This window comes from Oryx dammah, unplaced genomic scaffold, assembly GCF_014754425.2.
Source record: "Oryx dammah isolate SB20612 unplaced genomic scaffold, SCBI_Odam_1.1 HiC_scaffold_23, whole genome shotgun sequence".
Taxonomy (NCBI): domain Eukaryota; kingdom Metazoa; phylum Chordata; class Mammalia; order Artiodactyla; family Bovidae; genus Oryx; species Oryx dammah.
Genome location: NW_024070207.1, coordinates 40,620,124 through 40,691,777, shown reverse-complemented (window position 1 = coordinate 40,691,777; position 71,654 = coordinate 40,620,124). Strand labels below are relative to the sequence as shown.

The 71,654-nt window shown below is 43.3% G+C and overlaps 2 protein-coding genes across 3 annotated transcripts in view; both read right to left on the bottom strand.

Moving 5' to 3' along the window:
- Nucleotides 1-30,556: 30,556 nt before the first annotated feature.
- VGLL1 (vestigial like family member 1) lies at nucleotides 30,557-53,816 on the bottom strand. Of its 2 annotated transcripts, none has more exons than XM_040266250.1 (5): nucleotides 53,597-53,816; nucleotides 49,100-49,318; nucleotides 37,934-38,353; nucleotides 36,075-36,134; nucleotides 30,557-30,900 (listed from the first exon to the last, which is right to left on the bottom strand). In XM_040266250.1, the coding sequence occupies exons 2-5, from the start codon at nucleotides 49,299-49,301 to the stop codon at nucleotides 30,857-30,859; spliced, it is 726 nt and encodes a 241-aa protein (XP_040122184.1). In that variant the 5' UTR covers nucleotides 49,302-49,318; nucleotides 53,597-53,816; the 3' UTR covers nucleotides 30,557-30,856. The 2 variants fall into 2 exon arrangements, with proteins under 2 accessions (XP_040122184.1, XP_040122183.1); XM_040266249.1 differs by having other exon boundaries at nucleotides 53,607-53,815.
- Nucleotides 53,817-71,518: 17,702 nt separating this feature from the next.
- Nucleotides 71,519-71,654, bottom strand: part of HTATSF1 (HIV-1 Tat specific factor 1) — a 91,431-nt gene continuing 91,295 nt past the window's right edge. Inside the window, exon 10 of the mRNA XM_040265280.1 lies at nucleotides 71,519-71,654. This exon is cut by the window's right edge and continues 2,146 nt beyond it. The gene's annotated coding sequence lies outside the window, so the exon portion shown is untranslated.

The window sequence follows — 71,654 nt, the reverse complement described above, 5'->3', positions numbered from 1 at the left end:
ATTCAGAAAACGAAGATCATGGCATCTGGTCCCATCACTTCATGGGATAGATGGAGAAACAGTGGAAACAGTGGCAGACTTTATTTTGGGGGGCTCCAAAATCACTGTAGATGGTGACTGCAGCCATGAAATTAAAAGACGCTTACTCCTTGGAAGAAAAGTTATGACCAACCTAGATAGCATATTCAAAAGCAGAGACATTACTTTGCCGACTAAGGTCCGTCTAGTCAAGGCTATGGTTTTTCCTGTGGTCATGTATGGATGTGAGAGTTGGACTGTGAAGAAAGCTGAGTGCCAAAGAATTGATGCTTTTGAACTGTGGTGTTGGAGAAGACTCTTGAGAGTCCCTTGGACTGCAAGGAGATCCAACCAGTCCATTCTGAAGATCAGCCCTGGGATTTCTTTGGAGGGAATGATGCTGAAGCTGAAACTCCAGTACTTTGGCCACCTCATGCAAAGAGTTGACTCTTTGGAAAAGACTCTGATGATGGGAGGGATTGGGGGCAAGAAGAGAAGGGAATGACAGAGGATGAGATGGCTGGATGGCATCACTGACTTGATGGACGTGAGTCTGAGTGAGCTCCCAGAGTTGGTGATGGACAGGGAGGCCTGGCGTGCTGCGATTCATGGGATCGCAAGGAGTCGGACACGACTGAGAGACTGAACTGAACTGTGGTCCATGTGATTAGATTGGTTAGTTTTCTGTGATTGTGGTTTTCAGTCTGTCTACCCTCTGATGGCGAAGGATAAGAGGCTTATGGAAGCTTCCTGATGGGAGAGACTGACTAAAGGGGATACTGGGCCTTGTTCTGATGGGCAGGGCCATGCTCAGTAAATCTTTAATCCAATTTTCTGTTGTTGGGTGCAGCTGTGTTCCCTCCCTGCTATTTACCTGGGGCCAAACTATGGTGGAGGTAATGAAGATAATGGTGACCTCCCTCAAAAGATCCCATGCATGTACTGCTACAGCCCGTGCCCCAACCCTGCAGCAGCCCACCATCGACCCATGCCTCTGCCGGAGACTCCCAGACACCCACAGGCAAGTCTCCTGTGGGGCCATTGTTCCTTTCTCCTGGGTCCTGGTACACAAGGTTCTGTTTTGCCCTCCGAAGGTCTATTTCCTACACTTCATTGTTGCCTAAAATACCTGCTAAACTTCCTAAGTAACCACATTTTCTTAAACAACTGAACTGAACCATATATTTATCATTCACCATACTAGTTAACATTTATTGAGCACCTACTGTATGCCAGGTAAATATCATTTCATTATCAGAACCCTGAAAGATAGGTGTTATTGCTATAAAACAGTAATTACTTATTGTAATCAGTATTAATATCAATAACAATAGCATCAACATTAATTAATATCAACATTAATGGTAATATTTATTAGTGTTAACATTCATTACTAACAATGTTGATTAATAATATTAACATTGATTAACATTAATATTGATTATGAATTGATATGCACTGTGTGCTATGAATTAAGATAGATATTATTCATTCATAGTATTATAAATAAATATATTGTTTATTATAATAACTTTACAGATGAGGAGTGGGCTGTAAGTTCTCCAAGTCTGCACAATTGGTAGTGGGCATTCAGTTACAACACAGCCCAATTCCAAAGCCTGTGTTCTTTCCATTGTGCCACATAGCTTCCTGTCATAAGTAGAGTAACTGCCTTAAGGAAGCTGCTCCAGGTTTAAAATGGAAAATATATCTATAGTAATATATTTTAAGTGTCTCAGGGGCCTTATAATTCTTTGGTTCCCCAAACAATTAAAATAGTGCTAGATACTCACTGAGCATTCAGTGATTGACTGCTTGATTGATAACGGACTGGTTGATAAACAGCAATGATCTCTTACATCCATTTCCTTCTGAAGAAATGTTTATGGGCCTGACAGTGATGTGAATCTTATCATGCTTTCCAAGGTATGTGTTATATTTGGCTGCAGGATGACCTCACAGCAATGACAATGTCATCAGTTTGTGAAAGTCTTGAGGATACAATTGACAAAAGGAAAGCTGATCACATCATTTTTTTAAGGTTACATATAGCAGTACCTTTACACGAGGAAAAATGAAAAGCCTGGAGATTTGATTCTTCATTAGTCCTTCATGCCGAAGTCGAGAAATGGATATGAATCATAGCTTGCAGACCTAAAATCTTAAGTGTCATGGCCGTAACTCTCCAGTAGATAGTGAAGTGAAGTCGCTCAGTCGTGTCCGACTCTTTGCGACCCCATGGACTGTAGCCCACCAGGCTTCTCCATCCATGGGATTTTCCAGGCAAGAATACTGGAGTGGGTTGCCATTTCCTTCTCCAGGAGATCTTCCCAACCCAGGGACTGAACCCGGGTCTCCCACATTGTAGGCAGACACTTAGATATATAAGCTGAAATTCTTGACATTTTATATATTCATGAACCTGAAGGAATAGAATGAATGGGGGTAGGAGTTGGTGTGTATTTCATGAAGAAAATTAAGTTTGGTGTTTAAAAGAATGTATTGCAATTTTATTTGTGTAATTTCAGATTGGTGGCCTGTGGAAAACTAGAGAGAAGAAAAACAGAGTCTAGTTCTTGTCCAGTTGCTAACTTACTGTGTGACTTTCTTTCCACTCTCTGGAATTCCGTTCCCCCTTCTCTACAATGAAGGCTTGACCTTATGATCTGTAAAGTCCCTTTCATGTCCAAGTCAGCCCATTTTCTTTCCTTCTACTCCCCAGGTCATTACCACAGGAGGAAGAGTGGACGTTCTTGAGAAAAGTCCCTTTGAGAGAAAATATCCCATCTAATGAACCTGGAGAACATTACACAAAGTGAACTTAGGCAGTCACAGAAGGACAAACACCACTTAATAGGACGTCTATGAGGAATGGAATCCCCTGGTGGTTCAGATGGTAAAGCGTCTGCCTGCAATGTGGGAGATCCGGGTTCAATTCCTGGGTTGGGAAGATCTCCTGGAGAAGGAAATGGCAACCCACTCCAGTATTCTTGCCTGGAAAATCCAATGGATGGAGAAGCCTGGTAGGTTACAGTCCATGGGATTGCAAAGAGTCAGACACGACTGAGAGACTTCACTTTCACTTTTCACTTTTCATGATGAGGAATCAAAAACAGACAAACTCATAGAGGCAGAGAATGGAAGGGTAGCTGCCAGGGGCTAAAGGAATGGGGAAAGGAGGAAATATTAGTCAAAGGATACTGAATTTCAGTTATAAGATGAATAAGTCCTAACAGGGAACTATATTCAATACCCTGATATAAGCCATAATGGAAAGGAATATAAAAAAGAACGTATAACTGAATCTGATATATAACTGGACCAATGCTGAAGCTGAAGCTGCAATATTTTGGCCACCTGATGTGAAGAACTGACTCATTGGAAAAGACCTGATGCTGGGAAAGATTGAAAGCAACAGGAGAAAAGAGTGGCAGAGGTTGAGATGGTTAGGTAGTGTCAGCAGCTCAATGGACATGAATTTGAGCAAACTCTGGGAGATAGTGAAGGGCAAGGAAGCCTGGTGTGCTACAGTCCATGGGGTCACAAAGAGTCGGACATGACTTAGTGACTGAACAACAAAAATAACTAAATCACTTTGCTGTAAAGCAGGAATTAACACAACATTGTAAATCAACTATACTGCAATACAAAAGATGAATAAGTCCTAGAAATCTATTGTATGGAATAGTGCCTGTAGTTAACAATACTCTATTGTATACTGGGAAGTTTGCTAAGAGAGTAAATCTTTAAGTGTTCTTATCACAAAATAATAATAATAGTAAAAGAAGTGGGAAGAAACTTTGGAGGTGATGGATATGCTTATGGAAAAAGTTGTGATGATGGTTTCACAGGTGTATACTCACCCCAAACTCATCAGGTTGTGTATGTTGATGTTTAATGCACAGCTTTTTTGTCAAACAGACCTCAACAAAGTGGTTTGAAAAAAAAAATACTCTGTCTTGAGTTGAAAGTACATGGAGACCATAAGGCTCTTCATTTTTGGAGCAAATAGCATGTTTCCTGTGTGTATTAGGATTCTTGGGGCTGCCAGAGACTTAAACTCAGCTGGAATTTTACTTATGCCAAAATGGGAGACTTCTTGGTTAATGTAACCAAGCCATGGGAAAGTCGAGGCCAACTGAAACAAAAGCCTGTGATAACTGACAGGATTCTTTCTTTCTCCCTTTTCTCTCCCTTTCTTTTTCAGACTCCCATCTCTACCTCTCTGAGTGTCAGCCTCATACTCTCAGAGTAATTTCTTGACACACAGCTAGATACATAGTAGCTGGCCAGATCTGTACTCATATCTCCCAGAGATGCTGTCAGAGAGGAATTTCTACCAGTTTTTCCTGAATGTCTTAGAAGTCTCAGGAGAGATTTTGATTGGCCTAGCTCGGATCAGGTGCCCACATCTCTACCAATCACTGTATCCAGGCAACAGAATTTGGCAAGAACATAGCAGTGTTCCTTCCATCACATGGTGGGAGTGGAGAAAAGAGCATTTTTCCAGAAGGGGAGTGCCGCTCTAGACAAAACACTAGACAGCCACTGAGTGAAGCTTCATTGTCTTTAATGGGAGACTCATGAGTACAATCCACAATAACACCAAAAGACTCTATGACATTTTTGTACTCTGGGCATGCTATAGACTGAATGTGTCCCCATCAAAATTCATATGCTGAAATCCTGATGCTCAATGTGATGGCATTAGGAGGTAGGGCCTTTGGAAGGTGATGAGGTCAAGAATGTGAAGTCCTCATGAATGGGATTAGTGCCCTTATAAAGAGATCTCAGAGAGATCCCTTGCCCCCTTCAACCACGTGAGGACACAGCAAGAAGATGCCATCTATAAATCAGGAAGTGGGCTCTCACCAGACATCAAATTTGCTGGTGCCTTGATCTTGGGCTTCCAGCCTCCCGAAGTGTAACAAATAAATTTCTGTTGTTTATAAGCCACCCAGTCTATGCTAATATTTTTATAGCATCCAGAACAGATTAAGGAGAGTCAAGGAAAAACAAATACATTGCTACGTTGAATGCAAAGGGCTGAGGGTCTGAATGTGTTTTACCAGTTTCTTTTCTACAATGCAGACTTGCAATTTGGTAAAAGACATCCATTTTCTATAATGTCTCTCAAGGAGTAAGCAACAGAAACTTCATCCATTTTTATTATTCATAACAATACTTGATACTTACACACTATGGCATTTTCATCAAAGGATCTCAGAACATACAATTAGCAAGTATTAGTCAGTTTTCAGATGGGAAGTCAGAAGTGCTGAGAAGGGGAAGCCAGGCACTGTGAGTCTGCCTGGGATGGTAAGCTTCTGGAAAGTACCTTTTCTAACCCTGGCCTACTCAGCCAATTCAGAGAGGAGATGCCCTCCAGTTCAAAAGCACTATTCCAGTCAAAATAAAGAAAAGACAAAGGTCATGCTTTCATGGAACTTGAGATTCTCAGATATGGAAGAGTACTTGGAGGTCAGCTAATTTCCCATCCCTGCATATCTTTTTTCTAGATCATCAGCCATCTAGAGGTTGAACCCTATTCACTAAGCAACACATTTTATTCCTGAAATAGGAAGTTTATTCTTTACATTGGAATCCGTCTTTCCCAGGGCAGTGATTTTTTTTTTATCCACTCTTGAATGCATATTCTGTGACTGACACCCAGCTAAGTGTAGGACTATGGAGTGAGTAAGCATTGGTCCCTGTCCTCCAGGATCTTGGTGTCTAGTGCAGGATAGCTGTCTATGGTTTAGTGAAGGTGTGAACATGGGAACCCAGAATCACACATGCTGACCTCTGTCCAGAGAGGAAGCCCTCCTGGAAGAGCTAGCCCCATAGTTGATGTCTGAAGAAATGATAAGAATCTGCCAGATCAGCAAGGATGGATTCTGGATGAGGTGGGGGTGAGACTGGTGTATGCAAAGGCTCAGAGGTGAACAAAAGAATGACTAATGGAGAGAACCACAGGTAGTCCGCTGTGATTGGAGAAGGGATATTTGAGGTTTAAGAGGCCAGGTTGATTCAGAGAGATGTGGGTGGTCCTAGAGATTGTCATACAGAGTGAAAGAAGTCAGAAAGAGAAAAAATATACCATATAATATCGCTTACATGTGGAATCTAGAAAAATGGTGGAGATGATGCAAGGCAGAAATAGAGACACAGATGTAGAGAACAAACTTATGGTTACCAAAAGGAGGAAGAGGGGTGGGATGAACCAGGAGTCTGGGATTGACATTACACACTACTAGGTATAAAACAGATACCTAATGAGAACTTAGTGTATGGCACAGGGAACTCTAGTCGGTGTTCTGTGGAAACCTCAATGAGCAGGAAATCCAAAAAAGAGGGGATATATGTATACGTATGACTGATTCACTTTGCTGTGCAGCAAGAAACTAACACAACATTGTAAAGCAACTATCAGTTCAGTTCAGTCGCCCAGTTGTGTCCGACTCTTTGCGACCCCATGGACTGCAGCACTCCAGGCTCCTCTGTTCATGGGATTTCCCAGGCAAGAGTACTGGAGTGGGTTGCCATTTCCTCCTCCAGGGGACCTTCCTTACCTAGGAATCTAACTTGTGTCTCCTGCATTGGCAGAGGCATTCTTTACCACTGAGCCACCTGGAAAGCCCATAAAGGATAATAAGGGAATACTACAAACTTCTCTACAGTCCTAAATTTGCAGGAACTTGTACACAAATATTCATGGTGGCTATTTATAATGGCCCCAAACTGGAAACTACCCAAATGTCTTTCAGTAGGTGACTGGTTAAACAAATTGTAGTTCATCCTTACTGTGGAATGCTGCTGCTACTGATACTGTGGAATACAGCTCAGCAAAACAGAGGAGTGTACCACTGACACACAGCAACAACTTGGATGAGTCTTAAGGGAATTGTGCTGAGGAGGCGAAAGCTGATCCTAAAAGAATAAATACTGTATAAGTACTATATAACAATCTCAGAATGGCAAAACTGTAATGATAAGAGAGCAGATTTGTGGTTCCCAGGGATGAGGAGATTGGAGGGGAGAGGATGGGTGTGGCTATAAAGGCATAACACAAGAGTTTTGTGGTGACTTCATGGCCAAGCATTTTGATTGTGGTGGTGGTTATACAAATCTTCACATGTGATAAAATTTCATGGAGTTATACACACACACATACACAAGTGTATGTATATAACTGAATGAACTTGAATATGATCCCTAGATTTTAATGGTAGCAATTTCTTGACTTCCCTATTGTGCTATAGTTGTATAATACTACTGCACAATTACACTCATCTCACAATCTAGTAAAGTGATGCTCAAAATTCTCCAAGCCAGGCTTCAGCAATACGTGAACTGTGAACTTCCAGATGTTCAAGGTGGTTTTAGAAAAGGCAGAGGAACCAGAGATCAAATTGCCAACATCTGCTGGATCATTGAAAAAGCAAGAGAGTTCCAGAGAAACATCTAGTTCTGCTTTATTGACTATGCCAAAGCCTTTGACTGTGTGGATCACAATCAACTGTGGAAAATTCTGAAAGAGATGGGAATACCAGACCACCTGACCTGCCTCTTGAGAAACCTATATGCAGGTCAGGAAGCAGCAGTTAGAAGTGGACATGGAACAACAGATTGGTTCCAAATAGGAAAAGGAGTACGTCAAGGCTGTATATTGTCACCCTACTTATTTAACTTATATGCAGAGTACATCATGAGAAATGCTGGGCTGGAAGAAGCACAAGCTGGAATCAAGATAGCCGGGAGAAGTAACAATAACCTCAGATATGCAGATGACACCACCCTCATGGCAGAAAGTAAAGAAAACTAAAGAGCATCTTGATGAAAGTGAAAGAGGAGAGTGAAAAAGTTGGCTTAAAGCTCAACATAAAACTAAGATCATGGCATCCAATTCCATCACTTCATGTGAAATAGATGGGGAAACAGTGGAAACAGTGGCAGACTTTATTTTTGGGGCTCCAAAATCACTGCAGATGGTGACTGCAGCCATGAAATTAAAAGATGCTTACTCCTTGGAAGGAAAATTATGACCCACCTAGACAGCATATTAAAAAGCAGAGGACTTTGTCAACAAAGGTCCGTCTAGTCAAGGCTATGGTTTTTCCAGTGGTCATGTATGGATGTGAGAGTTGGACTATAAAGAAAGCTGAGCACCGAAGAATTGATGCTTTTGAACTGTGGTATTGGAGAAGACTCTTGAGAGTCCCTTGGATTGCAAGGCGATCCAACCTAAAGGAGATCCTAAAGGATCATCCAGGGATTGAATCCAGGTCTCCTGCATCGCAGGCAGATTCTTTACCTTCTGAGCATGCATGCCTATTATTAGTGCTGTTATTACTCATCTACCTTCCTGGTCCCAACTTTTCTCCATGTATAATGGCCTCAAAGAGGGTTTCCCAGGTGGCACTAGTGGTAAAGAACCCACCTGCCAACGCAGGAGACATAGGAGACACGAGTTCGATCCCTGGGTCGGGAAGATCCCCAGGAGGGCATGACAACCCACTTCAGTATTCTTGCCTGGAGAATCCCATGGATGGAGGAGCTTGGTGAACTACGGCCCATAGGGTCGCAAAGAATCAGACACAAGCGAAGCGACGTAGCACACATGCACAACAGCTCCAAAAAGTATTGCCAAAGTCAGCAGCTTTGCCCATCATGGTCGCTCCAGGGAAAATCAAAATCTTTTTGTTAACCTAGCTAAGGCATACAGTCCTCTATCACTCTGCCTCCTTCTAGCCCTTCCTTGATTCAAGACAGCAAGATTTCTGATTGGACAATAAAACTTATTTTTATTAACACAGTAAGAAGCACTTCAATAAGGGTGAGCTTCATGTCTAGTAAGAATAAGAGTTAACAGGAGCACCAGCATCTTCAGCTTTATATAATTGTATATGTATTAAATATAACAAGTGTGGTTTGTCATTAATTTATAGTAATTTAGACATAATAAAGACACTCTGTTCCCTTGCTTTGGAATCAGCTTATTATAAATTCAAATATTTCCCACTTTACTGGCCTAGGTTAAGAACATGGGCACTGACATGAGGTAGATAATGTATGTTTATGTCCCAGCTCTGACACTTACAGGTTGTGAGAATGTGAACGATTTGTGTTGAATCGTATAAGCCTGGCTTCCTCATATGTAAAATGAGGTCTTAATCACAACTAACCCAGATGGTTGCTGGCGTGAGCCAATGAGATTTTGAAAAATTGGTCATCATGACACCTCCTGACATAGAAAGTGAAAGTGTTTGTCACTCAGTCGTGTCTGACTCTTTGTGACCCTATGGACTGTAGCTCGCCAGGCTTCTCTGTCCGTGGAATTCTCCAGAAGAGAATACTGGAGTAGGTAGCCATTCCCTTCTCCAGGGGATTTTCCTGACCCAGGGATTGAACCCAGGTCTCTGCATTGCAGGCGGATTCTTTACTGTCTGAACCACCAGGGAAGCCCAATACACAGGAGTAGTTGTAGTAAGTATTATCATCATCATGATTATTACTTCACCACCCACCTCTCGTGGTGGCCAAGGCCTAGAACCCATGGTTTTAGCTGTCACTCGTTATTGTAATTCCGAGTGAGGCTGGTTCTTTCATTCTGCACCCTCTCAAAAACTTTTGAGAATATCTTCAGGCTCCAAGTAAACCTGTACTTATTTGGGGTCTACACTGTGGTTTTGACTGAGTTTCATTCTGATATTTAAGTTCAGCCAGAGGTAGAGTTCAAAGTGAAATCTAAAGAGGAAAGGCTCTTTTATGCAATTATAACTGAAAAAAAAGTTTCTACAAAATGGAAAGTGCTGAGTGTTGCACAAATCTGAGGTCAGTTACTTTCTCAGGCCAGACAACAATTAAAGCTTTAATTCAATCAGCACTCCCACCGCCTGTTAGTCACACCATTCCTGTGACTAAGGCAATACTTTTACCAATGGAAATTCCTTTCTGGGGTGCCTTCTGGGTATAGCACTATAGAGACACACATTTTACATGTCAAACTAGAGAGCATTTTGTCTGGTGCAGTAAAAAAATAAACCCCTGGGTGAATGGAAGATCCAGGAACATCTAGTTGAAGGATCCTGCCAACATAAAATAAATTTGGAGGATTATTCTTCCGCCTTGTTTATGAGTTTCACTTTTTCAATTTCCTTGCAGATTTTGGGATGCATTGCTTGATAAGAGAATTAGGCAGAAAAGCAGTTACCAGATATGCCTCGCTCATCCCAGCTAATGGCATACTCCTGAGTATTTTCAATACCATTCCTTTAGGAAGTTTTCTCTGACCTTTTCTCCAGCTCCAGTAGGTTGGGGCCCTTTGGAATCTGTAGGAGAGCAAAATTTGCCACCCCAAGATATCTCTTTGTAATGGGGATTATTTCAAGCTGAAAATAATCAAGTCCCAAAATGACTCAGGAAGAAGCTCCCCCTAACTGCCTAAAGAGTGTAGCTTGAGGACCAGCTCCAGGCTGGAAGCTACCATCATTGGTAACTATAGTGAGAACTAAGTGTGCACACGGGGCAGAACCCAGCAAAGTCTCTTATAATTCCTCTTCGTATCCTATTATCTCCACATAAAGCAGCAAACATTTGTTTACCAAATATTTGCTTTTCCAGCTCTGTATGAATTGCCTTTCTCCCCTTTGAAGCCCCAAACCACTACCCTGAATATCCTCTTTTGTCTTTAGCTGAAGTTAGTATTTAAGGTGAGAGTTTCAATCATTTGGGGAGTTAGTTTTCCTGGGTCTCTATCATGTATATATGTTTTAAACTTGGCTTGATTTTCTCCTGTTAATCTGCCTAATGTCAATTTAATTCTTAGACCAGCCAGAAGAACCTAGAAGGATAGAGGAAAATTTCTTCCTTGCCAGTAGATCTCACAGTGTCTTGTTCCTTTCTTTCAGAGTGCTCATCACACTTAGAATTAAGTAACAAATCACGTACTTGTGAGTTTAGTGTGGTTTTTTTTCCTGCTAGACTGTACACTCTCTGAGGACAGAGCCTGTGTCCAATTTGGCCACTGCTTCTGGGACTCCTAGCTCACCACCTGGCACATAGTGGATGCTCAGTAAACATTTCTGAGTTAATCCAGTTTCCCCTCCATCCTTGATCTGAACTAGCTAGATGAACTTCTCTGCCTTGCCAACAAGAAACTTGAATAGAATACAAAGGAATCAATGAAAACTCAAAGCTTAGCCCAGGTTTTTTGCAAAGGGATTCCTTCCGTTTGTAACATGAAGGGCCCACATTTCTTTCCCAGGGGCTTGGATGAACTAGATCTATTTCCTCTTCTCAGGGGTGGAGTAAAGTGTTAAACTACTTCTTCTTTCCTCACCTCCATTCTAGTTTCATTTTTAGCTTGCTAATCTGACCTTTAGTGTTTTTTTTTTTTTAAAGGCACCAAACACAAAGAGTAGGTATTTTCCCCCAGTGATATTAACAAAGTGAGACCACATCTATTTCTTAGAGTCTCTGTCGTTAGAGACCTGTTTGCTGTTCAAGGTTCCTGCTCCCCATGCATATGCCAGAATGTGATCCATCCTTATCCCAAAGCCATTTTTTCTTGGAAAAGTTAGGCTGTGATGTTTATATGAATGTAGATCATTGAGAAAAGAATGGTGTGGTTTAAGCTTTGCTCAGGAAACCCAAGGACTTAGCAAATGCCAGACTTCTAAATATACGACTTAGGAATTACTCCCCCAAATGAGACATTTGCTCCCATTTAGTTCAGAATTTAATAAATGCATACAATTTCCTTCTCCACCCGGCTAAACCTCTATAACATTCAGGCAAAAATTGGAAGACCTCAGGCTGGCCTATGGTCAAGCAAAGCTCTCTACTGGGTGGAAGGCTGTCCTAGAAAATGAGGCCCCCTCACACCCACAAGGCAACTTATTAAGAATTACATAAGTTCAAAAAAGTCTGAGACATTTCTTGAGAACTCCTTTTAAAAATAATTATTATTCTTCACTCTTTTGCAGAATATCTTGGCAACATATTTTAAAATATAAGAAGACATTACTTTTCTGCCTCAGTTTCCAAGAGACATGGCTGCTCCTAATGATCCTTTGATCTCAGTTTAAGATGCCACATCACCTCCTCCAGGAAGCTTTCCTTCACCCCCACCAAGAAGGTGTCTTCCTCTGTGCTTCGAAAGCTGTCCTGGTGGGTCTGAGCTGAGCACTTAACCATGTAGTCCCTTCTGCCTGTTTCCTCCTGTCTCTCCCACTGGAGTGAGATCCCCTGAAGGCAAAGAACACATCTTTTCCGGTCAGTCAATTCTGCCCTGGGAATTCCCTGGCTGTCCACTGGTTAGGATTCCGTGCTCTTACTGCTGAGGGCCCGGGTTCAATTCCTGGTCAGGGAACTAAGATCCCACAAGCCTCACAGCATGGCCAAAAGAAAAAAAAATCTGCCCTTTCCTGCTTCTGGGTCTTCACTCCTAATTTTCCTTCAAGGCTTTTGTTTAAGCTCTTCTCCTCATACTCCCCACCCTAGACTGAAATCCTGTAGCCATGTGGCTTCCTAGAGTTACTGAAACCATGGATTTGCTAGTCTAGCTCCAATGGTTATGCTGGTCAATGTTTAATAACTGGTTTTCTGAAAAAAAAAAAAAGATTCCTAGTTACAATGATCGCTCATTTCCATGGTATAAATACTTCTACCATGGTCAATTTCAAGCCATCAGTGTGAGGTCACTCAACATTGACTTGGGAAAAAGCACAATCAAAAATAAAATGATGAGGAAGTAATATACTTTGAGTATTTATTGCCTGTCTTAACTAAGTATATTTGATTTAATTGTAAGTTTATATAAATTAATTTTTAAGTTTAACTTTTATTTGTTTATTTGGCTGTGCTGGATCTTAGTTGCGGCATACGGGATCTTTAGTTGTGGCATGTGAATTCTCAGTTGTGGCATGTGGGATCTAGTTCCCTGACCAGGGATTGAATCCTGACCCCCCTCAGAGTCCTAGCCACTGGATCACCAGGGAAGTCTCTATATAATTTAATTTTTAATAGCAGTGTGTTTAGTAATCAGTTTTCTAAATTTTTAAACATTTATCCACTCTCCCAAGCCAGCAGGAGCTCATACCAGCACAACCAAGCTCCCTCTTACTTCTTTTCTAGGAGGGACACAAGTATGGATCTGCTGGGCTGTCTCCAGGGAAAATGGGTGTCTCCTCTGAGCTCGGTTGTGCTGTTTTACCACAAAGGTGTTGGAGAGGAAGAGAGTTTCCTCTACCCTTCTTGGTTCTTCCAGCTGGCCTAAGAATTCAACTGACATGAAACTGATGAATATCCGAAAATCACACAAAAGTTTAATAAGACATATACATGGGAGAGATCCAGGCAAAATCAGTAACTCCCCAAACATATGAAACCCTCACCTTAAATACCATCTTCAGTTAAAAACAAAAGAGGATGTCGGGGGTAGTGGTTTGGGACTTCAAAAGGGGTGGGAAGGCAACTGACCTGGAGATGGTCAAGCAAATGTTTGGTAAGGAAATGTTGGCTGGGCCCTGTAGATGCAAGGAGACACAGAGTGGACTCTGATCTCTAGCCCTGTTCTGCCTTCCACCCCCAGCCCATATTCTCTGCAGATGTCTCTGCTGATAGCTCTATTCTGGAACCAGGTCTCTGAGTAAATTATTTTAGGCAGTTAGAGAGAAGGTCTTGAGTATTTGGGGCCTTGATTATTTTCAGCTCAAACCCCTGACACCTCACAGCTGTATAACACCTCACAGCCAACTTCCTACCCACTAAGCTCATGCGTCACTCCCTGCTGAGAAACTGAAGAAAGCTCTGCTAAGCACCTTACCCTGGACTTGAGGGGCAAGCACCCACTTTCTTCCTAAGGAAGCAAGCAAAATAGTGCAGGTTTCATATTAATGCCAAATTCACACCAAATCCCTTACAGCAAAAGAAAATTCTTGCCTTTCCAAGCCTCAGACATTGATCCAATTATTTCAAGACCCATTAGAATTCACTGAATTCCAACCCAATGGAAGAATTTAGACCTTTCTCTGAGGTTTCTTGGAATGGTTTTGACTATCCTAGAGCACCAGACCAGCTACCAACAGGGTGTGTGTGTGTGTGTGTGTGTGTGTGTGTGTGTGTTTGTGCATGCGCGCTCAGTCGTGGCCAACTCTTTTGACTCTATGGACTGTAGCCTTCCAGGCTCCTCTGTCCGTGGGATTTCCTAAGCAAGAATACTGGAGTGGACTGCCATCTCCTTCTCCAGGGGATCTTCCCAATCCAGGGATCGAACCCATGTCCCCTGCATTGGCAGGCAGGTTCTTTACCTCTAGCACTACCTGGGAAGGCCCCGCCAACAAGATAGAACTACAGAACAGTCACAATGTGTTTGAGACCAAATCCCAGTCACAGTAGGCCTACTTTCCAGGCACTAGTGGAATGTTCTGGAAAAGAACTTTAAATAATCAAAGCAATACCTCACACACAATGGATGCTTTCTACCTATGTGCCAAGCACAGTATAATGCCATCCTCACAGACTAATTCATAAGGCCTCATGTAAAGACCTCAACTGGGCACACCCTCATCTAAATTGTCAGCATGCTGGGGCTGTTGCCAATCCAGTGACATCAGACTGTGGTTTGGATCAAAAGTTTCTGCTTCATTATGTGTCAGAATGATGTCGTGGCTCTCTAAGAATTCACAGCTGGGGGGAAAGTCTCTCAGGGACTATTCCTTTTTTGCCAAAATGGTGCCACTCAGAGTTGTAGGAGATGTGGCTTCCCCAACAAGGTGCCCAAGTCACCTTGGCTCACTCCTTTGAGAAGCACGGCAAGAAGACATCCCATGGGCTCAGCTTTGCCCCTCTCTGACATCCGTTCAGAGAGTTGAAATCCGTTGGCTTTTCAGGGCAGTGGGTGACACTACCCACGGTCCTTACAGATCTTCAATAGGTTGACATTTCACATCATTTGCATAAATCAAAGTGACGGAGGTGCATGAAGTTGCTGAGTTGGGGAGATGATCATAGAGAAGAGAAAAAGACATTTCATGTTCTTACCGATGAGTGAAATAAGTAAATTTTGAAAAGGAAGTGAGAAGCTTTGTGGGAGGAACCTCTCAGGGAGAGGGCTGCAGTGGTACCTTTGTCTTGTACCCCAGTAATAAACTGCTGGGGAAATGTCTCAAAACCACCCATTATGTGCACCCTAAAACCCAACATGCAGAATCCACATTCTCCCTGGAAACAAGAGAGTCTTGATTAGCTAAATCCTGATCTCAGAATACAAACTCTCTGTGTCACATGGAAAATTGATCTGGTTTCCTCTAAATGAAACTTGAGTCTTGGTCCCCTATGGCTGTTGATCTTTATCTTTTCCTGCAAAAATAAAAAGTTTTTTTTTCCCTTACTGTTGGTGTGCAGAAACAGCCTAAATCAGCTTCCAAGCTGCTTTCTTCAAAAGGAGTTTCAGAGGAAGTAAACTAAATGTCCATAGACAGAGGAAGGATGAAGGAGATGGAGTATATCTATACAATGGAATATTACTCAGCCACAAAAAAGAACAAGATAAATGCCATTTGCCGCAATACGGATGGACCTAAAGATTATCACACTGAGTGAAGTAACTCAGACAGAGAAAGACACATATCACATGATATCGCTTATATGTGGAATCTAAAAAAATGGTACAGACTTATTTACAAAACAGAAATAGAGTTGCAGATATAGAAAACTAACTCATCCTTCCAGGGTGTAAGGGGAGAGGGATAAATTGGGAGACTGAAATTAACATACACACGTGACTATATATAAAAGTAAATAACTAATAAAGACCCACTGTATAGCACAGGGAACTCTACTCAATACTCTGTAATGTCCTATATGAGAATAGACTCTTAAGTATGTATACATATAACTGATTCACTTTGCTGTGCACCTGAACCTAACACAACTTTGTAAATCAACTGTACTCCAATAAAAATTAAAGAAAAAAAAAGAGAGTTTCAAGAGTTCAGTGAGTGTCCCAGTTCTCAAGTGTTTCTTATACACACAATAAATCATTGTGAAATACAACAACAACAAAAAAAGAGTTCAGTGAGTGAATAGAAGAGGCAAGCAAGCAAACAAACAAACAAAAACCCCAAGTGGCACAGCAATTTGGGTCAGAAGTTGAAAAACACAGTTGTTAGGCCTCATTCAGGAAGGAAGATCTTTTTCATGTTAATCAACTACTAATTATAAAATAGGTGAGAGCAGGCACTGTGAGGGAATGAAAAGGCGGGGGCTGGGGTGGTGCTACTTTATAATTTACTCACCCTGGATTGGAGAGTGGGCGTTGTAAGATTTGGCACCAAACCCCAGCGAGTCACTCTGTAGCGTGGGTTTCTCTCAATTTGGGCTTTCGGTTTGGATACCACAGGGTAGGGGAACTAAAGTCATTGTAAGACCAAGTTATCACATGGCTGATGTCCACTGCCCAGAACCAAGTCAAAGGGAGGGGATTTGTGGTCTAGGAAGTAAATGGAAGGAAAGTGATCTCAACGCTGCTTTTGTGTTAGAATGGCTTGGAGAGCTTTAAAAACTCTTGGTGTCCAGGCTGCACTGTAAATGAATTGAATTGAATCAGATTCTCTGGGAGGAAGACTCAGGAATCAGTTTTTTAAAGTTGATTAAATTTTTTAAAAAGTTAATTAATTAATATTAAGTTACTGTTGATTGATTGTTTCACTTATTTATAGGTATTGGCATTTTTAACAACAACAAAAACCTCCCTAGGTTGGCTTCCCTCGTGGCTCAGTGGTAAAGAATCCACCTGCCAATGCAGGAGACAGGTGATTTCAAGGTGCAGTTAAGATTGAAAATCAAGAATTAAATAGCAATAAAGCATAGCTAAAATAATCAAGTATTCTAATATGTTCAGAGTCTGTATTTTCTCTTATAGTTGGCATGCAACATGTGCAATTAGCGTTGTTGCCTCATATTAGCATTGAGATACATGTAAACTGAATACCTAATCAAGGGGCCAAGTACGGGGACTGACTTTGAGCAGACAGTAGGCTGGCAAAGCTGATGCCCTCCTCAGAGAGATGGGCCCCTGTGAACTCATGGCCTCGGCACTTGGTATAGTTGGCCAGTCAGTTGCTACCAAGTGATCAAGGGGGAGCAGAGATCCGAGAACCAGACATGCAGGTGGATCTGGGATTCTGAGGAAACAGCATGGAGAGGCATTAAATATGGAAGCGCCCGGACTTCCCTGGGGGTCCAGTAGTTAAGACTGCACTTCCGGTGCAGGGGGTACAGGTTCCATCCCTAGTCGGGGAACTAAGATTCCACATGCTGTGTGGTATGGCCCAAACAAAAGAGAAACAAAACCTATGGAGGCCCCCCGAGATGGGATGGTGCACTGGAACACAATCAGAGAGGGAAGGAGCTTCATTCTGCCCCACGCTATAGAGTTCTTGATTTAGGCGCAGGCAGTAGCCACCCTCCTCTTTGGTGGGGGTTTTGGAGTTTGAGGGGATCTGCTAAGGCATTTGCTTCCTGGTAGGTCTGAGTTAGTTTCATGTTCAACGTGTTCGAGTCAAGAGCCACCTGTCAGATGGAGGACAAACTTTCGAGATGCCTAAGACTTTCCTGGCTAGGAGAGCTGTGTGCTGCTCTGACGGGACTGGTACACCAGGCCATTCCTCCATGGCTGAAGCCCTTGTAGCCTTCGGGGTCTGCTTGTGAAGATGGCACCCAATAAATATTCTTTTGCAGCTCATTTGAGGACATTCAAGGGCTTCCCTCGGAGAAGGCAATGGCACCCCACTCCAGTACCCTTGCCTGACAAATCCCATGGACGGAGGAGCCTGGTAGGCTGCAGTCCATGGGGTCGCTAAAAGTCAGACACAACTGAGCGACTTCACTTTCACTTTTCACTTTCATGCATTGGAGGACATGGCAACCCACTCCAGTGTTCTTGCCTGGAGAATCCCAGGGACGGAGGAGTCTGGTGGGCTGCCGTCTGTGGGGTCGCACAGAGTCGGACACGACTGAAGTGACTTAGCAGCAGCAGAGAAAGAAGAGTTCATGCAGGCGCCAAAAGGAGCCTCAGGAAGATTTGAGGAGAAGCAGCCAAGTGGGAGGAGGGATTGTCATGAGATCCCAGGGCACTGAGATAAAAGATCCAATTTAAATACTATTATATAATTAAGTCTTTGCCCATATTCCTAGTACCAGTGTATACTGACCCTGCTTTGCATGTATGGGTAAGATGAATTTTATGCAATGATCAATTCTCTGTAATTAAAAAGTTCCCTTTAACAAGAAAATTTTTTCCAACAAGAACATTTTTTAATTTTCTCCCCCAACCCTTTGCTACAAAATGCATTTACAGGCAGACCTCGGATATATTGTGGGTTTGACTGCAGACCATGATAAGAAATCAAATCTCACAATAAAATGGGTCACGTGAAGTTTTTGGTTTCCTGGAGGATATAAAATTTATATTTACACTCTACCATAGTCTATTAAGTGTTCAATAACTGTATGCCTGAAAAAACAATGCCTTAATTTTAAAGTACCTTATTGCTAAAAATTGCTAACCACCATCTGAGCCTTCGGTGAGTCAGAGTATTAACATCAGAGACCACTGATCACAGTTCACCATAACAAATAGAATGACAATTTAAAAGTTTGAAATATTTCAAGAATTAACAAAATGTGACACCAAAACATGATGCGAGCAAATGGTGTTGGGAAAATGATGCCGATAGACTTGTTCGATGCAGGCTGGTCACAAACTTTCAATGTGTAAAAAACCCAGTATCTTCAAAGCACAATAAAGTGAAGCCCAATGAATAGAGCTCTGCCTGTATTCTCCTATTGCATATATGGTACATATTATAATGTCCTTTTTGGATTACCGTCCTGCTAATAAGAGACATTTCTAACTATTAAAAAATGATGCTAAAGCTGAAAGTCCAGTACTTTGGCCACCTCATGCGAAGAGTTGACCTATTGGAAAAGACTTTGATGCTGGGAGGGATTAGGGGCAGGAGGAGAGGGGGACGACAGAGGATGAGATGGCTGGATGGCATCACTGACTCGATGGACGTGAGTCTGAGTGAACTCCGGGAGTTGGTGATAGACAGGGAGGCCTGGCGTGCTGCGATTCATTGGGACACAAAGAGTCGGACATGACTGAGCGACTGAACTGAACTGAACTGATACCAATAAATAAACCATAAAGATATATTGTACAGCACAGGAAATACAGCCAATATTTATAATAACTTTATTTTTCTTAATATATATATATTTTATTGAAGTATAGTTTACTTAAAATGTTTCAGGTGCATAGCAAGGTGATTCAGTTATACATATACACATACATTATTTTTCAGATTATTTCCCATTATAGGTTATTAATAAGATATTGACTATAGTTCCCTGTGCTATACCGTAAACTTTGTTGCTTGTTGCATATCAATTTTTTTAATTAAAAATTTAGCATTCTTTTCATACCAAGTGAAACAACTGGAATCAAAACATCATAAATGTTTTAACTAGGTAAAAATTCCTAAGTTTTCTGAAATATATATTATACATACTTTTTATATATGTGTATACAAAGCCTTTTCTACTACGCTTAGAAAGAACATAAAAAAAAGTGAAACTGGAAAACATAAGTAAATGAAATGGGAGCACTGAATATGAAATAGAAACAGTGAAACAAACCAGATAAAAGTAAAAGATCCTCATATAGTCCAGCTGTTTTCAAACATGGCTGCTGATAAACATATGTGGAGCTTTGAAGAGAAAACTACATACTTGGGCATTTATATCTTATCTTATATTCCAAGATAATTCTGATTCACATCTGGATTTGAAAAAGTGATTACAGAGTTTTCTATTAAATGGTAGTTTTGCTGGTCTAGAATATAATAACTTTAAGTGGAGTAAAATGTATAAAAATTCTGAATCACTATGTTGTACACCTGAAACTAACATTCAGTTCAGTTCAGTTCAGTCGCTCAGTCGTGTCCGACTCTTTGCGACCCCATGAATCACAGCACGCCAGGCCTCCCTGTCCATCACCAACTCCCGGAGTTTACCCAAACTCATGTCCATCGAGTTGGTGATGCCATCCAGCCATCTCATCCTCTGTTGACCCCTTCTCCTCCTGCCCCCAGTCCCTCCCAACATCAGAGTCTTTTCCAATGAGTCAACTCTTTGCATGAGGTGGCCAAAGTATTGGAGTTTCAGCTTCAGCATCAGTCCTTCCAATGAACACCCAGGAGTGACTTCCTTTAGGATGGACTGGTTGGATCTCCTTGCAGTCCAAGGGACTCTCAAGAGTCTTCTCCAACACCGCAGTTCAAAAGCATCAATTCTTCAGTGCTCAGCTTTCTTCACGGGGCTTCCCTGGTGGCTCAGAGGTTAAAGCATCTGCCTCCAATGCGGGAGACCCGGGTTCAATCCCTGGGTCGGGAAGATCCCCTGGAGAAGGAAATGGTTACCCACTCCAGTATTCTTGCCTGGAGAATCCCATGGACGGAAAAGGCTGGTAGGCTACAGTCCATGGGGTCGCAAAGAGTCGAACATGACTGAGCGACTTCACCCTCATCCAGCTTTCTTCACAATCCAACTCTCACATCCACACATGACCACTGGAAAAACCATAGCCTTGACTAGACAGACCTTTGTTGGCAAAGTAACATCTCTCCTTTTGAATATGCTATCTAGGTTGGTCATAATTTTCCTTCCAAGGAGTAAGCGTCTTTTAATTTCATGGCTGCAATCACCATCTGCAGTGATTTTGGAGCCCCCAAAAATAAAGTCTGACCCTGTTTCCACTCTTTCCCCATCTATTTCCCATGAAGTGATGGGACCAGATGCCATGATCTTCGTTTTCTGAATGTTGAGCTTTAAGACAACTTTTTCGCTTTCCTCTTTCACTTTCATCAAGAGGCTTGTTAGTTCCTCTTCACTTTCTGCCATAAGGGTGGTGTCATCTGCATATCTGAGGTTGTTGATATTTCTCCCAGCAATCTTGATTCCAGCTTGTGTTTCTTCCAGCCCAGCGTTTCTCATGATATACTCTACATATAAGTCAAATAAGCAGGGGGACAATATACAGCCTTGATGTACTCCTTTTCCTATTTGGAATCAGTCTGTTGTTCCATGTCCAGTTCTAACTGTTGCTTCCTGACCTGCATATAGGTTTCTCAAGAGGCAGGTCAGGTGGTCTGGTATTCCCATCTCTTTCAGAATTTTCCACAGTTGATTGTGATCCACACAGTCAGAGGCTTTGGCATAGTCAATAAAGCAGAAATAGATGTTATTCTGGAACTCCTTTGCTTTTTCCATGATCCAGCAGATGTTGGCAATTTGATCTCTGGTTCCTCTGCGTTTTCTAAAATCACCTTGAACATCTGGAATTTCACGGTTCACGTATTGCTGAAGCCTGGCTTGGAGAATTTTGAGCATTACTTTACTAGCATATGAGATGAGTGCAATTGTACGGTAGTTTGCTAATTCTTTGGCATTGTCTTTCTTTGGGATTGGAATGAAAACTGACCTTTTCCAGTCCTGTGGCCACTGCTGCGTTTTCCAAATTTGCTGCCATATTGAGTGCAGCACTTTCACAGCATCATCTTCCAGGATTTGAAATAGCTCAACTGGAATTCCATCAATCACTTCCACTAGCTTTGTTCGTAGTGATGCTTCCTAAGGCCCACTTGACTTTGCATTCCAGATGTCTGGCTCTAGGTGAGTGATCACACCATCGTGATCATCTGGGTCGTGAAGATCTTTTTTGTACAGTTCTTCTGTGTATTCTTGCCACCTCTTCTTAATATCTTCTGCTTCTGTTAGGTCCATACCATTTCTGTCCTTTATCGAGCCCATCTTTGCATGAAATGTTCCCTTGGTATCTCTAATTTTCTTGAAGAGATCTCTAGTCTTTCTCATTCTATTGTTTGCCTCTATTTCCTTGCATCGATCGCTGAGGAAGGCTTTCTTATCTCTCCATCATTTAGTGTTCAAAAATAACCTTATAAATATGGTTATCCTTCCCATTTCAAAGATAGGGGAAACAAGACAAAGAGAAGTAAAGTGACTTGCCTGCTGCTCTCTAGCTGGAGCCTGGTAAGACTGGCAGCACTTGGCCTTAACTGCGATCTACCGCCTCTCAGGAAGGACTTCCCTCGTGGCTCAGTGGTAAAGAATCTGTATCAATGCAAGAGATGCAGATCGATCCCTGGGTTGGGAAGACCCCTGGAGTAGGAAATGGCAACCCACTCCAGTATTCATGCCTGGGAAACCCCATGGACAGAGGACTCTGACGGGTTGCAGCCCATAGGGTCACAAAGTGTGACACAACTGAGTGTGCATGTGTGCACACATGTGCGCACGCGCGTGCACACACACACACACACACACACACACATCCTGCCTCTCAGGAAGCAGGAGCACGAAGCAGCACCGTGAAGGAGTAAAGTGAGTGAATTCGAAGTTAGCTGGTCAAGTCCAAGCTCTGTATCCTAACAGCTGGCTGTGCTACATTTGGCAACTTACGCACCCTCTCTGAGCCTCGGTTTTCTAATCGATACCAGGAGGATGTGAATACTCGCTCTGCGAACCTCACCCGTTTGTTGGGATGATCAAATGAGATGTATTCTCAACGAAGGCTTTAAACGACAAAGCTTTGTGCAAATGCGAGTAGGTGATAGTATTATTTTCGCAGAACCTCACTCGGCAGTGGACGCAGAGTAGGAGCCCAGCACCGCTGATGACGGGATTTCAGCCATCCCGGTCCATGCTCTGGCGACACGATCTGCACTGTATTGTAACTCTGCTTGGGAATCTGTCCGAGACTTGTTAGGGACTTGCCAACTCTGTCTGCACAGCACCTGGCTCAGTCCCTGGACCTGAGAGAAGCTTAGGACATGGTACTAGTTTGTGGGGGTGACAGTGGGAGCGGCAAGAGGAGGAGAGGCCCTGACAGCAGCACTTGGAAGGAGTCACTTTCTGGGCGGCTACAGCACCAACCTGTGGCCAGCAGAGGGCAGCAGAGACCCTTCCGAAGCTCAGACCGTCTCAGCCAAGCCCTGGTACCCCGCCAGGAATCCGTGCATCTCGGACCTTGCTTGAGATTTAGCCTCTCTCTAGGGAGGCCTGGTGTGCTGCAGTCCATGTGGTCGCAGAGTCGGACGCGACTGAGCGACTGAACTGAACTGAACCAAGGGGTGGAAATTGCGCTCCGTTTGACTAAAATGTTTTCCGACCCTTTAGCAGTTTGCGAATTTCGGCCTGAAACTAGGGCAACAGGAGTCGTTTTAGTCACCAAGGCCAGACCCAACGTTCGCTAAGCCACCTCATCCATGAGCTCTGAAACTCTCCGCGGAGGGACAGTTGTGCTGCCCGCTTCCTTGCCACAGAGCTCCATGCGTTTGACAAAAGGTATTATCAAATTTGGAGAGTTCCTGGCTTTTGAAGATTGAGAACTGGAAACTTCTGTTTTGTTTTGTTTTTAATAGTGTATTCAAAGTCCCTTAGAGAGAGCTGCCATCTACATATTATTTTGATGTTCTATAGTTAATAGAAAGGCTCATAAGTCCGCATTGGGAGTCACTTAAAGTGGTTGAATGGATGGTAATTATTTTAGCTAGCAATGGAAAGAAGAGCCCAGCATACTGGTAAAGTGCCCTGCTTCTACTAATTGATGGGCCAGCCTTATTATTTTTTCCATTTGACACCAAAAGGCTGCTGGGACTAATGGCCTTTCAAGAGAAGGCAAAAGCTTTCTATTTATTTACCTTTTTCTCTAGCTTTTACAGGGTCCCATTTTAATACCCCTTAATTACTGTATAGCAGTTGAGTGAAGGGGTTAAGAGTAATGGGCTTTGGAGTCAGACAAAACCGGGCTTGAATCCTGTCTCTAACAGCTGCCTGGGCTGGGCCACTTATGCTACCACTCTGAGCTTTAATTTCCTTATCTGTAAAATGGCAACACTAATTCCTGCCTCCAAGGGTTATTGTAAAGATTCAATGAGATGATGCATCTAAAGCACTTAGCCCAGAGCAGGGACCGATGAGTGCTCAGTAAATCATAGCCCTTGATATTACTCAAATATTGTAAGAATGCTAAAACACATGCATACGCAATTATGAATTCACATTGAGGATAGTCAGTAGCCATGATAAAATGCTCAAATCAAACCCTCATAAGGTAATGAGGTTCAGAGGGATGAGGTAATGCCCCAAAGTTGGTCAGAAACTGCTAGAGATGGACCTTAAGTCCTGTCTGTCTGAAGCTAGAATTAAGTTTTCCATGTCAACTTTCTTCTGGAATGGCAATCAACTCTTCCCTCCAGCCTGAGATATCTCAGAGCTCTGGTGTAAGGGGCTGCCCTGAGTCTCCTTTGACAGCCATCCTAGAGCCCATGTCTCTAATTGAGGCTGTCTCCCAGGAAGCCGTTATTTGCCTAGAGTCACACAGTTGGCTGAGCAAGACCTGGAGAAAGAGTGGGAAATCCATTGTTCCTTAGCCGTGACCCTGTAGTTCTAGAACATAGAGTATAATTAATATTCCAGGCATCTAATCATTCATAAATATGGCACTGGGAATACGGTGATGATCAGGACAGACCCAGTTCACTGTCTAGTGGGGAAGAGACAAGGGGATAGTCACCTGGGATAAACATGGGGTGGCCAGTGCTGTGATGGCTCCCAGGGAGCCATGGGAGCTCAGAGGAGGACACCTAATCCAGACTTAGGTGGAGGTGAGGGTGCGGGCCTAGGAAGGATCTGTTCTCTTCGTTGGCCAAGAGTAACATCAACTGGCCAGTGACACAGTGCTATTTGCATTCATTTTTTGACCAAACATTTACTGAATGAGGTCCCTGTGCCAGGCACTGTGCTAGGCACGATAAAACACAGATTACTCAGCCCTGGGTATTGCCCTTCTGAAAACTGGCACTTTCCATTAGGAAGTAGGTGGCATGGTGCTTTTCAGTTTATTCAGAATTATCAACTCCCTCACCTTCAGGAAACAGGTAACAGTAAGTCTGAAAAATTCATTGGTTGGATTTCTGCCTGGTTAAAACATCTGTTGATTATTTGTTCTTTTTGCATCACAAAATGTGTTATTTTATGAGCAGGAAAGCGCACCTGAATTTCTGGAACTTACTGCATGGTTATAGGTTGTGATATTAACTAGTGGAGTCTTGAACACTGACCTTTGCCTTTTAAGGATGAAATCAAACTCAGCATCTGTGATATTAAAGCAGACATGTTAGCACTGAGGTTTGTCTTTTGGTTTTGGCTTCCATTTTTTAAATTCTAGTTTTATTCCATTTAGAACCATGACTTTGCACCATAGGTTTGTTCTACCCGAGTATAAATGGAATCTTGCTACTTCTTTTGAAACTCCAAAGTATTTCTCTTTTTGGTAAAAAAGGCAATATACTCTCAGGGTACCAAACTCTTCTGACCTAGAGTTGGAAATGCTTCTAATTTTAATAATTCTAGAAGTTACTGACATTAAGCCAGTTAGAGTGGACAGATTACCATTGCAATCAGGTTTGGGGATACAAAATCTTAGCAAAAGGGTTGGGAAATTCTGAAAAATGTATCTCAATTATCTTCCTCAAAGTCCCTTTTCTGTCATTAGTAAGTTGGATGCAAACTAACAGAAAATGAGAATGTCATGTCCTGGCCTATGTTATTTCAATGTATTTCACTTTCCAACTTCGCAAAGAATATATTCAGAGTATTTCCAATGAAATCCTCTGCTGTTGCCTTCACAACATGACCAAATCATAACCAGAAAACTAGGTTTTTGTACCATCTTGCAGGATCTTACTTCCCTAACCAGGGATCAAACACGGGTCCCCAGCAATGAAAGCTTGAGTTCTAACCACCAGGGAATGCCCTATAAATATATTCTAAGTGAATGATTCTTTAAAAATATCTCTGTGGGTGCAGGTCATTGTAGATTGTTTCATAAAGAGATTTTAGGTGCAAGGAAATGGTCAGCTCTTGCATTCTGATATTATGATGAGCTCTGTGGCTTGATTTTCACCTTATCTGGAGATTCCAGATCTGCATTGACTATGGGGTTGGGGAGATAGCAACAAGTGTGCCCTGTTAGAGCATCAGTTTTCTCTTTCTTCTTTCTGGGACATCGTTTAAAAGTTCCCACGACTAAGAAAAATATTTTTTAGACTTTAAAAAAATGTGATAGAAAGCACATCACTTAAAATTTATCATCGTAACTGTTCTAAGTGTACAGTTCAGTAGTGTTAAGTGTAGTCACAATGTTGTGTTGCATATCTCCAGAATTTTCTATCTTGCAAAACGGAAATTAAACAACTCCCTGTTCCTCCTCCCATCTCTAACAGGTTTTATCAAGGTCAGTGTTCTCACTAAAGGGAATAATTGGTGCAGAAACTGTTCTCTCCCTCTCCCTGCCCACTACTTGTGAACAAAAGAAAGATTCTGAAGTAGTGATGTTTTATCTTTTGTTAACTCAGATCTCAGAGCTGAGTTCTATTTCCCACCATCATTGCCCACAAGGGCTAGAAGCAGAAGTTTTGAGACCTTGAAATGCAGGGGTTTTGTAAAAATAACAAGTTAAAATTAATTCTTTTTTTAAAAATTGAAATGGCAACCCACTCCAGTATTCTTGCCTGGGAAATCCCATAGACAGAGGAGCCTGGTGAGTTACAGTCCATGGGGTCACAAGAGTTGGACATAGCCACTAAGCAATAACCAAGGAAAAAGTTGCAGAGATCCCCCTGGGCTAATAGAACATTTTTCTTAGAAAGGGGAGAGCTGGTTTGAAATTCCAGCTCTGAAGAATTTCAGGCTGTGTGACTACTACAGACTGAATGCGTAGCTCCAAATTTATATGTTTTGACCTAACCCCCAATGTGGTATTAGGAGGTGAGGCCTTTGAGAGATTAGGAGGGCATGAGGGTGGAGTACTCATGAATGAGATCAGTGCCCTTATGTAAGAGACCCCAGAAAATACCCTCACCCCTTCCCTTACCTGAGGACACACCAAAAAGATGACTGCAGAGCACATCATGAGAAACGCTGGACTGGAAGAAGCACAAGCTGGAATCAAGATTGCCGGGAGAAATATCAACAACCTCAGATATGCAGATGACACCACCCTTATGGCAGAAAGTGAAGAGGAACTAACAAGCCTCTTGATGAAAGTGAAAGAGGAGAGTGAAAAAGTTGGCTTAAAGCTCAACATTCAGAAAATGAAGATCATGGCATCTGGTCCCATCACTTCATGGGAAATAGATGGGGAAACAGTGGAAACAGTGGCAGACTTTATTTTTGGGGCTCCAAAATCACTGCAGGTGGTGACTGCAGTCATGAAATTAAAAGATGCTTACTCCTTGGAAGGAAAGTTATGACCAACCTAGACAGCATATTAAAAAGCAGAAACATTACTTTGCCAGCAAAGGTCCGTCTAGTCAAGGCTATGGTTTTTCCAGTGGTCATGTATGGATGTCTGAGTCGGACTGTGAAGAAAGCTGATCACTGAAGAATTGATGCTTTTGAACTGTGGTATTGGAGAAGACTCTTGAGAGTCCCTTGGACTGCAAGGAGATCCAACCAGTCCATTCTAAAGGAGATCAGCCCTGGGTGTTCTTTGGAAGAACTGATGCTAAAGCTGAAACTCCAATACTTTGGCCATCTCATGCGAAGAGTTGACTCATTGGAAAAGACCCTGATGCTGGGAGGGATCGGGGGCAGGAGGAGAAGGGGACGACAGAGGATGAGATGGCTGGATGGCATCACCGACTCAATGGACATGAGTTTGAGTGAACTCTGGGAGTTGGTGATGGACAAGGAGGCCTGGCGTGCTGTGATTCATGGGGTCGCAAAGAGTCGGACACGACTGAGCGACTGAACTGAACTGAACTGAACCAGGAAGCAGGTTCCCACCAGACACCAAATCTACCTGTACCTTGATCTTGGACTTCCCAGCTGTGAAAAATAAGTTTCTGTTAAGCGACCTGTACGTGTGTGTTCAGTTGTCTCTGATTATTTGTGACCCCATGGACTGTAGCCTGCCAGGTTCCTCTGTCCATGGGATTCTCCAGGCAAGAATACTGGAATAGGTTGCCATTTTCTACTCCAGGGGATCTTCACATATTGAAAAAACAAATGGGTTACAAAATTATTTCAATTATGTCCAGCTAGAGAAACAGTTACGGAAAGGGCAGAGTTTGATTGTTTATATGGGAGAAAGATGTGATACAAAGATAGCTACTTAGTTTTATCTCTGGAGGGGTTACTTGTTTTCTGTGTTACACTTGATTTTTAGAATGAAAAACTGCTTCTACACAAGTCTCAACTGGCTTTGCAAACATCCTTATTTGGAATTCTTGAGTTTTTGCTTACTGAAAAAAGGAAATTGTTACCTTTTGTTGCCTTTTTAACCCAGGTATCATTCAAGTGAGTTTCCAGCCCATTGGAAACAATTCCCATTCTTTCAGATCATAAAGTTCAGGAATGGGTGTGTTTGGCGGGGAAGGGTCGCAGCCAGTTAGTCAGAGTGGATCAAGCCGCTTGTCAGTTTCTCAAAACTGTAGAGAAAAATGTGTTTATGGGCTCTAGCCCTATTGGGCCCGACTTTCCAGTTTCAAACCTTGGTCCACCTGATTCCACCCCTTCCCCAGCTAGCTAGCATCTCATAAGATTATCAACTGGGAGTGTAGATTAAGCCCCACAGATAATACATGGGGCCGGCTTGTGTATGTGTGTGCAGTCAGCTAGTGTAAAATGCCAAAAGTAGTCAAAGAATGCTTTTCAAGTTAGCTTTTTGGAAGTGAGGGGGAAATTAAGAAAGGATGGTTCTAGACAGATGATCTGGGCAGGGATTTACTTGTATCAGAAGAGCTGGGGTCTTTCAGAGACAGGAGGCCTTTTCTCTTCTCTTTGTTAACGTGGGAAAATTGACTACTACTTTCAGCTTTATACGAGAGAACTTCCAGGCTGAGGGATTTTCAGGGAAATAACATCAGATTACCCAGGTTACACCAAATGCCAGCCCTCTTGGAATCATTTCTTTTTTTTCCCTAAATAGCATAATTAAGAGTTCAATTCCGATGGTACGTGTTACCTTCTAACACAGACGAATCTTTCTACAGTGAGCCAAGATAAACACCCTTGTATAATGATGCATCACAAGTGCTAGAGTCAGCCTCCACCCAGAATTTTCCCACCCATCACCTAAAAAAGAACAGCATTTTCGAAGGAAAATAACTTTGAAGGAAAATGTACTGGCTTTTTTTTCTCTTAGTAAATCTCAGAAACACATGTAACACATTGGAAAAACGACTGAGACAAGAGAATTACTCTATTACTACCAAGGTTACCAATTCACTCATGTAAAAGCTGTGGTCTTTATTTACACAGCAGATGGGAGAACTAAATATCTAACAGCCACCTTGATGGTAACCCTTGGTAAGTATTATGGTGGAGAGAAAAGAGCCCTGAGATCAGACCTGGGATCTGGGCTACGTGACCTTGGGCAGGTCATTGGCCAACTCTGAGTCTTAGTACCCACATGTATTACATGAAGGTAATCATGTCAATTGCAGAGTTGCTGGCAAGTTTGCATGAAATCATGGACATGAAAGAATTTAGAATTAAGAATAGCTTAATCCAGAATTTTCACTTTATTATTAACCCTTTGAGCTATGGGAACAGGGGGTATATGTGTGGGGAGTGCTGAGGGCAGGGATACCGGGATTGTCAGAGCTAAGTACCAAGCTCATGCTGGACTGTGAGCTACCAGACTGGAGAGAGAAGAATTTGGAGAAATTGGTCATTTCATCCAGAACAATCTGCAGGGAGGTCCCGCTGCCTGGTCTTGGACCCATGTGGGTATCACCCAGGTAGCCCCAGTGGTTCTGTGCTGAAAAGAAAGTGTTTTCTCGATGTCACTGACAGTGGAAGAGCTACAGGAAAGATCCCATGGTGATGGCAGTCAGGCGGGCCCCTGTGTAAGGCTGTCAGGGGCAGACGAGCACACGTGGGGTGTGGAGACCCAAGGTCCTCCTCGGGGGGAGGGCAGCCAAGAAGTCACAGAGCTCATCTAAGAATGCTCTGGATATAGAACTTTAGGCCTGGCTTGGGATGGGACAGTTTGCTTACTAATTTGTGAGTTACTTGTCAGATTGCTCAGTGATTAGAATTACTGTTTTGGAATTGAGTGATCAAATTTTCCAAATGACAGTATCTCATTCATCAAGACCAGCCTGAGACCTCTTCAGCTTCCCTTCAAACTTCAAGGATGCAGGAACCGTCCTGCCTCCCAGCCACTCTCTGTGGGTCTTGCCAATGCCTTAACAGGGAAGCTGGGCATCCTCTGGTTAAGGCTAGAAAGTGTCAGGCTGTTTCTGGAATCTCTCTATATTCAGTTGGAAGAGTGGGACAACCCCATTGGGTACCATGTGGTCACTGTTGATATGGGCAACCATGCTGATGGAGGGCAAGTTGGCCAATTGCTAAGTAGGAGGGCAGTGAACACAGAGGGTGAAATTTGTCATTTTATTGGGAACAATCTACAGGTTTGCTCCCCACCACTAAACAGCTCTTTTAACCATCTTATATGCTCAAGATTCACTTAACAAGTTAAAAAAAAAAAAAAAAACATGCTGCGGGGCATAGGTGCCAAGAAAAAGTATAGAATTTCAGAGAGAACAGAAAGTTGCTTTGAACCCAGTGCTCTTTGGTGGCAACAAGAAAAAAGGACGGTGATGTCTCCAGACCCTCTGGATTCACAGCAGAAAACCAGAAGCAGGTTTGGAAAAAGGAATTCTCTTTAAACCCATGTTCAATAAAAGAAGAGATCTCTTCTTCTCTCTGGAGACTGGCTTCCTGAAAAATAGAATAAGCTTGATGAGATAGCAGCTGGCTTGGTGCCCAAGGAACCTAGGTTTGAGTCTTGACCTCACCACTCCTAGCTGTGTGACCTCAGGCAAGTTACCTAGCCTATCTGAGCCCCCCTTTCCTCATCTGGTAAATGGGAATACTAATGATACCTATTGCCTACATGAGTTAAACACATGTCAAGCCCTTAGAACAGTGCCTGGCACAGATAGGCTCAGTAATATTTGTTAAAGAGGTAGTGTCCTTATATGGAGTAGAGTAGAATTAGCATGTGGTCACACTGCAGCTAGCTTATTCAGTAAGACCAAGGACAGAAAACTGACCCTGGCACTTACCTTGACTCTGGGCAAGTTACTTAACCTCCCTAAAACTCCATGTTCCCATCTGTGAATGAGGATAAAAACAGCACCCATGGTGTAGCGAGCTATGGGTTCTTCTTTTACCTCATTTCCGTGGTTCTTGCCATTCTCTGCACCTTCTAATGACCTTTGGTTCACGGCGCCTCAGTCAGCCATTCGCCATGGCCACACACTAGACCTTGTCATCACATACACAGGTGGCACCCCTACCATCTCAATTTCAAACCACCATCTCCCGATGTCATTGCCTTAAGCAGTCTTATCACCACATTTTTACATACTGTCATCCTCCAATCCATCAACCTCTACTACCCAGCACCTTCCATCTGCCTCCATTTCCTTCTTTGAGCAGCTTAGATACCACGATCCCATGCTATGGTCCCTCATTCATCAGGCTCACTTGTCAAAATCTCAACCCTGGATGAGCCAGAGTTTGGCTTCTCTGTGCGTTATATTAACCCAACATCCCTGGTGGGGGGAAAAAAAAAATCACACAAGTCAGCCAACTGTTTCCACTTAAAACTCATGTCAGCCTTTATAGCTGATTCAGAATCATTTGATTAGTATGTTTCCGACTCCCCACAAACAAGCCTGCAAATCTAGTGGCATCTGTGTCCTTATTCTCCATCTTTTGTCTGCTTTCAATGGTAGAATGCCCCCTCCTCCTAGCAAATGCCAATGCTTCCCCACATCTTGCAACTGTCTCCAGCCATAAAGTTATTGTCATTGTCTTGTCATCCATCTCCGTCTCCGTATAGGCTCTATTTTTATTTTTTCTTCCTGGTCACCTGAGGGTGTTTTTTTTGGGGGGGAAGGCTAATTACTTTTCTGTATAGGCTCTAATATTTGCCTTCTTTAAAAAATAAATAAATAAAAGACCCTCTCCACCCCACTAATCTCTGTAGCTACTACCTTACTTTTATTCACCTCCCTCAAGGCTAAGCTTCTACAAGAAGCTACTGCCATTTACTATCTCCACTTTCTCAGCTGCCATTCCCTCTTCAACCCACCCCATCCAGCTTTCGTCCACATGCTATTAACGAAAACTGCTCTTAACTACGTTATCAAAATCTCTGATGCCACATCCAATAGAAATTTCTCTGACCTTCTCTTATTTGATCTCTCGGAAGCCTTTGACACAGGTAATCACTCTGTGTTTGGAAATTTTCTCCTCTTTGAGTTCCTGTAACACCACACTCTCCGGCTCTTCTCCCACCCAGGGGCTGCTCCTTCTCTGTATCGTCTGCTTGGTTCTCATATCCCCCAACTTCTAAATATTGGCACACTCCAGGACTCTGTCCTCTGCCCTTTTCTCTGCCTGGGTGATCATTCAGTGGCTTGTAGTGTCGTTTTCATACCAAACAATCTCAAAAGTTTACTCAGGCTCTCCCCCGCTTCTGTTTTGGAGAGGGCCATCCACTTGCATGTCTTATCATCACCTAGAGTGAATGTGGCCAAGGCAGAGCTGTGTTCTCCTACAATCTGCCTCATTTCCACACATGTACCAGTATCCACAGAGTTGCTCATGCAGGCAAATGAAAACCTAAACACCTCACATATTAATAGATCTCAAACACATTCACTTCATCCAGCGACCATGATTGCCATCTGATTCAGGCCACCATCTTGTGCTTCTGGCCTCCTAACTAATTCTTTCTCCAGTGCATCCTCTGCACAATAGTTCTGTGGCCTTATTAAATGCAAATTGGATCACACTTCAAACCCTGCCATACCTCACTGAGTCACTTAGAAGAGAAAATCAACCTCCCACCATGATCCAGAAGGTGCTGTGTCGCCCGGCCGCAGTTGACCTTTCCAGGGCTGACTCTGCCCACACTCATATTTCTCCTAGTCCTCACTCACTTCTGGTCTGGGCAGGGTAGCCTCCCCCATCTCCATCCCAGCTCTTCCTAAAGCTCCCGGCATCCCTCAGTCCATCTGGGTCCCTGTTCACACATCACTTTATCATAGAAGCCACCCTAGAACCCCTTTATCCAAAGCTGACCTCTGTTTTGCTCTGTTTCAACACTTGGTATGTTTCCTTCAGACTTACCGTAACTTGCAAACATTTTATTTTGTCTTTTTTTTTTTTTTTGGTGGAGTCTACCTTCCCCACTAGACTAATAACTGTGGGAGCAGGGACCAAGAAGAGTTTTCTACACCATTATATATATAAGTGCACCATGTCTGGCAATATTTTCTGTAGACATTGAAGGAATGTACACTGAACCACTGTCTGTTTCTGCAGATTAAAAAAAATCAAATTCACTAAATATTTTGGCACCAATTTTGAGGAGTCCCTCCAGAAAGGTCCCTCCAACTATGCTTCCAGCAGATTGCTCTTCTCTCCACATGGTCTCTGCCTCATGTGGGTGTGTGGTACCCACTTGAGAGGACTAGACCATATTGGAGGGGCAGGAGGGGACTGCCTTCCTTCAACAAATATTTATCTGGGGCCTAACAGAGGAAATCTTTCAGATTACCAAAATCTTTCCTGACAGTTTCATGTAGCTCACTTCAAAATAAGGTCAATATATGAGAACTCCCTGGTGGTCCCATGGTTAGGACTCAGCATTTTCACTGCAAGGGCCCAGGTTCAATCCCTGGTTGGGGAACTAAGATCCCGCAAGCCATTTGGCATGGCCAAAACAAAACAAAAATCCCAAATCAGGTTAATATAAAATATATCAAGACTCAAACATATAAAGAGGCTACTGAGTTCCATGCCAAAACTACTCAACCAGGAAGTGATGGCGCAGAATCTGGGTGTTTCACAAGCTCCCCTCTGGTTTTCAGCATCAGGCAAGATGGGGGAAATGGGCGCTGTGCTCTCTTAAGAATGTAGGCTTTGAGGGGTGTTCCTGGTCCTTTTTTCACCTAGAAAGTCACCCCCTTCCCACTCTCCATGTCCTGCTGCCTCCCTCTGCTCAGAGCCACAGTGGCAGAATAGCCAACAGGGGGCTGTTGGCATAGCCAGGTACCCATTCCACACTTCCTGTCAACTATTCTCCACATGGCCCTTTCTCAGGGTAATACTGCTCCTTTGCATGCTTTTCAAGTTTCTGTGCCCCCTCATCTTACTCAGGATACTGTCCTGGCTCACAGATGGACAGTGAGCCCATATACAGTGAAGCAATCATACCGGTTGCTAGTCTTCACTGCTGTACACTTGATTTAAGTTGGAATTGTTTTTGATGATTTATGTTTAATGTAATTTATGATGTTGATGATTATGACACTGTGAGAGCAAAGAAATAATTGTACCCCTGCCACTTGCTGTATGATCTTAAGCCAAGTCCTTTCACCTGTTTGAGACTCAGTTTACTCATCTATAAAATGGGTATATTCATTTCTTCACTCATCCAACCTCTACTCACTGCATGCCTCATGTAAGGCACCTAAGATGTCTTCATACATGAATCATAAGGTCATTGTGGGGACTGAGCTCATAGCCACCACCGATACATGATGTTGCTATTAATTTGGGCCTATGAGCAATTGAAAGCATCAGGCTTTTGGTAATTCTAAGACTTACAATTTTTTAAATGTATAAGCTAACAAGTACTTAGGAGACTTGATAATCCTGATTTCATACATTAGAAGGTGAGCAGAGCTCATCCCTTCAGGAAGACTTCCACGAAGCCTGATAAAACTGCTAAGGCTCTTGGATCAGCCCTTAATCTATCTTTTCATTTGGGCACAACCAATTCCTCATGGAGGGTGATTTGTGACTTGCTTGTTTCACTCAACGGCATCAAAAAAATTTAATTTATACTCTATCGGTAGATAGATTTTTACCATTTCCTTTTTTGATGTTCTTTTATTGTTTCTGGCATCTGCTCACTCATTCATTAGACACATATGTTCTGAGCTCCATGCCTGGCACTGCCACAGGTGCCAGGATGGATTAGTACACCTCTCAAAGTCTTGGCCCTCAAGGAGTGGACATTTTAGGGAGGTCTATATATTTTGCTCACCCCCACTCCACACCAATCTGTAAAGTGCCAGAGATCCAAGGCTGCGGTGGCAGCTCTTCCCTTGATGCCTCTCAAGACACACAGAGTGAGAACAGCTGAAGGCACATGGATGCCCTCCCTAAAGGCACTTTTTGCTGCCTTACCGTGTGCTGACTTACTAGGGTCTCATTTCCATTAGAATTTACATGTCAATACATATATGTAAATTAATCCTTATCAGAAATCTGATGAGGTGGGCATTATTCTAATCCTCCTTTTATAAAGCTACTGAGGTATGGAAAGATGAAGAAATGTGGTTAAAGTTCCTGAAGCTAGTAACTAATGCAGGTGGATTCAAACCTGAGCCATGAAGGTCCTCACGTCAAATCAGAGATTGCCCTCATTGGGCCGTTCTTACTGACACCACTTTCAAATTGAATGTGGAGCCCAGAGTCCTAGCCTTTGGTATCAGGTGGCATTTTCTGACTGCAGAGTCCTGGGGTGGCCCTATGTTCTAGGCTGAAAACTGAACATCTGGGAAAGAGCAGGCTAACCTTCATGAATTTGTTCATTTTCCTGCATCACCTTGGTTACCTCACTAAATCCAGCTCAGATAAAAGAACTTAATAGAATTGCTTTCACAGCCAAATTAGAAAATGGGCAAAACATTTTACAAGATACTAAGTGCATGGGCTCTTTGAGACTTAAAGGTAGCCAATTCTAAGGGTAAAAACACTAAATAACAGAAATGAGGGTCATTTCAGTTGCTGGAGATCCTGGTTTTTCTGCTATAAGTTTGTTCTCAGGATGTGGAGACAAGATATCAAGGACAGAAGCAGACACTCACTTTCAACTGCAAAGCTGGCACCGGCAGGTCCACCATCAGGGGGGAAATAGATTTTCTTAACTAGGAAAGAAGAAAATATGATTGGGAATGAAATCAGGGACTGGGTTAGAAAAGTGCATAGTAGCCCCCCCAAGGAACCCCAAATCATGTGCTCCTCAATTTTGACATTTGACATATTTTCTTTTATCAGATGCTACAAAAACAGAGACACTTCTGTTTTGTATGCCCTTGGGGTTTTGTTCCCATATTATGGGCAGTGTTTCTGATCAAGGGTTGCTGACTTCTTCAACAGATCCTGGACTGTCAGCCACTGATTCATCCAGTAGATATCAGCATTAGATGGAGAGTGTAAAGAGTTGGCAACAGTTGAGACTTTGGTGATGAATATTTGTTTGAGAATGCATCTAGGACTTTCGGGACTATGATAATGCTGGCATTGTGGCTTTGCTATGATGTGCCTGGCATATACTAGATGTTTGCTAAATCTTTGCTAAATTTGATTTGAACTGCATGGGCTTGTTTTGTTTGGGACGTGATGATTTGAGCTGTGTTCTAACCATCCATCAAGACAGGGTTCCGCTGTGTGCGCACAAGCATATACACACAGTTGGCCTCATTTTCCCCTCTGAATCCAGCAGGAACAGATTTTTGAAAAAGAGGACAAGGGTGGGAATTCTCATAGGTTTCCCAAGCTTGACATTTTTATGATTTACTGTTTAAGTACATTGCTAATCAAACTCTGCAAATGATGGAATGGTATTTTAACAGAAAATTTGTTTTTGACATTAGGATGGAACACAGCATCTGACTTTAGACCTCGGTGTAACATAAATATACTTAGTTCAGAAGTAAAAGCAGCTTCTGGCAATTTCTTTCAGGCACAGACCAGGGAGCTATAAAAGAAAACTCATCCAAGGTGCAGAAAGCCAAAGATGGAGACTCAGCCCCAAGAAACTATGAAGCATCTATTATTACCAATATTTCATGTGAAGGGCAAATCTTACATGAGAGTCACTTGTTTTTTTTGGTCAAAGTACACTTCAGGCCAATTCTTTCCCATCCTTTTACAAAGAAGGGAGTCTTTTTTCTTGATAAGTATTTTGCATCTGCTGCTGTTGCTGCTGCTAAGTCACTTCAGTCGTGTCCGACTCTGTGCAACCCCAGAGACAGCAGCCCATCAGGCTCCCCCGTCCCTGGGATTCTCCAGGCAAGATTTTGCATCTAGTAGGTGCTAATTAAATATGTCGGGTGAGTGAGTAAATGGAATAAAACAGTGAATGAGCATTAAGGAGGTTTTTGCTTGGGTGAGGAGTAGGGGTCAGGGAGAAAAAGCCCCAGACAGCCAGGCACCATGACGGTTTCCAGGCAGCAAGGGGGCGGCCTCCATTGTTTCTCTGAATTTTAATATGTGGAGCAGATGGTTGGTATAGACGGCCCTTGTTTCTACCCAGGAGTCTGGCATTATTGCAAGTTGCCAACCTGTTTGGAGGATAGTTTTGAGCCTATAGGTGTATCACTGAGCTCTGTTTTACACATGGGTTATCTGGCAGTTCACAGTGAGGTGAATGCAAGACCCTTAGATTATAGGCAGCAGTCCATCATTTTTCTAGGCTGAGTCCGAGTCAGCAGACCCGGGTGAATATTCTGGGCCAACTGCATCTGGCTGGCTATCTATGCAACCCTGTAGTCATTAAACAGTGACTATCGATACAGCCTAGTGAAGATAGATGTTTTGTCCCTCAGAGGCCCCACAGCTGGAGAGGCAGCAATTAGTCTTCCCATCCCATTTCATGCCAATTCACTCTCAACCACAACCAATCAGAAGCAACCCTCCAACTGTACTGGAAGCATTTCCTTACAGTGGGCTGAGCTGGGAGGCAGGTTGAAGAGCAATCCTGTGCTTCCGGCCATCTGGGCAGAGTTGCCATCCTCCCACGAGGCAGATTCTTGAGGATGGGTTAGGCATCTCTCTGGCTGGAGGAGACTTAGGAGGGGCTCATACTTCCCCTCAGGCTGGGGCTCCGGAACCAAGTGCCCAGTGGAAAAAGCATGAGGGTAGCCAGGCTCTGGGAAGCTGGGGCTGGCGAGGGAGGAGAAATGCCACAGCTCGCCAGGCTGAACGGAGGGGCCCCCAGTCAGGGACAGTGGGTACTGATCCATAGGCATGAGACCAGATCCATTCAAGCTGCAGCTGGCGGCGCCATTTGCAAAAGGTACTTCCGGCTGTGGCTTCGTCCACGGAGCAGAGAAACGCCACTGATTTGGAGGCATGTCACTATCTGGGAAGGAAAGATTTAGAAGACAGTTTTGTTTATTGTTTTCAAAATGGAATTAGCTTTTTTTATGGTTAACACAGGGGCTTCCCAGGTGGCTCAGTTGTAAAGAATCCATCTGCCAATGCAGGAGATTCAGGAGATGCCAGTTCAATAGATCTCTGGGTTGGGAAGTCCCCTGAAGGAGGAAATGGCAACCCACTCCAGTATTCTTGCCTGAAAAATCCCATGGAGTTACAGTCTAAAGGGTTGCAAAGAGTCAGACATGACTGAGCAACTGAGAATGCACACACCTACTATGCATGGTTAATATAATGTATTTTTTAATGTGAAAAATGTAGAGAAGGTTAAAAAAATCACTCAAAGCATAATATCAGAGACTATCAGTGTCTATCTTTAGGTGTACTTCTTTTCAGGATGTTTCTATATATGTACACATTGTTTTTCCAGTTGTTCTTATGTTATTAAAATATCACAAACATCCTGCTAGAGCAACAAATAGAACCAACACCAGCTTTTCAAATCACTGCATGGCATGCTGTCAGAAGGCAGTAACATGACTAACAAACACAATACTTGGGCAGCTCAGTTATTCCATATTTTCAATTAACAACATTGGGATAAGCATCTTCATATATACATCTCTATATACTTGTCCAACTAGCCCCTCAAGGAAACTTTTCTAGAAGTAGAATTACTTGATTAAAGGTGATTTATGTTGTTTGTTGCCATTGTTTGACTTTTATTTTATAGCTGATGTCTTGAATACACTGAAGAAAAGAACCCTTCATAAAGTTTTGTGAAGCCTTTCCTCTTCAATGTATTCCAAACACTGGTTGCCAGTATCATACAAGTCTGGGGGTTGAAACTTCATTTTCAAGAACGGTCTGGGCCATGGGGATGTTAAGAGACTGGACCAAGTTAGCAAAGCAGATTAGCCAAGTAGAGATCAGAGCTGGAGGGGGTCAGTGATGGGTAGGAAAGTGGTTGCTTCATGGGCTCAGTCATGTCTGACTCTTTGTGACCCTGTGGACTGTGGCCCACCAGGCTCCTCTGTCCATGGGGATTCTCCAGGCAAGAATACTGGAGTGGGTTGCCATGCCCTCCTCCAGGGGATCTTCCCAACCCAGGAATTGAACCCAGGTCTCTCACATTGCAGGCTGATTCTTTACCATCTGAGCCACCAGGGAAGCCCAGTTTCTTGGGACTTCTTCCTATAAAAGCAAAATGTTCAAGGTCAAGTGGTGACTCAGGCTCTTCTTGTAAAATTCTTGTGGACTAGCTAATGGGGATGGAGTCTCCTGTGGTCTCAGAGACACTATTCAAATTATGCCTCTAACAGCAGCTGAATTGGAGTTCTCAAAGAGTCTTGGGCAGCTTGACATGAACGGATGTTTTCCCCATTCTCAACACCCACTCAGGCAAGAGGGGAGGCGGGAGAGAGCCCTGGCAGATGGTGCTTAAAGCCTGGAGGTTCTCATCTATCCAAGATAATGAAGGGGGCGTGGGTGTGGAGACAAAGGGAGACTGGAGGGCTGGAGAGGCCGTCTGGCCCCCTTCCCTTCCTCGTGCACCTCACCCAGCGCTCCTGAATGTTCAGTTTGCCTGGATCTTTTCTGATAGGTCTGCCCAGTGATGCTGGAGTATCTTACCCACCAGCACAGCTTTTCATGTAATATAGATGGTAAGGGCAAAACAAGCCCTACCCTACATAGCAGATATTCTGCTCAACTTTTCACATTGTTCATGAGCAACGGTCGACGGTTGGCTTCTTTTAATGAGGTCAAGGGCAATGAAACAATTAGCAAGATTTGTTCCTGAGGATGACTGCTACTTTTGAAAACTGTTATCTGCTGGGTAGTAGCAATTCGAGGCAGTATCTATGTGGGGTAGTAGCAATTCAGGGCCACTGTGTAGCACAAATAGGATGATTAAGCTGACTTAGGCTAATCACTGTTCCTGCTTCATATTGAATGAGGGTACTGCATGTCCTAAGCACAAATGAGAAACAATGTTTAGCCTCTGACCACTGGGCAGTTTCCATCTGAACTGGCCTTCCAGATCTCATACATAGGACCAAGGTTTGGAAGGCTTGAAATGTGGAAAGCAGGGCCCCAGCGTGTTTTGAATATTTTCTTTAACTGCTTCCCTTCCAGAATTGTCTGACTGAAAGGTTAAGGGGAGTGGGTGGATGTGCCTGTCCAAGGTCGCACTTGGTCACTGAGTGCACCAGAGCACAGTTTGGATGGGAGTATGTGGGAAGACAGAGAGAGTCCCAATCCTGAATTCACAGTAACCCAATTGTAGGCCTTGGGGAGCCCAGAAAAGTCACCTTTCCAGGGCAGGCTTGGGTGTGGTGCCCCATGGAGTGGACACCCTGGACTTTGGTGGTCTCTTTCTCAGGCTTCTTGGACAAACTGCTCCAGTAACCACACCCATCTAGTCGGAGAACCACTGGACTGGCTCACGGTGGCCGGTGCAAATAAGTGGCCCTGGTGACACTTTCTTACCTGAGTTCCCCCTCTTAGAGCCCCAGGCAAGACTCCACTGCCTTCTCAAACCCCAGCCTACAGTAACGAATGGAGAGCAAGCAAGGAACACTTTGGGGACATTTAGGGAAGGCTAGGTTTTTCATATTCTATTTTTTTCCTTCAGATGTGAGTCTATACTAGGCAGTGTTTATGAAATATTAACCACCCCATATCTTATGATGTCTTAAAGTGGATGCAGCTTTAGTCTTTTTTAAAACTGAAATATAATTGGCTTACAATATTATTTTAGTTTCAGGTATACAACAGAGTAACTCAATATTTTTAGAGATTATACGCCATTTATAGTTATTCTAAAATATTAACTATAGTCTCTGAACTATACATTACATCCTTATAACTTCTGTCCATAGTAGTTCGTACTTCTTAATCCCCTTCCCCTATTTTGCTCCTCCCCTCCCCCCCAGGCTGGATCTTTCTTTCAGTAGGAATACAAAAGGCTTCCAACCCCTGGACTCCTACTGTGAGCATCTAGCCCCTGCCTCTTAGTTCCATCCATGCCTCTAGCATTCACGAAGCCCCTGATTCTAAGACCAGGTCCTGTTCAGAGAGCACAAGTCCCCATTTCCTCCTTATCCCTTCAGGATGAAAATGTCAAGCTACCCTCCCACCTGTTAAGCAAACCCAGAGACATCACCCATGACCACCATAGATGCTTCTGAGAGCCCCAGAACCTTCTAGAAAGCACCTCTAGGCATCAAGGAGTTTGCTTCTACCCCAGAGGATCCTCCCTACACTCTGTCCTTGCATGGTGGCCCTGACACCCTGTTCCAGGCTGGCTTCTGGACACACCAGCTTCAATGTCAACCCCTCAGAGAGGCTTCCCCTTAACAGCCAATGACAGTGAGCATGTCTCCTCCCATGGATGGAAGGGAACAATCCATGTAAAAGGTTTAGCATGGTGCCCAGGACTTTATAGGCACTCAAGAAGTGAGAGCTGCTGCTGTGGTTAATATTATTAATTATTATTTTGGTTTAGAAACGCAGCGTAGGCTCACATTCAAGGGTTTCTCTCCTGGCTTGTGACACTCTACAGGATCAACCAGGAAAAAAGCCAAATGGTAACGCGGGGGGCCTGAGGAGTCTCTTTGCCCTCACTCATCACAGAAGGGAGGGGAGGAAAGGCCAGAGCCAAGGAGCCTGGGAAGCAGCAGGGCTGATATGGAGGATGGAGTAGATATTGGCTCTAAAAGAGAGATTTCTGGGACTTCCCTGGTGGTCTAGTGGCTAAGACCCGCGTTCCCAATGCAGGAGTCCAGGGTTCCATCCCTGGTCAGGGAACTAGATCCCACATGCCACAACTAAAGATCTTGCCTGTTGCAACAAAGATCGAAGATCTGTGCGTCAACTAAGACCTGGTGCAGCCAAATAAATAAAATAAAAATTAAGGGAGATTTCAGAAGCCTTTGCTCCATGTGTCAATTCCCAAAAATAATCCATCGAAGATGGGCAGGAAAGATTGTAAATCTAGAGGAGCTTTTGTTTACTAAGCACTTACTATGGGCCAGGCTCTTTGTCTAGCATTCTGGATGCATCCCAGATGAGCTTCACAACCGTCCAGATGAGAAAATAGAGACTCAAAGTGGTTAATGTAACTCGCCTAAGGCCACAGAACTAGCAGGTGGAGAGCTGGCTGAGTCTCAGCTTCACGCTTGGCCAGCTCTGCCTCCTATTATCTTGAGAATGCACCCACTCTGCAGCTGGAAAGGTGGCAGATGAGCATAACGGGCATAACATTTCTGGCAGCAATTTATCAGCAGATATCAAAACCCTAAAATCTGAGTGGACTTTTTGATATAGTCATTCTACCCACAACAATATATTTTAAGAATATAATCAATGATGCATGTAAAAGTTGAGCTGCAAGGATATTCAATGTGATATTTACATATAGTGAAAGACTGGCAACAATCTAAATGTCCAAAAATTTTAACAGATTTGAAACACCTATAAAAAAGGATACTCTTGAGGCATAAAATGATGTCTTAGTAGAACATGAAATGGCAGTGAAGATATATATGGTTTATTACCCGTTAAAAAGCCACGTGACGTTAGGTTGTAAAACTTAGTATGGACGCCTAGATGTGCATGTGGTTTTGTGTCCTGAATGCTTCTCTGTGTTTTGTAAAGTTTCAAAACTTAACACAGTATCTTCGTGATTAGAAAAATTAGTTTTAAAGTAAAAACTTAAGAACCCACTTGACTCAGTGAACCTGAGTCACAGCTGTGAAAGGCCAGTGCATAACTGCCTGGTTGCCTTCCATCTAATCTTTCCTTCCTTCCTTCTTTGTCCCGTCTCCACCTTTAATACAAATACTGCTTTACAATGAAGTTGAAGCCGAGAACCCTCTGAACACACACACATATCTTGCCCCATGAAGTTCCCAACTTTGGCCTGACCGATGTGCACACACTGACACTCCCCTCTCTGCCATTTTGGCTGGTGGCATTTGTCTCTGATGTATTTACTCCAGAAACAAAGAAATATTATTTGTATTAGCTGAGGTTGAAATAACACTAGGACAGAGAGACAGCTTGTGGGGGACAGCTCTGTTTCAGGGTACCCCATGTGTGTGTAGCGGGGGAGACTTTCCTACTCAGTCTCACCCCCTCCTTCACAACCACCTGTCTAGGTCCTTTGCTGATTAGCCAGGTTCCCTTTCCCAACTGAAAATGGAGATGAAATACAGAACATGTACTTGTATTTTGAAAATGGCTAAAAGCTCTGTGCATGCATGTTCAATTATGTCCGAGTTTTTTGCTACCCCATGGGCTGTATGTAGCTCGCCAGGGTCCCGTTTGTGGGATTTTCCAGGTAAGAATACTGGAGTGGGTTGACATTTCCCCCTCCAAGGGATCTTCCTGACCCAGGGACCGAACCCAGATCTCATACATTGGCAGGTGGATTCTTTCCCACTGAGCTACCTGGAAAGCCCAGTAATAGCTCAGTATCTAGAATCGAATGATCTGGTTGTAAACAGCTGCTCTTATGAGCTGTGGGATCTTGAACAAGTCACTTGATTCTCTGAGCTTCAGTTTCCTTATCAGGAAATGAGCACGGTGAGAGTTAACCAAAAGGTTACTGTGAAGATTCACTAAGATAATTCATGTGCCAGCCCCTGGGAAAGGGCCTGGAACATAGGAAGCACTCAATAGATGTTGGCCATTAGAAACATTATTAGTGAGAGTGCTAATGGGCAACAGTGTGGATGACCTAGAGATTGTCCTACTGAGTGAAGGAAGCCAGACAGAGAAAGACAAATATCATTATGATATTGCTTATATGTGGAACCTAAAAAGAACTTATTTATAAAACACAGACTCACAGGCACAGAAAACAAACTTATAGTTACCAAAGGGGAAAGAGGGAATATAAATTATGAGTTTGGGATTAACAGATACACTCTCACAAGGAACTATATTCAGTATCTTGGAAGAATCTGGAAGGGAAAAGAATCTGAAAAGGAATAAATATATATTATATACTTACATATAACTGAATCATTTTGCTGTACATCTGAAACTAACTCAACACTGTAAATCAACTATACTTCAATTTTTAAAATTGAAAAAATAAATAAAAAAGAAAGAAAGAAACCCAGCCTTTCTTCCCCAACCCCATTGGATTCTGGAGGAGGGGAGAGGAGGAGACTGGCTATGAAAGACCTCAGAGAGCTCAGGTTGTGCGAATACCTTCTCTCAGCAGCCCTTGAGGGAAGGGAGCCAGCCCTGGGGCTGGGCTCATGGCTGGGACAGGAAGAATACAGGGTGGGTTGTGCACCAAGACAAGCCCCCAGAAATGGTAATTTATGAAGCTTCTCCGAGTTACCTACTCTGAAATTGCCAATGTCCTTTTAAAAGGGAAACAATTCAGATACTTTCAGCCTATGTTTTCTTTCCTACCAGTAGGGCCAGTATAAATTATACCTAAGTAAATAAAAAAAACCCAACTTGGATTTGAAAAAAGCAGCCAGGAAATTCAATGGCATTTCCTAGCCACATGGGCCTGTCAGAGTACCCTTAAAATGTGGGTGAGCCCGCCATGGGAGCCCATGAATGGGAGCCTGTTCTCAGCTTAGCTGGGGCCTCGCTGAGGCCAGGCAGCCTGGGGCAGGCCTGCAGGGGCTGAGAGGATGCTAAGTGTCGGTGACGAAGAGCCGCTTTATGGATTTCCCACCATTTTCGAAGCTGCATGCAGTTCATAGAACACCTCCCGTGAGAACCACTGGGGACACGTCTTCTTTCAGGGGACCCTCCCCGGAGGCAACAGAGCTTATGAGAAATTTGATTCCTAACTGTGTAAGAGAGGCCTTGAAGAAAAGAGGCTTTCTCCTTCATTTGTTCAGTCAGCTGGACAAACATCGGCCTAACCCACAACACATGCTGCGAGGGAGATCTCTTCACAGTCAGGGGGTCTGTGAGACTATCACACGGAAAATGTGATGACACAGAAGGTAGGTAGAGAAGAAAGCTGCCTCTGTTTGGCCAGAGAAGGCTATCTTGGGCCAGATACAAGACCACGTCCAAGCTTCCTTGGTGGGCAGGGGCTTCATAGAATACAAAGTGAAGTCAGGAGAGTTAAGAAACAGGGCAGCGGCCACCCAGCAGAAGCCAGTGGACAACTTGGAGGCTGAGGGGAGGGTCCTGCTGGTTTGAAGGCGGGCCCTCACATCCACTGTAGACATTCAAAACACCTGCCTCGAGCCCTCACACACCACAAAAATTAACTACCACCGCCATGGCACTTACTATGTGCCACTTGACATGAGTAATCTCACGATTCCTCCTTTAGTTCAATGATACTCAGTTTTACAGATGAGGAAACAGAGGCCCAGAGAAATGAAGTGATATGCCCTGAGGTCACATGGTTAAACAACAGTAAAGCTGACCCAGCCCCAGGGTGCCTGGGTCTAAAGCCATATACCAAATGATACTGTCTCTCCAGTAACCCCATCAATGACAGACATCAGCACCCTGTAATCCAAATCACAATTTCATTCATTCCCTAAATATTTATTGAGTATCTTCCATGTGTCGGACATTAGGGTGGGTACTTGGAAAACAGCACTTAACAGACCGACAGCGTCTAGGGGGTAGGAAGAGATAAGAAACCCGTAAAATACACAATATGCCCCATGGTGACGCATGCTAAGAGGAATAAAACAGGGTAAGACAGTGACAGGGTGGAGACTTCTGTTTTAAATAGACTGTTCAGGAAGGCCAGTCTGAAAGACGACATTCTAAGAGATTTCAATGAAGGGGAAGTCTTGCAGTTACCTGGGAAAGAGCATTTCAGGAAGAGGGTAAAGAGGAAGTACAAAAGGCCTGAGGCCGTACTGTACCCCACACGCTATGAAGAGCAAGGAAGCTATGCTGGAATGAGAGGATGATGAGATCAGAAAGATGACAGGGGCTCAGGCAAGTGAGGGCCCCCTATAAGGCCTTGGATTTGACTCCAAGTAAGATGAGAAGTGGAGAAGGCAATGGCACCCCACTCCAGCCCTCTTGCCTGGAAAATCCCATGGACGGAGGAGCCTGGTGGGCCGCAGTCCATGGGGTCTCTAAGAGTTGGACACAACTGAGCGACTTCACTTTCACGTTTCACTTTCATGCATTGGAGAAGGAAATGGCAACGCACTCCAGTGTTCTTGCCTGGAGAATCCCAGGGACAGGGGAGCCTCATGGGCTGCAGTCTGTGGGGTCGCAGAGTCGGACACGACTGAAGCGACTTAGCAGCAGCAAGATGAGAAGTTACTGGAGGATTTTGAACAGAGAAATGATATGGTACAACTTTCTGACTGCTACTTTGAGAACAGACTGAAGGGGAGCAACGGAAGAAGCAGAGACTGACGAGGAGGCAAAAATCCAGTGGGGAGAGGATGGCTTTTCAGACTAAGGGGACAGGAGTGGAGGTGGAGAAACATGTTCAGAGCTCAGACAAACTTTGAAGGTAGAACTTGCAGAATTGTTCAAAGGGTTGGATGTGGGGTATCAGATAAAGAGAGGAGTTAAAGATGACTGCAATTAATTGGAAGGATGCAGCTGCCATTTATTGAGACTATGGACAGAGCAGGGTGAGGGGAAGATCAAGAGTTCAGCTTGGGGGACATCCTTGCTGGTCTGGTGGTTAACACTTAGCCTTCCAGTGCAGGGAGTGTGGGTTTGATCCCTGGAAGCAGAGCTCAGATCCCACATGCTTCTCAGTCAAAAAACCAAAACATAAACAGAAGCAATACTGTTAACAAATTCAATAGACTTTTGGTCCACATCAAAAAAAAAAATCTTAAAAAGAAAATTTAGCTTGGGACCTGTTTGGTTTAGATTCCTATTAGCTATGTGAAGTAAAGATATCAACTAGGCAGCTGTGTAGATAAGTCTGAAATCCAGTCTGGGTAAAGATATGATATTTCATCAGCACATAGGTAGTGTTTATGTAGATGGTATTTAAGACAAAGAGAGTAGAATAGATCCCCCAGGGCGTGAATGTAGAGAGAGAAATTAAGATCAAAGTCCTAGGGTCCTCAAATGTTTAAGAGATGAAGCCTTGAAGAGAAGAGGACATTCAGCAAAGGAGACTGAGAAGGAGGGGTAACCAGGGAGAGAGGTGGAAAACCATGAGTATGATATTATGGAATCCAAGCGAAGGAGGTTACTTCCAAGAGGAGGGAGCAATCAACTGCTGCAAATGCTGCTGATAAGTCAGCTAAGATGAGGACAGAGAAAGACTATTTGCTTTGGAAAGTGGAAGTCTCCCACGAGCCTGGATAACAGTGTTTCAAAGAGTGATGAGGATGACAGCCTGAGTGGAGCAGATCTGAGAGAGCAGAAGAGGAAGAGGAAAGAGCATGCATGGATACCTCTTAGGAGTCTGGCTGCAAAATGAAACCAAGAAATGGGACAATAAGCAACCAAAAATCAGTTATATATCAGGTTGGGTTTACGAGGCAAGCAGGAGTGAGAAAATGAGGGATGACGAATTGCTGGTGCTGACAAAGAAACGACTGTCATATATTCAAGGCAATGTGTTTAGAATTAACACAGTCAAATAGCCAAAGTGGACAGACTTAGCTATACATGAAAAGCCTAGGATTTTGACCCTTCCTAGGAGCCAGATAGAGCCTCTGAATCCCACTGACCACATGGATGGGCTTTTACCCACGCATCAATTCCCCAAATGACTCAAGAGCAGCCATTCCTGCAGCTGCTCTGAAGTACTCAGCACACCCTTAGACAGCACCTCCATGCTCTCCACCCAGCCCCTGGTCCCTGGTGTTAACTTTAGTACCTGCTCCTACTATGCTCCCCTTTCACATGTTTCCTGAACTCCAAAGAGTCTCTGAGAAAACCATCTCACCTGACTGGAAAAGTTATTTCTAGGAGAGAAGCAAATTCTGAAAGGCTAGAGAGGCTAATACACCAATTCCCTATCCAGACCCAGAGTCTAGCCAGTCAGAGTGATGGCTTCTGAAAACCAGTGAGCTCTTCACCCACAGGCAGAGGCCCCCTCCTGGGAGGCATGTCCATCCTCCAACGGGAGCAGGGCATTCAAGGCATAAGCTCAGCACCTTTTGGCATTGCACTCTTGAAGTAAGTGTTTTGAGATGAGACAATGCTTTAAAAAAAAATCACCCAATAGTGTGTGCAATAGACACCCCCAGTACTGTTAAGGGTAGGGAGAGGGATGCGGAGAGACAATCATTTTATCCACCTCCCTCTGCCCCACTCCACCCACTATTAACTGAGAGGAGCCTGGGTGTTTCTACAGGGGACACATGCCCAACTCCTTTGGTGTTCTTGCCCTATCAGACCAAGGTAGTAATAATAATAATGGTGCTCTCATCACATACTGAGTGTGAACCTAGCATTTAACCTAATTGAGGACACAATGAAATCCGTATATTAATTTGATTAAAGTGTCCTTTTTTTTTCTTTTTTTTGCCCACGCCATGTGGCTTGTGGAATCTTAGTTCCCCAACCAGGGATGGAACCTGTGCCCCCTGCTGTGGAGTCTTAACCACTAGCCCACTAGGGAATTCCATAAACAGTGTCCATTTTCAAGCAAAACTTCTGAGGAAGGGGTGTGGTTTCTCACGGAACAGAATGATGTGCCTTTAGCAAATATACACACGTCTCAGAACATCAGAACTGTTCTTTGATGATAGCCTGATAGGGAATTCCAGCCCCTCCCTCCCGACATGCTCACCATTCCTCAGCAGCACATCTCCACTTGGGCTGGAAGGGTTCTGTCCCTGGGGGCTCTTGACATTGCCCAGAGCTCTGGAGAAGTGTTCATCCACCACACTGCTAATGTCCCCTTGAAAATAGGTGAAAAGGACACAGCGGGAATTCCATTCAGTTTTAATAGGGCTCTGTGTGTGGACGGTGGTCTTCGTCACGTCTTCCATGGTGACTCAGGGGAGAGCTGCAGAGCAAATGCAAAATGTTACTGGCACTCTTTTTCCAAGCGGTTTGGCTAAGTTGGCAGAAGTGGCTTCCTTGAGGACAAGCAGTTTGCGCCTAAGGTTCAGGTTCTCTCACTGGGGCTCCCAGGAGCTGCACAGCTGCCTAGCAGTCTTCAGGAAAAAAGATAAAGTGCTGAAGGGTCCTCTCTTATAAATGCAAAAGAGTGCCTGGGAACATGATTAGAAGAGCATCAGGAAATGAAAAAAAAAAGGGGGGGGGGAAAGGACACTGAAGCCAAAGACTGCAGTAATTTGCCAGCTGGGGAAGTGCCTGCCTCCCACTAGATTCCCCTGAACAAGGGCACGAGTACTCCAGTAGACCTTGACTAAGCAATCAGTGGATACTGACAATTTGCTTCCCTAGCAAGCCTTGATTTCCACCTTGCCCACTTATGTGCAGAAGCACCAAACATACCAAATTCTCCTGCTCCCCCTGACAGGGTGACTCATGTGGGATGGGGTCCTGTACTCACCCCCACCCCATCTTAGAATTAGCAATTACAATCAAGGCCTCCAGACAGACATACTCTGCCCAGAGTCACTTAGAAAATGTCAGAGCTTTAAATCCGGGTGCATATTGTTTTATTTATTTATTTATTTTTGGCTGCACAGCATGGCTTGCAGGATCTCAGTTCCCCAGTGAGGGACTGAACTCGGACCATGGCAGTGAAAGCCTGGAATCCTAATTACCAGGCCACCAGGGACTCCCCAGAAAGACACACTCGGCACCCAATGCAGCTAACACTTTTCACGCTGATACTCTGTTGGGAAAGAGCACTCTGTTCACCAGGCTTCCTGTGCGCCTAGAGCGGTGCCTGCTCAATACTGAGCAAATGCCCCAACAGTCATTTGCTGAATTGCCTTCAACTTGGCCTCAATGGGTCTTACCTGTGAGCTCCCTGAGGGCAGAGGCTGTCCTTTCTTGCACCCAGGCAGTGACCAGGCACGCAGACGGCACTGCAGAGAAGCCATGGCCTTCCTTTACCAGGGAAATAATAGTTCTGGGTGCTTCGTCACCTCTGGCCATCCAATCCAACTTGCCCAGAGTTCTGGCTAAAGACATTTCGAATCTAGTCATTCTGATGCATATAATGCAAATGACTAGAGTTGAATAGCCCATCTCCTGGTCTAGTCTCTGAGATCCAGGAGGATGGGGGCCATTTCTTATTCATTTCTTTATCTCTAGCACCTAACACTAAGTAAACAATGGCTGAGTGATGAAATGCCATTTCGTGCAGAGAAAGCACAATGCAAGGAAATCACACCAATTAGGGCTCAGAGGACCTGGGCTTGCCCTTGACTGGGTGTGTGCCTTTGGGGAAATCACAGGGCCTCTCTGGCCTTCAGATTCCTCTAGGGTAAAATGAAGAGGTTGGGGTATATGAATTCTTCAGCCTATTTTATTTTTCTGCCAGAAGTGTCAGTCGATTATCACGGGAACATTAGGAGGGAATCTGGGAGTAAGCAGAGGACCCTTATTTAAAAGTTCTCCTTTCAGAATCTTAGCCCCAGTCACAGCTGGATTCTGCTGTCTCTAGAAGCCTTTGATTGAGCACGTCAATCTGTTTCCCCCTGGGTGATAGACATGTTAAGCATCACCAGGCACCACCCTAAAAAAAAAATGAATCCACTGTATTCTTATTTCAAAAAAACATGGGAGCCACCACGTTGAAAAACCATCCAGCGGTGTCTTCTAAAGCTAAGCATACACTTACCATAAGACCCAGCAATACCACTTCTAGGCACATAACCAAGAGAAACGAAAACAGATGTGTGCACAAAGACTTCTACATGAGTGTTCGTAGTGGCTTTGTTTACAAAAGTGAAAACAGCCCAAATGTCCATCACCAGGAGAACAAATAAACGAACTGTGACATTTTCATACAATGGAATGTTCTTCATCCATAAAAAGGCACAAACTACATCCACCCAACAGCATAGATGAATCACAAAAACATTAACCTGAGTGACAAAACCCAGACACGAAAGACTGCATATTGTATGACTTCACTTACATGAAACAGGCACAAATAATCTATGGTGATAAAAATCAGGACAGCAGTTGCCTTGAGGCAGAGCTTGGAAAAGGGTGAGAGTGGACTCACAGGGGTGCTGGAAATGTCTTACATCCTGAAGAGGCTGAGGGTTACATATGGATGCAGATGTGTCAAAACTCATCAAATTGTGCAGTTCAGATCTGCAAGTTTCACTGAAGGCAAATTATTCCTCAGTGAAAAAGCACATGATATCTTCAGATACTTGGGACTTTGAGCAATAAAGCAAAGGTGTAATCCTTGAGCACGTTATAGCATCTCAAAGTATAATCTCACTTATCTGTAGAATTTTCAAGAGCCAAACTACAGAATAAAATGGTCATTCCCAGGGGCAGGGGAGACAGGACCAATGTTGTTTAAGGGAATAAATGTGCAACAAGCAGTGAACAAGCCCTAGAAATCTACCACACAGTGCAGTGAATCTAGACAATACTGCATTCTAATCATCAAACTTGCTAAAAGACTAGAATTTAATTATTTGAACCAATAAAAAGAAAGGGTAATGATGCATCATGATAGAGGTGTTAATTATGGCCATGATGGTAATTGTATGACAATATATAAATTCATCACATTAACATGTTGTACGTGTTAAATCTACACAATGTTATCTATCAAATATATTTCCAAAAAATAGCAAATCAAATGAATGATAAAGCGATGGTATTATGAATGACCAAGTAATGATAAGCATGGATGAAGCCTTTTTGCTAAAGCTGCAGTTCACAGAAGACCTATTCTGTCCCAGAGGCTCCAAATATATTTTCTCCAATCTTTACAACCCTCAGACTAGGTACTATTATCCCCATTTTAAAGATGAGCAAATCTGGGCTTAGAGAAAGAGGAAATCAAGAGCCCAGGCCATGCACCTAGGTGGTGGCAGAGCTGAGGTTTGAACCCAAGTCTCCCTGGTTTCGGTGTCTGGCCTTTTCTCACCATCCCTTTCTACCTGTCGGGGCGAACAGTCCCTTCCCCTCCATGGGACTCCCATCCTGATCCAGTCCTCTGGCTCCCAGTCAGGCCAGCAGACGGTCTGTCTGCGCAATCTCATGGTGTCTCCTGGAAGCCTTCACCTGCAAGAGCAGCTTAGCACCTTTGTGTGTCTTGCCCTCTTACCCTCTTGCCAGTGGCCGGTGCTACTGGCTCAGGTATGACCCAGCCTGCCACCTCTCCTTGCTAAGTCTCCCTGAAGCCATGAGAAGCAGCTGGCCGGACCCCTGAGACATCAGTGCCGTGAAACACGCTCCTAGCCTCCCTGGGCAAAGACCATATGCTAGTTCCATAGAAATAGAGCAGATCAGAAAATACCGTCTCGGTCCCCCTCACCTGAGCTCAGACCTCACACAACTGCGGATCCTCAATAAATCTTAAGTCCTATGCATGCCCCTCTTTTCCTTGCCAAACACATGGACACATACTCTAAAGGAAAGCCCTGGAGTACATCTCTGGATCACATCTCATGAGCAGTTCCCTGGCTGTAGTCAGACCTCAGGGGATGAGGGTCTGTATTCGAGGGCTATTCACATCTGTGAGCTGTTACCTGGTTTAATCCTTTACAGAATCGCCTCCCACTGGACCTCTGGAGTGACTTGAGCAGTTTCATCCCCACACGAACCCTCCTTGAAGGGTCTCTTTCCTTGGGAAATGAAGTGGTGGGGTGGGTCTGGCTTAGAAGGAGGTGCCGCAAAGCTGGAACCGAGGGTAGGACTTTCCTGGCCAAGATGCTGTATTGGCGCCTGGCTTTGTAGCAAAAGCCTCTTGCAGACAAAACCCTTGGCCTTGGCCAAGCTTTGCCAGGTGTGCAGTTCAAATAGTGTAATTACAATATTCCCCAGTGCTCAGAAATTTAAGACACCAAGTAGGCATTGAAATAATGCCTGGTTTTCGGCCCAAATATTTTGGGCCAAGAGGAAAGCAAGAGCAATAGTTTGGCCTCCATTCCACCAGGATGCCTACCTGCACACGCTTACCACCTTTCTGAGAAATGGTACCCAGCACCCCTGGGCTTGGGATGGGGAGTCTGAGAGGTTGTCACAGTTATCACCTGGAACAAAGCCCCAAAGGCACCGGAAGACATCTCCTTAAGCAAAGCATGTGATGCCCCCTACCACCACCACCTCCCCCCCAGCCCCAGTTCCTTCTCAGTTAAATTCCCATCCCTCCTGCCTCCCCCAGAGTTCCCACCTTCTCTCACCTTAATTCTCGACCATCGGCGGCGGAGACACAGCAAGATGCTATGGCTGGTCGAAGGTGTGTTTTGCTGGCTGGAGCTGCCTGGCCTGCTTTAGAGCAGCTCAGTACTGGTCCGAGCAGGGCCTGGCGATCTTGTGCCCTCCCCTCGCTAACTTTCTACCCCTCTAGCTGAGCCTATACGAAGCATTTCCTGCTAGCTATCTATTAAGAATGCAGAAAATGTACTCCAACAAGTCAATCGGGTTGGGCACCTGCAGGAATGAGGAAAATAGGTAGTTCTTTTTTTATTTCTTTCTTTTTGCATTAAAAAAAAGTGCTTAGCGATATTGTCTCTTAAAGTGGGCAGCCAATTGTTTGCCCGGAAACCACACACAGAGTAGTAGCGTCTCCAGCATCAGTGCTGGGGCTGGGATCCAACCGATGGGACTTTGGCACTGAGAGAAAGCTTGGCTGGTCACTAGTTTCTTCCCGTGGGAAGAGAAAGGGAGCTCAGCCCTCTAGGATTCTGGACTTTTCTCAGGCTTCCATGGGCCCAGAGGGATCGAAGACTTCTCCAAACCTGCAATAGATGAAGCAGTTCAGGACTCCAGCTTCAGGCTCACAGCAAAGGAGTCCCAGTCCGCATTCTGAAAAATCTGCAATAGCACCATCATTCAGACCCCAAAGCCTGGAGCCGTTCTTTGCTTCTCCCATTCTCTGTTTCAACCATATTAATTTAACATATTTATTAAACACTTACTATATGCCAGGCACCATTCTGGGAATTTTGTTCCATAGTGAACAAAACAGACCAAATCCCTGCCTTTGGGGAATAATAAATATGTAACATGTTTTATGTTTGCCTATAGTATATGGACTTGTCAGCTGTCAGTAAGTACTATAAAGAGAAATTAATCAGCCAGGGAATAGAAAGTGTCTCATTTATCTCGGATGTTCACGAAAAAATTTTCTGATGAGGTGACATTTGATCAGAACCCCAGGTAGTGGGGAAGCATGTCAATACCTGCTTGCCTGATATCTGGGGGAACATCTAATACAAAAGATGGGATCACACCCAACCTGTTCACAGAAGGGTGAGGAGGCCAGCATGGCCGGAGACGAGGGGAGAGGAGAGATGGGGCCATGGCACAGAAAGTCTCCTCGGCCATGCTTAGGCTGTGGACTCTTCCTGTAAGTGAGAAGGAAACCCACTGGAGACGCTGGAGAAAACCATCACAAATCTTGACACACAGAGCGCCAAAACACATTCCAGTCCCGTCCTTTTCTTGGTCACCTCTGTCCTTTGTCACCACCTCGGCCCTGCTCACTCTCCTGCAAACCCCCATCATTTCTCTGCAGGACCACAGCTTCAGAACTCAGTACTTCCACCTTTCACCTTTCTAATTCTTCACCCCAAGACAGCCACAGTGATCATTTGAGGATGTGCATTAAACACTGTCACTCCTTGTTGAAAAGCTTCTAGTGGTTGTTTTTTCTTGACCTTGCCCCAACCTTGCTTCACTCCAGCCCCACTCACTGCTGACTGGTCCTTGACCTGGGATGCTTATCCCCCAGACCACCTCCTGACTTGCCCTCCTCTTCAATGAAACTTGGGCTCTGTCACTGCCTCTGAGAAGCCTTCCCTCACCATCCTATCCAAGCCAGCAGCCTTTCATACTCTTTGTCCTCTTCTCCCACTTCCTATTTCTTCAGGGTACTTTTCACCTCTGGATGTCATATTGCAGAGCTCTTTGTTTATAGTTGGTCACCCCTTCTAAAATCATGCCTGGTATATGTATTACTACGATTTCAGTAAATATTTGCTAAATGAATGAGTGAGTAGTGAGGGGAGAGAGAAATTATTCAGGTATTCACACAAATAAATAGACGACCGCAAAGGTAATGAATCAGTATCTGGTGCCAGGCGAGGCTGTGATAAGGATGCCTGAATTCATCAGTGAAGGCCAAGTTGTCTTCCCTGTGCAAATAATGCTCGAGTTGAGAATCCAGAGGCTGAGAAGGAGTTAACCACGCGAAGAGGGGAGAGATGACTGGTCCAAGCAGAGGAAACAGTATGTTCAGCAGCCCTGTGGCGGGAGGGGCCTGGCAAATATGAGTCACAGGGAAAAAGGTAGGGAGACAGTGGCAGGGAGTGCCTTGCAAGGTGAGCTGGAAAAGTAAGCAGGGGCCAGAGCCAGCAGGGCTTTTCGAGCCCTATGGAATAACTCTATCTCTTTCCTAAGAAGAAGAAGCTATTAAATGGTTTTATGGAGATGTGTGTTAAAAATGGGGAAGGGGAGGGAGTCAGAAGCCCCTGATAGTGAAAGCACAGAGTCCTAACCACTAGACTGCCAGGGACGTCCCCAGACACGCATTTTGAAAACCTTGGTCTGACTGCAATATCAAGAAAGAATGGAGGGAGCACGTGGCTGTGAAGAGATCACTATGTGGTCTAGGGTACAGAGGATGGTAGCTGCATCTGGGAGTTGAGGTGAAAGCAGAGAGAAGTAGATGGATTCAAGATGTATTTAGAAAACAAATTTGATACTGGATTGGATACAGGGAATGAGGGGTCTCAAAGATGATAACTCCTAGGTTTGGAGGGTGCATAAATAACTTCATTGATTAGTGTGCCTTTCAGAGCTATGAAATATCACTAGTGTGTTTTCTTTAGGAGAGGAAATCAAAGATTTCTGTTTGAACATGTTGATTTTGAGGAATTTTTGAGCTGTCTAAGAAAGGATGACAGTAGTCCATAGGCACATAGGTCTGAGTTGGAGATAGAAACATGGAAGCTAATGTTATATAAACTATTATTAAAGCCTTAGACTCTAACTCACCCAGGAAGAGTAGAGACTAAAACATAGAAAAGAACTAAAGCACTCTAAAAAATAAGGGAAAATAAAAGAAGCAAGACCTGTTCATGTAACTGCAACCTTTATCAGTCAGGTGGAAGTGACAAGCCAACAGACATTACAGAGAAAGAATGGCAAAGGAGAGAGGATAAACATCACGAGAGTGTCAGGACCCTACAGCCCAAAGAGGACCATGTTTCAAGATGGTGGAACATATCACCTGGGTCCCATCTGCTGAGATGTGGGAGAATCTGATGCCTGAAAATTGGATTTAGTAGCATGGAAGTCATAAGTGATTTTAGTGAGAGATGCTTGCTGGAGTGATAAGGCCAGAGGCAGGCTCCAGTGGGATGGGAGAAGAAAGTACCCACAATGTGAAGAGGAGTTTGCAGGAGTTTGAAGGTGAAAGAGAGTGGAAAGATAGAGCAGAATCCAGCAGTGGGAGCATCAGGGCTTGAATGACTTGGGATAGATTTCAACATGATTAAAGACCAGTGGAAAGCGTCCATTTCAGAGCAAGAGATTGAATCTACCACAAAAAGAAGGTATTGTTAATAATAAGAAAACATTAGAGAAAGCAGGAGGAGAGAATGGGATCAAAGTCCAGGTGGAAAAATGGGCTTTAAATACAAGGAAGGACTGTTCTGTTTTCACAGGAGAAAAGGGACATAAAATGGTCGCAGACATACATAGTTTATAACTCTGGTACCTCTGGTAAGTATTTATCTATTTATTCTCAGTAAGAGAGGAATTGGACTAAGATGCAAGAGATCTTGACTTTTGTATAAGTTCTTCCCCTAAATAGACTTATAGCCTTGGAGAAGTTCTTTCTCATTTCTTTGCCCATTTTTAAAAGGAGCGTGCTCTATTAGATGATCTCTAGGATTTCTTACAACTATACTTTAAGTAAATCAAGGGAATGTGAAATTCAAATAGCACAGTGGTAAAGAATCCACCTGCCAAGGCAGGAGACACAAGAGATGGGAGTCAGGAAGATCCCCTGGGGAAGGAACTGGCAACCCACTCCAGTATTCTTCCCTAGGAAATCCGATGGACAGAGGAACCTGGCAGGTGACAGTCCATGGGGTCACAAAGAGACATGACTGAGCACAGCACACACACATACTTTTAGCACTTCCAGTGGGCCAGCTACTGCACTAAACAATTAATGTGTATTAAACCACTTAAATAGTTCTGCAAGGCTGGCACTATTATTATCCAATTTAAAAACAAGTAAACAGAGCCACAGAGAGGTTAAGAGCTTGTTGGAGCCGGGCAGGCCTATTCTATAGGACTGTACACTAAACCACTGTTATCTGACCTTTCGGAAACAACAGGAAATTTCTGGAAATTATACTCTGGAACCCACATCCTGCTCACACAGGAATGGAAGAAGGATATTGGAGAAATGATTATGAATCTTCCAAATAGAGCCCCTGAAAAGCTCAGAATCCGCAGGGCTTAGAAGCTAGAGTGAGTCATGAAACAGAAAGTAGAGAAGATAGGTAAAGGTCTGCCAAAGTGGCTGGGCCATTCTCCAACTCTGTGCACAGTGTCTTGCTGTAGTGTTTAGCCTTGGCCATGGCCAGTGAGAGAAGCTTTCTAAATAAAGCCCTTCTTGTGCACAGAAAGGGAGCCCAGCATTAACTCTGTGGTTGGAGAGATGAGTGGGGATTATCCAGGTAATTTGTAGACCACCATAAGGCTATGGAGAACAAAGGACATGTTGGAATAGCAGTTAAATCCTCTAAACCATGATACATCCACTAAGACACTGTCCCCACCTCTGATTGCCACCTGTTCCCCACCCATGCCTCATAAACAGGAATCCTCCTGTTGGCACATCCTAACTGTTCACCTGCATAGCTCTGTCACATTTCAAGAAAAAACCTGTCTGGTGAAGAGTGATTCACAACTGCTGTAGACTGCAAATCAATTAACCAAAATGTAGCCACCTCAGTCCTTCATACGAATGGCCTGTCAGTAGACGTTTCAGGAAAACCAACAGCACAATGGAGAAACACTAGAATGAACCAGAAAATAATTGACTTCTGAGGGGAAAGTTCATGTGGAAAATGTTTTAAAAATTCTACCTTGCATCCTGAGAGATGTCCAAGAGAATACTGCATTGCTAGAACAAATTAGTCTGCTAAGAACAACTGCTGAGATAAAACAGGTCAATCAATCACAATGGGCATAACTTGAAAATGGTCTTAGTAGCATGGAAGCCAGATCATGGAAGAACAGTAGGACAGACTATGGAATACAAAGGAGTATTTCATATTTTTTAAGGTTCCGTATCAGCAGGGAACAAATGGATGAATCAGTTGATGGTATCAAGACAACAGGTTATTCATTTGGAAACAAATTAACTTAGAGGCATATGTTAAAGTTCAGTTATCCCCTTTCTCTCCCACTTGAGTTTCTCAATCTCTATTGGATCATTTCCATCATTATTCAGATATGCCCATGTATCTCCCATTTTTAACACTTCATCCATCTCCATTTCCATTCTTTTGTTCTTCTTCAAAGCAACATTTCTTAGACTTGTGGTCCATGAGTAGTCACTATCTCTACTTCTTACCTTTCCTTTCCCTCCTAAACTCAGTCCATGGGAGTGTCCATTCTTACCACTCCAACATATCTGCTCTTGTTGAGGTCACCAATCATCTCAACGTTACTAAATTCAGAGACATCTCTCTGTCCTTGTCCTACTTGATCTCTTACAGGTGTTTAGCAGGGTTGGTCACTTGTGTTCTTCAAACATCCTCTTCTGGGTTTCCATGGCACCACTCTTTCTTGTTTTCCTCTGACTTTACTGCCTCTTTTTTCCCAGTCTCCTTTGTTCAACGGGATTGCTTAGTTTTGGGCTCTCTCCTTTGATTCTATAATCTCTTGTTTGATAATCCCACCTCCAGAGTCATAAATATCTTCTATGTAACAATGACATTACATTACTTTGCCAACAAAGGTCCGTCTAGTCAACGCTATGGTTTTTCCAGTGGTCATGTATGGATGTGAGAGTTAGCTATAAAGAAAGGTGGGCACCGAGGAATCGATGCTTTTGAACTGTGGTGTTGGAGAAGACTCTTGAGAGTCCCTTGGACTGTAAGGAGATCCAAGCAGTCCATCCTAAAGGAAATCAGTCCTGAATATTCATGGGAAGGACTGATGCTGAAGCTGAAACTCCAATACTTTGGCCACCTGATGTGAAGAGCTGACTCATTGGAAAAGACCCTGATGCTGGGAAAGATTGAGGGCGGGAGGAGAAGGGGATGACAGAGGATGAGATGGTTGGATGGCATCACTGACTCGATGGACATGAGTTTGAGTAAATTCCAAGAGTTGGTGATGGACAGGGAGGCCTGGCGTGCTGCAGTCCATGGGGTCGCAAAGAGTCGGACATGACTAAGCAACTGAACTGAACTGAACTGACACAAATTTACATCCCTAGCCCAGACCTCTCCTCTCATATGCACTTCAAACATTGTATGTTGAAAACTGAACTCTGAATTCCTTGTGCTCCAATTGTTTCTTATGTTTTATGAAAAGTAAATACTAGAAGAGTTAAAGATAGAAACATAAAAATTAAACTATTAAACTACAAAAAGAATATGTAGAAATGTATATAGGGGAAATATATTACAGTAAGTATCATTTGAGATGGGGGAGGTCTTTCAAGCATGCCACAAAGCTCAGGAGGTACAAAGGAAAGATTTTTCCATTGAAACACAGAAAACTCCTGCATACCTAAAACGAACATAGAGTTACAAGACCAAGGACGGAGAGAAACTTCTTGCAGCACTTATCACAAATGGCTACTATTTAGAATAGAAAAAGAACTACAAATCTTTGAGAAAAGCCAAGCAAGTCAATAGAAAACTTGACAAAGGATATGAAGAAGCAAATACAAGAGGAAGAAACATCAAGAGCCAACAAGAGAGAATAGATGTTTCACTTCCCTAGTTATTAGGGAAATATAGATTAAAATGAGACCCCATTTTCAACTATCAGATTGGCAAACATTTTAAAGATTAACAACACTTAGTAATTAACAAAAATATGGGGAAACTGCACACTTTCACACACCATTGTAGTGAGTGGTGGTGCGAGCTCAACATTTTTGGAGAGCAATTTGGCAAAATTTTAAATATGTACATGATTTATGATGCAGCATCCCTCCTTTATGAAACATATTTTAAAGAAATACTAAAAGGCATTTAAAACTCAACTGGCATTTCACACAATGTTCTGATTTATAACAAGATAACTAACTACAGGTCAACTGTGATCGTTTGAACGTGAACACCATTCATCTGTGTAAACCTCCGGAGAGACTGATAATAACTGTTAGTCTTTGCTTAATTTAAAAACAAAACAAAACTAAAGCGAACTAAAGATTGTCAAACTACAGAGAGGTACAGTAAAAATTCCCTTTTTATCAGATGGGTAGAGCCTGCAGCTATTAGATAAGCACCGGTATTCTGCGGGTGTGGGGGAGGGGAGACAGTGGATATTTATCTAAAGCATTTCTTAAAAATTTATTATAGTTTATGGTAGGAAATGAAACACATTTGTGTTGCCCCTCTTTTCCTCTTTTAAAAGTGAATTGCTTCCCATAATCTAAATTCACAGTTTAGAAATGGTCAAGTGTTATTCAAATCGTTTCCTACCATATTTATTTAGTAAAGCTAACACCTCATGAAGACTGCATTATCTAAAATCAGTGTTTCATTGTAATGCTTGGCAGCACAGTGGATATGTTCATTACAGCTGTGTTAATCAATGTCGATCACCACGTGACCTATTTAGTTTCTCCTGACACCACCGGAAGTGCCCTCCCTCTCCTTCTGTTCTTGGTGTGCCTGACTTAACACATCTTTGCAGCTCACATACTTTCCTTACGAAGCTTTTCCTGACTCCTGCCCCCTCCCCCACCATGGAGAAGGGATCAGTGTTTATTTGTGGCCCCACTGCTTCCAGGCCAGCCTTCCATCAAGACTGGCTGCACCAGCAGCACCTGGGAGCTTGTTAGAAATGCAGAATCTCAGGCTCTACTCCAGATTTAGGGAATCACACTCTCTGGGGGTAGGGTCCAGTGTTTTAACTAGTTTTTCAAGTTTTACATACTAAAATTTGAGAAGCACTGACCTAGGGGTACTTGACCAGAGCCTCATCAATCTCTGGGTACAAATGAAGTCACACTGACATCACTGCCCAAATGACACTAGCTCCCTTGGTCACCCACATTTGCGGGACTCTCAAATCCTTTCCAGGTCTGCTCCCTTCCCCACCAAATATTTCTGGGAGTCCCTAGGGTGTGTTCACAAATGCGCCTGAGTTGATCAGGACGGCTGCTCACCAATGAAGAAAGAGGAAATTTTTTTGAAAAAATAAATTTGTTTATTTATTTTTGGCTGTGCTGGGTCTTCGTTGCTGTGAGGGCTTGCAGCAAATGGGGGCTACTCTCTAGTTGTGCTGCATGGGATTCTCACTGCAGTGGCTTCTCTTGTTGTGGAGCATTGGCTATAGGGCTTGTGGCACCTGGTCTCAGCAGTTGCAGCTCAGAGGTTCTAGAGCACAGGCTCAATAGTTGTGACGCATGGGCTTAGTTGCTCTGAAGTATGTGGGATCTTCCTGGATCAGGGATTGAACCCATGTCTCCTGCATTGGCAGGCAGATTCTTTACACTGAGCCACTAGGGAAGCTCAACAGGCATCTTTTAAGCTGATAGTTCTACACAATCCACTTAAGAGCTAGTTCAGTTCCTCAAGTGAGCAAAAGTATAATTGTGTTTTGGCCTGGCGGAGTTAGATGTGGGTAACTGCTGGTCACAACATAAGGCTAAATGTGTTATCTGCCCTATAACTTGCATAGAGCAATTGAATTGCCCAGCCAAAGGTAACTTGCTTGCATCTCCAATTGAAGCATCCTACTGAAGTGTTTCCCTGGTGGCTCAGATGGTAAAAGCATCTGCCTACAATGCAGGAGACCAGAGTTCGATCCCTGGGTGGGGAAGATCCCTGGAGAAGGAAATGGCAACCCACTCCAGTATTCTTGCCTGGAAAACCCCATGGACGGAGGAGCCTGCTAGGCTACAGTCCTTGGGTCGCAAAGAGTCGGACGCGACTAAGCGACTTCACTTCACTGAAGTGTTTCGACCTGTAAGTACCCCCTCCTCTCTTGCACATCCATTTATCTGCAGCATACCATCTGCATAGTGTCGTGTGTGTGTGTGTGTGTGTGTGTGTGTGTACGCTCATTAAAAAAAAAAGACTTCCAGTTCTGGTCTGATCTGTTAGAAACTTGGAAGTCACCAATGCATCCTAACAATAAGTAAAAAGCTACAAACTTAAAAATCAACAACTCTTCTTAGATTCGTAAGACTAGTGAGGTCACAGGGCAAACTGCTGCCCCCAAATAGAAGAGACTGACAGGGGAATACAGAGAGCCACAATTTACTGGAGCAGAAACCACTGAGGAAAGTGCTGCTCGGGCAGGAAAACCTGAACTGTAATCAACAAATTGCTGGAGGATCAGTATGGGCAAGTCTGAGAGATAAAATACTCCAGGGGGACCTAGTCAGCAGTGAGTGTCCATATTTTATGAGTTTTACCTCCAGGAACTCGACCAGGTTCTCACAGTAAATATTCGAGAAAAATTCCCTTGTGCTTCCAAAAGGGGGAGGGGAAAAGGAACCATTTTGAAAAACACCAGCGCACTCTGTTTTTTTTTTTTTTAACCAGATCTACCCTCAAGAGAGACAAGAGAGACTAGTTAACCAGAGCCTAACGTACTAAGGTTTTTAGTGGACCCTTTCACTTTTCACTTTCATGCATTGGAGAAGGAAATGGCAACCCACCCCAGTGGTCTCGCCTGGAGAATCCCAGGGATGGGGGAGCCTGGTGGGCTGCCGTCTCTGGGGTCACACAGAGTTGGACACGACTGAAGCGACATAGCAGCAGCAGCAGCAACTGACCTGAGAGAAGGGAAATACTCAACTCTAGCCCCCTCTAGCCTTCCTCTCCCACCTAAGGAGGGAGAAAAAGCTGAGAAACACTTGTGAGTTCATATTCCCAAGGCAAAGTTTCATTAAAAGACTGAGACCTAATCCTAGGACTGTAGAATGCCTCCCCTTCCCCAACACCTTATCTGCATATCACTAAAGTTCTGTGTATCAGAGTTCCTTTCATCTCATACATTGCGTCTAAATTTCATGAAAAAATTCCAATGCATACTACAAGACCAAACACATATTTTGTTGTTTTTAAATGATCCTTTCAGTACAGAAAAAAATTTAATAAATTTCAACACCTATTCATATACATTCATTCTGAAGCTTTTATAACTTCAGGAAACTCAGAATGGAAAAGAACTCCCTTAATTTGATAAAGGGCATCTGTAAAACACTGACATAATAATAAATAATACATCAAAACACAAATTTGAAGAAACAGAGCAACCATCAGAACCAGATGTTGGAATTATCAGACCAGAAATTTAAAGTGACTGTGACTAAGTTGATAAGAGCTCTAATGGATAAAGTAGACATTGTGTCAGAACAGATGGGCTCAGTAAGCAGATAGATGGAAATTCTAAGAAAGGATCATAAAGAAATGCTAGAGACCAAAAGTGAGTTCTGTAACAGAAATGAAGAATGCCTTTGGTGGGCTTATTCATAGACTGAACACCACTAAGGAAAGAGCCTCTGAGCTTGAGGATATCTCAGTAGAAACCCCTAAAGAAAACAGGAAAAAAAGAGTGGGAAAAAACCCCAGCAGAATATCCAAGGACTGTGGGACACCTACAAAAAGTGTAATAATACACACATAATGGGAATATCAGGAGAAACAAAGGAACCGAAGGATTATTTGAAACGATGATGTCCCCAAATTAATGTCAGACACCAACCTACACATCCAGAAAGCTGAGACAACACCAAGCAGAATAAATGCCGACAAAACTACAGCCAGCTGTATTAGTTTTAAAGGACAGAAAATCTAAGATAAAGAAAAATTCCTGAAAGAAGCCAGAGGGAAAAAACACCTTACCTGCAAGAGGTACAAAGATAAGAATGATATCTGATTTCTCAGAAACCATGCAAACAAGAAGAACGTTGAGTGAAATATTTAGTGCTGAGAATAAAATTCTACCAACCTAGAATTCCATAGCCTGTGAAATTATCTTCCAAAAGTGAAAGCACAATTCCTTCACTTTTTGTTTGTCTAAGAAGATCTTCACTGCTTTTTCACTTTTGGATAGGTCATTCTTGATTCTTCTCTTGCCCTCAATCCCCACTCTATCAGCAAATGCTATCACCTCTCCCAGAGAATTATATCCAGAATGAATGCAATCATTTCTCACCATCTTTACTGCTATTCTCCTAATCGGAACCATCACCTCTCACCTGGACCAGTGCAATAGCCTCTAGGGGCATTGTTTGTCCTCTAGGCAGTCAGCAGGATCTTTCTGAAGCAGAAATCTGATCACATCACTCCTTTGCTTAAAAGCTCCAAAAGCTTTCTTTTGTATAGCCTCTTTCTGACAGTGTGTCTTTGTGTGTTGGAAATTACTTAATAAGTAATAAGGGACTGATATTGGGATAACACAGAAATTGTGCTGGTTAACACACCGTTTTTCTAGTGCGTTAACATTTTAAAGTGATCTGTGGCAAACATCCTCACTATTACAAAGGCCTGGGCAATGTACAAAGACCCTAAGCAAAAAGCAGGAAATCTACAGAGAGACTTCCTAGGAGGACTAGTGTGCCTGGTTTAGTGCTCTGCATAGAGGCTGTGGTCTTTCCTGTGGCAAGCTATCTGTCCAAGCAGTGAGTACAGATGAAGACGCTGCAAAGGCATGTCTCTCATGGCAAAATTACAAATAAAAAGGCTATGCCCTGGATTTCACTGGTGGTACAGTGGAGAGAAACCTGCCTGCCAATGCAGAAGACATGGGTTCAAACCCTGGTCTGGGAAGGTCTTACATGCCATGGAGCAACTAAGCCTGTGTGCCACAACTATTGAGCCCACGAGCTGCAACTACAGAGGCTTGTGCACCTAGAGCCCATGCTCTGCAACAAGAGAAGCCACTACAAGGAGAAGCCTGCACACTGCAACAGAGAGTAGCCCCCACTCATTGCAACTAGAGAAAGTCCATGCACAGCAAAGAAGACCATGTTCTGATTCATTTTATTTAATTTCACTGTGTGTATGTGTGCTTAATTATGTCTGACTCTTTCTGGCCCCATGGACTGTAGCCCGCCAGGCTCTTCTATCCATGGGATTCTCCAGGCAAGAATACTGGAGTGGGTTGCCATTTCCTTCTTCAGGGGATCTTCCCGACCCAGGGATTGAACCTGTGTCTCCTTTGTCTCCTGCATTGCAGGCGGATTCTTTGCCACTAGAGCCACCTGGAAACCTGAAGATGGTTTTTATTAGAAGCGACTGCCCTCAAGAACTCATGTCTTGGAGAAAGAAGCTGACTCAGGGATTAAGACTATGAAGGATTTAACTGGCTGGGCTACAGAGCATAAATGCCATCAAGGTATAACTCTACTATTACTAGAACTGGAATTTTGTGTGTTAGTCACTCAGTCGTGTCCAACTCTTTGCAATCCCATGGACTGTAGCCCACCAGGCTCCTCTGTCCATGGAATTCTCTAGGCAAGAAATTGGAATGGATTGCCATTCCCTTCTCCAGGGTGTCTTCCCGACCCTGGGATCGAACCCTGGTCTCCCGCACTGTAGGCAGATTCTTTACCATCTTAGCCACCAGGGAAGCCCATTAGAATTGGTATTGCTTTTTAAATGTTCTGGTTACCATGTTCCTTGGGTTTTGAGTAGTTTGCCCTAACGTTACATTTCCCATTGTTGATTTTCAGTCGCTCAGTCACATCCTATTCTGTGACCCCATGACTGCAGCACACTGGACCTCCCTGTCCTTCACCATCTCCTGGAGTTTGCACAAACTCAAATTCATTGAGTTGGTGATACCATTCAACCATCTCATCCTCTATTGTCCCCTTCTCCTCCTGCCTTCAATCTTTCCCAGCATCAGGGTCTTTTCTAATGAGTCAGCTCTTCCCATCTGGTGGCCAAAGTATTGGCCCTATTATTTTTAGCACACATTTTCTGCAGAATGTGAAGTTTTTAAGAGGCATTGTTATAACATTACTAGAAACATCTGTATTTACATAATCAAAACTTCTTACCACCTTCATCCCCCATGTTAGATCTACCTCCAAAACATGTCCTTAATCCAATCACTTCTCACCTCTTCCACAGCTACAACCCAGTCCAAACTACCATCTTTGCTTGCCCGGACTACTGAAATAGGCTCCTTTCTTCTCTCTGCCCGGACTACTGAAATAGGCTCCTTTCTTCTCTCTTCCTTCTAGTTCATTCTCTACGTAGGAGTAGAGGTCTCTGAAGAGATCCCTTTAAAACACAAATAAGGTGACACCAACACTCTGTTTAAAAATCACCTCTCTGGGTGCGCCCCCCCCAGATAAATTAGGAGTATGGAATTAACAGATGTACAACATTGTATATAAAATAGATAACCAAGGACCTACTGCATAGTACAGGGAACTATATTCAATATCTTGTGATAAACTATAATAGAAAAGGAGAAAAGAATATACATATATATATAGAACCAATCACTTTGCTCTATACCTGAAACCAACACAGTATTGTAAATTCACTATACCTAAGTCAAAACCAAGTCCAAAAAAAGTAAAAGAAAACATCAACTCTCTAATGGCTTCCCATTATATTCCAAATAAAACCCATTCCCTTTCCTTGGCTCTCAAACCATGCTTTAGAGTCTTTTTGTTTGTTACTCCCTCTTCCTGGAACTGTCTTCTCCAACTCTTCATCTGGCAGGTTCTTTCTTATCATTCAGGTACTGGCTTAGATGTCATCTTTCCAGTGACCTTCTCTCTTTACCACACTAAAGAATTTTCTCCCTACCAAATCAACTCTAGCACATCATCTTGGTTTTACTTGCTCCCAGTATCTACCATCTGAATTTATCTTTTAAAATATATGCATTGTCTATCTACCCTCCAGACTCCCCTTGTTCACTTCTGTATTCTCAGACCTAAAACAATGTTTGGGCCATAGTCTCTATCCACTGAATGAACAGATTAACTAGTACTTCTGAAAGCTGTATAAGCAAACTCCTGATTACTTAGGACTCAGACATAAAAAGTTCTAAGATTTACAGACCTGTTCTTGTATTCTATGGATATACTTGAATTCTCCTACTCATTCATTTGAAGACGTTCCTTGACTTCAATATTGTCTCTGTCATCATTCTGGGTGATTTCAACATTGAAGTGGAACTGGAAATGAAGCTCAATATCTTGGTATTAAGGCAGTGAGTTTGTAACAGAGATATTGGTATATATGGAAATGAAATAGAGTATTCCCAGCAACTTGCCCAAACCCCTACTCTCTTGCAGTGATACTGGTCTTTATATTTGAATCTGGCTCTTGTTTCTTCATTTTCATTAAAGATGGAGCTACTTCTACTGGTTGGTGATGATGTGCGTAGTCAGATTGGAAGAGACCTAATTTGTAAAGAACAACATTTTGGTAAAGTTTCCAGCTGTCTGCAGAGCTGGTAGAGAATAAAACGTCAGGGAAGAAGAATGTCAGGAAGTCAGAGAATGAGATGAAAGGGATTTTACAATGGAAATATTCCACTGTTCATTTGCAAAAGATACTTTCTACCCAGTAAGATTTCCAGAAATGAGGAGTCCATAAGCTCCCTAGTGAGAGTTCCTAGTGATTAACTGTCAGAATGCTTAACCTTAGCAAGGCCTTTTGCTATAATTCAAATCCAGTTTTGTATGAAGATGAAGAAAAACAATGTGATAAAACTGTAATAATGAAAATTTTCATGTTCCCCAATAGAGATTAACTCTAACCATGAACCTTGTGTTTACAAAATCTTATCTCATTGGTGTTACGTTACAGATAACTGTTGCCCTACTTGAAGTTCTTCACATTTTTCTAAAAATGTGGAGATTCTCACAGAACACAAATTCTTGATTATGATTCCCAGCCCTGAAAAAATATTTGATTGTCTATTATGTGGGAGAAAGCTGTGGCTGTTACTGAGCGTGCAGGCAGCTGGGTCTGGCGGGGGTGGCAGATGGGAGGAGGGGGATAGGGAAGGCAAGTAAACAAAATAATCTGTTGCTATGAAAGGGGTTCAACAACAATAGTATCAAGGGAGAAAAGAAGGTGGGTTACAGAGGGTCAGGATTTCTAAGCAGGTGAAGGGCAAACTCACTGGGAAAGACCCTGATGCTGGGAAAGATCAATGGCAAAAGGAAAAGGAGGCAACAGAGGACGAGATGGTTGGATGGCATCATTAACCCAATGGACATGAGTTTGAACAAACTCCAGGAGACAGTGAAGGGCAGGGAAGCCTGGTGTGCTGCCGTCCACAGGGTCACAAAGAGTCAGACATGACTGAGGGACTGAACAACAATACTTAGGCAGCCTGAAGGATGAGATCCAAATTGCCCGGAGAGAGAGCATCCCAGGCTGAGGCATGTGCAGAGGTCCTGGGATAGGAATAAGAACCCAAGGTGACGGCAGTGTGAACGAGTCTGGAGAGGGCAAGATCACTCAGAGCTTTGTGAGCAGGCCACAGTAAGCAGTTTGAACTTTATTCTAAGTGTGAATGGAGCATTTTAATAGAGACCCATCAGGGCACTGTGGGCAGTAAATGTGGTGGAAGTAGACATGGGATGAAGTGTTCAAATGTTGGGTATATTTGGAGTTAGAGCCAACATGGCTTGGACATGGGAGATGGAGAAACAAATCAAAGATGATTCCTAGATGTGGAATTTGGAGAGTTGGGCTGCTGAGGTGGAAGGAGCAGGGGGAGAACAGGATAATTTATTTTGATATTGAAAATCACCAAGAATGATGATGAGGTAGTGGAAAAGCCAACACACCTCTTCAAATGAATGAATGAGAGTGTGCAAGTGTATCCGTAGAATAAATTCACTCATTCAACAAATATTTATTTGAGCCCTTATTAAGGGCAAGGCTAGTGTCTCAGCAGTAAAAGAATCCGCCTGCCAATGCAGGAGATGTGGGTTTGATCCCTGGGTCAGAAGATCCCCTGGAGAAGGAAATGACAACTCACTCTGCTATTCTTGCCTGGAAAATCCCATGGACAGAGGAGCAAGAGTCAGACGTGACTTAAGTGACTAAACAACTGTGCAAGGCTCTAGAAATGGTACTGATGGATCACTGCCACATTTGCTTTTCTCCTCCACACTGCAGGGCATGTGGCATCTTAGTCCCCTCAACTAGGGATCAAACCCGTGACCTCTGCATTTGTAGCTGAGTCTTAACCACTGGGCCACCAGGGAAGCCCTGTTACATTTTTTTTTACTGTCTTATCTAAACATAGATTACAGCTGCCTATTGAGGAGGGTTTATGCCTAATGCTGCCTGTATTCTCACTGCCCCTTCTGTCCCACTTCATCTAGTATATTAATAGATATACAGTGGCCCAATCTATACTTATTAATGGACTGAATCAAATGAAATAGATGCTACAGTGAGTGTAAATATACCAAAACAATAGTCTAAATTATTTGTATGTTAATATGGCCCCTAGTAAAAAGCATTAAAATGATATACAAATTTTTATTACCCTCATCTGTAATTTCTTAAGAATCTCCTGAAAACCAAAGCTTATTTTATTGGAGTGTAATTGTTTTACAATATTGTGTTAGTTTCAGCTGTACAACAAAGTGAATGTTATATGTATATATATATTTTCTCTTTTAAACCTCCCTCACCCCCCACCCCCAGCCCACCTCTCTAGGTCATCACAGAACACTGAGCTCAGTTCCCTGTGCAATATAGCAGCTTTCCACCAGCTATCTACTTTACACACAGCAGTGGATATATGGCAGTGTTACCCTCCCAATTCATCCCGCCCTCCGCCATCTTGTTTATTTAAAAGATAGTTTTGTGAGATCAGTAATATTCTAACCTTCTAACATGGATTTTCAAGTTTATTCCTATATAAAGTAGTTGAAGACTCAGAGGGCATGGTGTTCAAGCCTTTCAAAGGCATTCCTGAAGCAACTTTTGGTTCGTGCACTCAGAGTGGAATACATTATGATACTTATAGTTTTAAGAAGCACTACTCCTTAGAAATTGTCAGGGAATTGTTGAGCACTGCTGTGCTTACCACTCACCCTTACATTTTAATTTTCTTTTGATAACAGGATGTACTGCTGCTTAACAATAAATTCTGTTTTCAGGACCAATAAAACCCGATTACTTGGAAAACAGGTGGGTGCTTCATGACTCTTAATGTCTGCTCACCAGTATCACCTCATAAATTATTTACCATTTTACAGCTGTTGGTGAATTTTGCTTCCAGGATGTTTATGTGAAAAGAGTATGAGTATTTGGTATAAACCAAATTAATGAGCAGGGGAAAGAAGTTACAACGAAAATGGCCTCCTTCTAACAGTCTTAGAGCTAATGTATATTGTAGTTACGTGTTCCATTGTGTACAGAAAATAAAGCATTCTTTCCTTTTTTTGTTTAGAAAAACAATTCTCCAACAAATTACTATAAACTGCGAAGTGAAAGTGAAATCACTCAGTCTTATTAGACTCTTTGTGACCCCTGGATTGTACAATCCATGGAATTCTCCAGGCCAGAATACTGGAGTGGGTAGCCTTTCCCTTCTCCAGGGGATCTTCCCAACCCAGGGATTGAACCCAGGTCTCCCGCATTGCAGGCAGACTTTTTACCAGCTGAGCCACAAGGGAAACCCATAAACTGTAGTAAAACACAATAAATAAAGTGTTTAAATTCTTCTGCCTTATCTTTAAAAGGAACACTATTTTGGTGTGCAATTTTTCTGTTTAACTTTCTTCACCTCTTTCACTGATTTGTCCCTGGTGAAAAGCCTGAAGATTTTTAACAGATCCCAGACATGAACTAAAAAATTCTCAGAAAGTTGGCTTGAAGTACAAGTCTTTTCTGTCTGAAGAGGGTAATGATTACACTGACAGACGGTATAATGAAAATGCACCAATGCAGTTTATTTTAATTCTAATTTATGAGAATAACTTTTTAAGTGCAACATCAGAAGTCAATTCATCAATACTGAATTTGGAAAGCGCAATCAAGAAAAGAGCCACATTTTTTTTTTAT

Excerpts from the sequence above, each read along its gene's own strand:
- VGLL1 (XM_040266250.1), bottom strand. The coding sequence starts at position 49,301 with ATGGAAGACGTGACGAAGACCACCGTCCACACACAGAGCCCTATTAAA. Across the intron at positions 36,135-37,933 it reads GCCTCCCAGCTCAGCCCACT|TTAAGAAAATCTATTTCCCC; the intron begins GTAAGGAAATGC and ends CTTCTTTCCTAG. Across the intron at positions 30,901-36,074 it reads TGCCAGCTTTGCAGTTGAAA|GAAGCCAGTCTCCAGAGAGA; the intron begins GTGAGTGTCTGC and ends TCTATTTTTCAG.